The sequence below is a fragment of the Oculina patagonica genome, chromosome 13 (assembly GCF_052425735.1).
Source record: "Oculina patagonica isolate OP01 chromosome 13, crgOcupat, whole genome shotgun sequence".
In the NCBI taxonomy this organism is placed as follows: domain Eukaryota; kingdom Metazoa; phylum Cnidaria; class Anthozoa; order Scleractinia; family Oculinidae; genus Oculina; species Oculina patagonica.
This window is the reverse complement of record NC_135770.1, coordinates 17,411,262-17,483,350: the sequence shown is the minus strand read 5'-3', so window position 1 is coordinate 17,483,350 and position 72,089 is coordinate 17,411,262. Positions and strand designations below refer to the sequence as shown.

Sequence of the window (72,089 nt, the reverse complement as noted above, 5' to 3'; positions counted from 1 at the left end):
ATTGTGACAACAATTAAGGTTTACGGGAAGATCCGAAGCAATAGCTTTTCTGGAAATTACACCTCTTGTGCAAGTCGAACGAAGCAAGGGGGCGGCTGTCATCGAGACTACTATATTTATATGCTGAGACGAAATTGCACTCAGAATCGGTGAAGTTTATTGAAGTTTAAAAAGACAAGATCAAGATTGAAAGGTAACAAACTTACCTGAAATGCTAAGCCTTATTTTTCGTCGAACACTGAATGAAATTGTGTCAGTTTTCTGGTCTTCCCGTAAACTCAGATTTGCTGCTTTCCATCATTGTTCAGTCGCTCTTGCTGTATATTTACAAGTATTTTTAATTAAACTTTTCACTCGCGCCGTCTAAAATCTATATCATAAAGCAAAGAAAGAAGCATAAGCCATGTTTTATACTGTCATAAAACACTCCGGGCATTTGAGAACACTCAACAAATGTAGAAAACATGAGCCGCAGGCGAATGTTTTCTACATTTCTCTCGTGTTCTCAAATGCCAGTCGTGTTTTATGACAATATAAAACATGGCTTTGGCTTCTTTATTTATTAAATAAAAATGAAGCACTAAACATTTATAACATAACATTAGGCTTAATGGGTTCTTATAAAAATGGGGTCTAATTTGCAAATTTTAGCCTAACAGGTTCTCAAATGTAAGGTTATTACTCGCGAGTTTTTACTTTATCTCCTTATCTCAATTTAAACCGCGAGCTCAAAAAGGTTTTTACAACGCTAAAAAATAATAATCTTAGCTTTAGCGACAAGAAATGTTTCTATATATGTCGTGGATGGTTTATTTTTCCATTTTTTAATTTTCTAGCTAGGAGCCCTTAGCTATATACATTAATGACAAAGGCCTGAGGTGGTGGACAAACTGTACGCCTTCACACTAGTTTATATATTGAGTGTATTACGGCAGTAGTACAAAAATGTCAAACGCATGGAAAAAGAGCATCAGCAGTTAAGACCAGTTTATTGACAAAGTGTAGCCACGCATTTTAATCAAGGAATTGCATGGGGCTGTAAAAATACTTTGTCAAATAACTGCTATTATTGCATTACGTAAACAACCCAAAGACGAAATACTCATGAACGTAACAAACAAAACGACGCCATTATCTCTTGATCTGAAGTTTTAGCTGCCAGCTGAAAACACCAATACTTTTTATTTTAGCAATCAGAACCTTTGCAAAACTTTCCACTGAGTGGAAATTTGAGTCATTTCTTCGCTCGTGACTTTTTTCTTCACGAATTATTATAAATACGTCATATCCAATATAGAACTGTAAACAAAACAAGCCAGAGGGTCTGGCAAGGGATGTAAATATGCCTCCAAAAATCAAATAACACGATCCAATTAAACTAATGACGTTTAGTGCTAACAACATCATACAGCCAATTACATTATTGGTTTTTTTATATATATATAAAGGAAATAATATTCCTTAGTATATGTACAGTTGCACACGACAGATACATCAAATGTTTGAAACATGTTTTCAAGTTATGATCCATCATTGAAGAGGAACAAGTGCACAGCCTCAGAAGATAATTTTAACTTGAAACTTCCTGTCTTCATAATGTTCTAAGGTTGGCATTTAATAACACAGCATTGTTCCAGAATAAGGACAACCAAGTAAGTAAGATTGAATTGCGTTTTGGAATAACATTGATAATGTTCTCTATTCTTTCCATGTATTTATTATACGCAGTATTTTGCTTAGTGATAACGCGGGCTGTGTGTAAAATGTGGATATATTTTAGTTAAAGGGGCTGCAGTCAACAAACACGAAACTTGGTATGATATGACAGAAAACTCTCTATTTCTTTCACTCTGTAAAGAGAATATATTCTCTGTTATATATGATAATGGTTTCCGCAGCATAGCACATTTTTTTCAGTTAACTATTAGCAAACTCTACTGTAAATCTGAGTAATGACTAGTATAGAAGGTGAAAAGAGCAAAATGCTGTATTAAGTAATGTAAATAAAACTGATTGTATTCAACTGCAACAGAAGATTTTTGCCGAGCGTGGAAAGAATTCTCACTTTAGTGAAAACAAGGTAAACGGTCTAAACGATCCCGCCTACAAATATACAGAAGGACTTCATATTAGCGGTCTTGTTATTCATTTCACGTAGCTCAACCCTGTGTTCTAGTCAAATCCGTGATATACATAAAATGCATATTAAAATATACGTGAATATTTTTTTTGCTGCCGAGCAGGTTGAAAGCGCGAAAATGGCCGCTAGATTTGAGCATTAGGAAGAGGTAAAATATTTAAGTTATTAGAAGACAAGGAAAGTCAAAACACGGAAAAATCAACGAAGTGAAGTCGATCGATTTTGAAAGCGTATCTGCAAGAGGAAAAAATCCCTGAACCAGCCACAGCGGAGGACTTGGAGTGGTTTTACGAAAATTCTACGTCGAATCTAACGTCGAAGTAAGCAAGAACGATGGAAAACTGTTCTCGAAAACATCGCTTTGTGTCATCAGATTTAGCTTCAATAGATACTTCAAGCAAGTGCTAAATATCGACATTATAAAGGACAAGAAATTTAATGAAGGTAACCGAGTTTTTGAAGTTTAAATCAAATTTAAAAGCGAACGTTGTTGTGTATTTGTGTACTTTGCCTACTGTCAAAACCCTATTGAATTCATTTTGTGCATTTGGAGCTCTGGAAATATTTTGAATGAATAATTAAACAATTATTGAATTCGGCTTTCGTATGATATGATACTCAGCCTCATCCAATAACTGCTAAATATAGAATACGATATTAGTTCAAAGACGAAAGAAGAAATGAGTTTTTATATCTTCTGTTTGATATTCTGAGTGGAGATCTAAGGAGATGTTACTGACGATGACACTTAGGATATTTAATACCAATGTGAAGACAGTCTTGACGTATGAAGCTGAAACTTGGCAAATCGACGCAAAGAATATCGCCAGGAAAATTCAAGCCTATATAAATCGATGCCTACACCCTTGCAGTGTCCTTGGGTCAAACGACCAAACTCCATCGTTCAGTAACGAAGATCTCGGGTGGAAAACACATGAAGAGAGAATGCTGACTTAAATAAGAAGGAAGACTGGAAATGGATCGACAACACCCCGAAATTCGCGTGATAGTGTAACCAGGCCGCGGTTTTCATAAGAATATGTCCAAATAACTTTTCTGTAATTTAAGCGAAACACAGGTGAAATTTATAATGATTTTACGATTTGACCAGCTGGGGACAGCTGTCCGGGAGCAGCAGGATTCATCAAAACTTGAAAGACGTAAAAGACACTACCAAGGGTAGAACATTGCTATTTCTGAATGATTTGTTTACTGACCTCTCCTAAGTTATGCGACAATAAGAAGTCCCCTAAGGTTATTTTTGGGTGGCGTGGTGGGCTAATGATTAGTATGCTGGACGTCGGATCGAGCCCTCGCCGGGGTCAAGCGAAGAAAGATTTGTGAGAACTTTGCTTGAGGCGAACGGGAGAACAGTGTTCTGTTGTGTTAGCTTACATGAAGTATTGTTACAGTTACGGACGCAATGAATGTTGGTTATTAAAGATGGCGTCTTGAAGCAAACACGTGTAGTTCACTGAAGTGTAGTTTAGACCCAAATAACTCGACATGGTGGCAGCGGGAAGTTCCCAATTGGCTTTAAACTGAAGAAGAATCAGAAAAAACGACAATATGGGAGACCCAGCTCCAGGCGAAGCCGGAATTCCAGCTGAACAACAGCAATTAGTAGTTGACGAGCCGAATGAAGCCGGCGCTCCGCCACAACAGCCTGCACAACCACAAGCACCGGTACAACAACAAATGGTTCAACAAATCTCCGTGGCAAATTACCAAGTTCCACCACCGGAAAAATTCAACTTTAAGCCCGAAGAATGGCCACGCTGGATCAAGCGTTTTGAGAGATTTCGAAAAGCAACCGGACTCGACCAAAAGGACGGCGAGAGCCAAGTAAACACTTTGATTTATTCGATGGGCGAAGAAGCTGACGACATCATGGTCGCATTCGGATTATCAACCGAAGAAGCGAAGCAGTATCACGTCGTGAAAGGCAAGTTTGAAGCTCATTTCGTGGTAAAGAGAAATGTAATATTTGAGCGAGCGAAATTTAACCAGAGAAGCCAACAGGATGGTGAGTCAGTGGATAATTTCATAACAGATTTATATTGCCTTGCTGAATACTGCGAATTTGGAACATTGAGAGACGATCTCATCAGAGATAGAATCGTTGTAGGGATAAAAGACAAGAAGCTCTCTGAACAACTGCAACTGGATTCTAAGCTGACTTTGGAGAAAGCAATCACAAAAGCCAGGCAGTCAGAGACAGTTAAGAAGCAACAACCTTTCCTACAGGAAGCCAAGTCTGAGCCTCCTGTACCAGCCAGTGTGGACCACTTATCCAAAGGAAAAGGAAAAGATTCTAAAGAAGACATGAAGAAGAAAAAGAAACCACCCAAGCCACCCAAGTTTAAAAATTGGAAGACTGCTGAAGCACAGTGTTCAAGGTGCCTGGGTCAATCACACCCAAAGAGACAATGTCCAGCCAGAGAATCAAAATGTATGAAGTGTTCTAAAGTAGGACATTGGGCAAAGGCTTGTAAGTCCCTACCAGACAAGAGAGTGGCTGAAGTGAATTTCACTGGGAGACAAGATGAAGGAGAGTTATTCCTGGGTGAACTCACTGAACTATCTGCTGTCCAAGGAGGGGCAGGAGATTTATGGAAAGCACTCGTCTCGATGAATGGACAACTGATGGAGTTCAAAGTAGATTCTGGTGCAGATGTAACAGTTATTCCGCCAAGCTTATTTCATAGCCTGAAACCAACTCCTTCACTTAGCAAGACAACCAGGGTACTCATGGGTCCATGTAAACAGAAACTGAGCTGCCTAGGAACTTTCACAGCTAAGTTGCGAGTTCAAGACAAGGTTACTCAGGAACAAGTGTATGTGATAGAAGATTTGGAGCGACCTTTGCTAGGAAGAGAGGCAGCTGAACATCTAAAGCTAATTAGCAGACTTGACAGCCTAAGCAGTGTGGACTACAAGAGTAAAGTAGCAGACGAATACCCCAAGTTGTTCAAGGGACTGGGTGTTATGAAGAACAGTTACTGCATCACACTCCAAGAAGATGCAAAACCTTTTCAAGTAACAGTACCAAGGAAAGTGCTCTTCCCTCTGTATCAGAAAACTAAGGAAGAGTTAGACAGAATGTTGGAGACAGGTGTCATATCCAGAGTTGACCAGCCCACGGATTGGTGTGCTCCTATGGTTGTTACTCCTAAGAGCAATGGTAAAGTCCGGGTGTGCGTGGACCTGAGTAAGCTAAACGAGTACGTAAAGAGGGAGAACCACCCACTTCCAGCAGTAGACACAACCCTTGGAAGATTGGCAGGCTCTAGAGTCTTTTCAAAACTTGACGCAAACTCAGGATTTTGGCAGATAAAGCTAGCGTGGGAGTCAAGGCCACTGACAACATTCATTACTCCATGCGGCCGTTTCTGTTTCAATGTATTGCCTTTCGGTATCAGTTCTGGTTCAGAGAAATTCCAGAAGAATATGAGTCAGATCCTCCAGGGATTAGATGGTGTGGAGTGCAACATAGATGATGTATTATGTAAAGTTCTTTCCGAATATTGACAACAGATGCATAAGATACACGAAGATAAACACTAGTTTAATGCAGACTTAGTCACATGGACGCCATGTTGGTGGGAGAGCAGAACACTACCCACAGTTCCTAGCGATACATAAATTCTGGATATCCGGTTGTAATACTTCCGGAGCTAACATGAACATTACATCCCCTTCCTTCTAGTTGGAAACTCTCTATACAATAAATAAAACAACGATTAAAGTATACAGCCATAAGACAAATCAAATTAACTCGGTGACTGTTCACAGGTCTTAACTTCTCGACACTAATCAAAGTCAAACGGAAACAAATGTTAAGTCCAAAAGCAAAGGCTTTCAGTTCAACAGTTACACCGTTATGGTGTACAGTTCTAACTTAAACTCAAACTATAAGTCTAGAATCTTCCGGGGGGTTCGCTTCCTGGTAGATCTGCGCAATGGTATCTGGTTCTCGGGATGAGAGGCATGAGTCTGACTCTCTGGAACGGGAGCAGAATTACTTGAGCTCGGCAGGCCAGTTTGGTCATGAGGAATTGTCACAACCTTCTGTCGCACAGGTTCCGGAGCATTCACAGTTGGGGCCACGGGCGGCGGCTCTTGTATGCACCCTTTGTCAATTGGAGAGCTGGAACCACTACCCTGAGACTCGGCATTGTCATGGTTGGTGGCTGGTTGCTTCAGACTCTTAAAGAATGAAGAATTCCTTGTAACCGTATGGTTTTCACTTTCAGCTGTAATCATACTGCCCTTCTTGCTCACAACAGTCATGGGGGTAGGATCGTAAACGGATCTGCCCTTTGATACAGAAAATGGTCTCTTAACTAGCACAGTTTCACCAGGAGAAATAGTACAGGGTTTCACATAGGCTTTGTTGTCAGCATGAGCTTTGATCTTGGACTTTTGTGAGGAGTCACGTTCGCGGACGATCTCAGCTACAGGGTCTGCGTGGTTTGCTTGGGGTAGCTTGTTACGAACAGGACGCTTGAACAGCAATACAGCAGGAGCAACGCCAGTCGTTGCATGGGGCGTTGTGCGGTAATTGCGCAAAATTACTTGCAGCTCCTTTCTCCAATTTCTCCCTTCTGCTTTGGCAGCCTTGATGCATTTCTTTAAGGTTTTCACGAACCTCTCGACTTCACCGTTAGCTCTCGGCCAAAGCGGGGTGACCTTGCGATGTCTAAAACCAAGAACATGGGCAAACTTGGCAAATTCTTCTCCGTTGAAGGGTGGACCATTATCTGACTTGACTACACTGGGAGTTCCAAATGTAGCAAACAACTGATCTAGCTTGGGTATAACGGCACTGGCAGACGTCGATGACACTGGTTCTACAAACGGAAATCTTGAATAGTCATCAACCAACAGGAGCAGGGTCTCACCATCCACATGCGCAAAGTCAATACTCACTTCATCAAACGGGTTGTCAGGTAATACAGACATTTGAAGCGGTTCCCTCGTGTAAATGGGGGTAACAACTTGACACGGTAAACAAGCCTTAACCTTCGTTTCCACCATCTTATCCATGCAAGGAAACCACACCTTCTCTCGCAGGAGGGCTTTCGTCTTAACTATGCCCAAATGGCCTTCATGAGCAATGTCAATGATTCGTTCGTGCAATGCAGCGGGTACTACAAGGCGATCAGATTTCAGCAAGACAGTGTCTGTGCAAGTTAACTGCTCCTTCACTTGTTCATAGCGTGACAGTTCAGATAGTGACACACCAGGTGGAGCTTTGTGCCAGCAGCCAGATTTGACGGCAGACATGACAGCTTGAAGCGCCGGATCCTTTGCAGTAGCAGATTCTATCTCAGACAGTGTGACTGCTTTTGGTACAGCATTCCTTGTGACAAAAGAAATGTGTTCCTCAGACTCTACTTCATAGTTGTGAGACTCTGGATCTCCAACTGGGTGTCTCGAAGCATAGTCGGCTGGGTTTGAAGCACCAGGGCGGTACTCCACAGTGAAGCGGTATTGTTGTAGCTCCATAAGCCAGCGTTCAATCCTGGCTGACGGTTTGGAAGACGGGTTGTTGAACAGAGCCACGAGGGGCTTGTGGTCGGTGATGACCTTGAACTCCTTACCATAAACGAACAGATGGAAGCGTTTTATGGCCCAGTAGATCGATAAGGCTTCCCGGTCGATTTGCGGATACCTCGCTTGAGTGGGAGTTAGCGGGCAACTGGCGTAGTGCAGTGGTGTCACTTCTTTGGTCGACTCATCTTTTTGGGTCAAAACCGCACCTAGACCAACAGGACTACCATCAACAAAGATGGAAGTTGGTTTCTTGGGGTTGAAGTATCCCAGTGTCGTCTTGGTAGATAATGCTGCTTGGAGACTTTCAAAGGAAGACTGTTCCTCTTGTGTCCACTGCCACTTGATGCCGTCACATGTCAGCTGCCTGAGAGGCCTGGTTATCAGAGCAAAGTCCTTAATGAACCTTGAGCAGAACGTGGCAGAACTGAGGAGGCTTCGCACTTCTGATACATTAGTTGGTGGGGCGACGCTTTGGAGTGCTTCGACTTTTCTTGGGTCAGGTGATATGCCCTTTTCAGAGAATACATGGCCGAAAAAGAGCATGGTTGGAACACGGAACTGACACTTAGGTAAATTGATGGTTAGTCCATTCTCATGGAGTTGGTGGAATACTTGCCGTAGATGCTGGTCGTGAGTGTCCTTGTCAATACCACCAACGTAGATGTCATCGCTGATATTCTTTACACAGGGTATGCCTTGGATTGCATCACTCACTTTCTTCTGGAATATTTCTGCTGCGCATGAGATACCGAAGTTGAGACGCCTGTAGCGAAACAGTCCGACGTGGGTGGAGAAGGTGGTTAGCGGCCTGGAGTCAGGGTGGAGTGGGATCTGGTGGTATCCTTGGTTAAGATCAATTTTGCTGAATACTTTGCACCCATTAAGGTCAGCCACTACATCATCGATGGTGGGAATGATGTGCCGCTACCTGATAATGGCTTTATTGAGCGAGCGCATGTCAACACAGATTCTAATTTCATTTGGCTTTAGTGGCTTTGGTACAACCACAATCGGTGACACCCAAGGTGTTGGGCCTTCGGCACGCTCAATGATACCATCCTTCTCAAGGTTGCTCAGCTTTTCTTCTACTTGCTTTCTGACGTGGAACGGAATGCGACGATGCGGCTGCGCGACTGGTCTGACAGATTCATCTACGTGAATGCGTACTGGTTCACCTTTGTATTCACCCATTCCATTCATTAGACTAGGGAAGTCCTTGAGGAAGTCTGGGACACCGGGAGGTAAATCTTTAGGGGGGTGCTCAACCGTGCTTACAGCTTTGATTAGGTTTAACTTCTGTGATGTCATCCAGCTGAGTATGGAGCCTGATGAGCCTTCTGCAACAAAGAATGTTTCTTCCGATGAGCAGTGATCACTGACAACGTTGGCCTTGAGCTTACCACAGAGGTCTAGAGGTTTGGCAGACATGTATGGATACACTTTGACATTGGTATTAGTCAGCTGTGGTTTTGGTTTCAGAGTGTCAAAGTCCCTTTTGCTTAAGATGTTTACTGTTGCCCCAGAATCGGCCATTATACGGATGGGTGTGTCCATAATCCTGACTTGAAAGATAGGTTTGGCGGTTTGGGGTTCCTGTGTGCCAATTTCAAAGGTATATTCTTCGCTGTTGTCACTCTCAGCACCTGCTGGGGTTGAGATTTCGCCACCAGAGGGGTCTTCTATATCCACAAACCTTGCGCGATGCCTTTGTTGTCTGCCCCCGGAGGGTTTTCTCGGTCGGGTAGGTTTAGAGCGAATAGGTTTACTTCGGCAAACCTTAGCAAAATGATTAAGTTTTTCGCAGTTCAGGCATCGTTTTCCTTGAGCTGGGCAGTTTCCTTGATGTGGATAATTTCCACCGCATAAACCGCACTTAGTATTGCGAGAACCAGATCTTGGTGGGCGGTCAGAGCTCTCTTTATTCAGACCATCGGTTGTTTTGCTACAACTATCGCCAACCCAATGCGATTCCTGTTTTTGCATTTCACTGGTTTGTCCGTCCGCGGTTTCCATTGCCCGAGCAGACTTGAGCAGGTTTTCTAAGTCGAGGTTTTGCTCGATCGCTTTGCGCCTAAGACGAATTGATGAGGTACCTTGGATTATTTGCCGCTTTACTTCTAGGTCAGTAGCAGCGAACTCACATTTTCGTGCCAGGAGTTGAAGACGGGTGTAAAACTCGGTGATATTTTCTCCGGACTTCTGCGTTTCCTGACGAAAGACATAAACATGGTGATCAACACACTTCTGAGGTTCGAAGTAGTCGGTGAGCGCTTTGACGGCGATTTTGTACTCGTCACTTCCTTCGGGTGGATCTGGTACGGTAAGAGTTTCGAAAACATCGCAAGTTTCCTCTCCAACATAATGCAGTAGCATTGCTTTCTGTTGGGACGCCTTGGTAATGTTCATCGCTTTGAACATGTTATCCAAACGCTTGACATACTTCTCAAAACGGGTAGGTGCTGTGTCCCTCGGTTGAAGCTCAAATTCAGGAAAGGTCGGTAGGTTGATCGCTGCGGCCATGGTAGAAGAAGATGTCGCAGAGGACGGTGATGTTGCGGAAGACGGTGGAACTGATTCGGTAGATGAAGAACCAGCAGACATAAAACACAGTCGATCGGTAGGTTTTCTTCGTCAATTCGGTGCTTTAAAACCGAGGATTTTCCTCTCCGATTAGAGCGATCCCATCCTCGTCGCCATTTGTAAAGTTCTTTCCGAATATTGACAACAGATGCATAAGATACACGAAGATAAACACTAGTTTAATGCAGACTTAGTCACATGGACGCCATGTTGGTGGGAGAGCAGAACACTACCCACAGTTCCTAGCGATACATAAATTCTGGATATCCGGTTGTAATACTTCCGGAGCTAACATGAACATTACAGTATTAGTCCATGGTAAGGGTCAGCAAGAACATGATGAAAGGCTGGAAGCAGTACTCAAGCGTCTAGTCGAAGCTGGCGTGACACTCAACCTCGACAAGTGCCAGTTCAGTACAGACAGAGTTAAGTTCCTTGGACACGTCATAAGCTTTAGTGGAATTGAGACAGATCCTGAAAAGCTACAAGCAATTGCTGACCTACCGCCGCCTCAGAATGTGCAAGAAGTAAGAACATTTCTTGGCATGATAAACCAATTAAGCAAGTTTTCCGAACACCTTGCTGACAAGACAAAGAGCATCAGAGACCTTCTTCACAAAGGGAACGAATGGGTATGGGGAAGTGAGCAACAGAAAGCATTTGAGCAGATCAAAGCTGACCTCACACAAGTCCCAGTACTGGCGCTGTACGATCCAAACAAGGAAACCAAAGTGGCAGCTGATGCTTCCTCCTATGGCCTAGGCGGGGTAGTTCTTCAACTCCAACCAGACAACTCCTGGCGACCAGTTTCATTCATATCAAGAGCGATGACTCCCACCGAGACCAGATATGCACAGATAGAAAAAGAAGCCCTAGCACTCACCTGGGCATGCGAACGATCCTGGGAGTACATCGTGGGGAAGTCGATCTCCGTTGAAACTGACCACAAACCCCTGGTGCCACTTCCGAGTACGCACACTCTAGACCAACTTCCGCCGCGAATCCAGAGATTCAGAATGCGACTAATGAGATTCCACTTCAAGGAGATCAAGCATGTTCCTGGAAAGAAGATGTACATACCCGATGCGCTTTCAAGACTCCAAGTCCGAAGCCAAGCAGTTCAGTCTACAATTGATGATGACGAAATGTACGCACACATTGGAAGCGTGATCTCATCACTGCCTGCTTCAGACACAAGACTACAGCAGATCATGGAAGCACAGGAAGAGGATCCAGTCTGCAGACAGATCAAAGTATACTGCTATGAAGGATGGCCTGACAAGCATTCCTTAAATGATGCTATGAAACCCTACTGGTCAAGCAGGGGTGAACTGTCAGTGGTACAGAACATTCTTCTTAAAGCATCCAGGATCGTAATCCCTTCTTCCATGCGTCTTGAGATATTGGATAAGATCCATGAGGGGCATCAAGGGATCACTAAGTGCCGTGAGCGGGCCAAAAGCTCTGTTTGGTGGCCAGGACTGAGCAGAGAAATCCAGGATCTGGTGCAACAATGTAGAGTCTGCGCTCTACACAGGGACAACAAACCCGAACCACTTATCACGACACCCTTACCAGACCGTCCATGGCAAGTCGTAGCCACAGACCTCTTCCAGCTAAAAGGCATCGACTACCTTATTGTTATAGACTACTTCTAAAGATACGTCGAAGTAGCAGCCATGCAGAAGACGACAAAGTCAAGCGAGGTTATTAGAGCCCTCAAGTCGATATTTGCCAGACATGGGACCCCAGAACAAGTGCGATCCAACAACGGTCCTCAATTTGACAGCGCGGAGTTCTCCTTCTTTGCTAAGGAATGGGGATTCAAGCATACCACAAGTAGTCCTAGATTTACCCAATCTAATTGAGAAGTTGAGCGTGGGGTTAGAACAGTGAAGAATCTACTTACGAAAGAAAAGGACCCCGCTAAAGGATTACTTGCTTACAGATCAACACCACTAGCATGCAAGTTCTCTCCCGCACAGTTACTGATGGGAAGGCAGATTAGGAACAGTGTTCCGGCATTTCATACCCAGCTAAATCCGCAGTGGCCCGATTTAGAAAACCTGCGTACACGAGAGAGCATTAGCAAGTTGAAGCAGGAAACAGTGTTCAACAGCAGGCACAAGGCCAAGCCCTTGCCTCCAATTGGACCGGGTACAGAAGTCTTTGTGAAGGACCTTCAGCGACCAGGAAAAGTCATTGAAGCAGCATCAACACCTCGGTCATATCAAGTTGAAACACCAACCAGCCTGATAAGAAGGAACCGTGTTCACCTAACTCCACTGCCGAACCAGCAGGAGGAACATCGACCCTTACCAGTAGTGGACCAAGATCCGGCAGCGAACAAACCTGCAACTCCTGTTCGGAAGGACAATCCTGCTATCAGGAGAGACATTCAAGTACCCCCTGTAACACCTATTCTTGCTACTAGGCCTAAGAGAACTGTAAGACCATCACTCAAAGTTAGAGAGAACCTAGGTTTAGCATGAGATGACACTGTTGTAAGTTTTCATATAGTTTTTGTCATACTCAATGTGTTTGACTTGGATTTCACACTCTCTAACAAAAAGGGGGAGATGTTGTGTTAGCTTACATGAAGTATTGTTACAGTTACGGACGCAATGCATGTTGGTTATTAAAGATGGCGTCTTGAAGCAAACACGTTTAGTTCACTGAAGTGTAGTTTAGACCCAAATAACTCGACATGTTCTTTAAGCTTCTTCTCGTGTGTTTTGATAAACTTTTTTGCAGCTTTCGTTACATTGTGAGCGATGGTCTTGTGTAAGATGTAGATGTCAAGGCCGCTTAGGACTTTGGAAATATGGTTCTTTAATTGTAAGTCCATTGATATCAAACTTGTTTTTTCAACTTTTAAAATTAAGAACCTTTTTAATGTAAAAGATTCTGTCCCTGATAGTCTCCGAACGTGTGTTGTATACAAATTTTCATGTGCAAGTTGTAATGCTTGTTACATCGGTGAAACAAGCCGGCATTTTTCTACGCGTGTGCACGAGCACTTATCATTGGACAGATCTTCCAATGTATTTAAACATCTACAGACTGCTTTGAGGTTTTAGAATCTGCATTAAGCTAAAAGAAGCGATGTATATAAACTGGGAAAAGCCCGACCTGAATAAACAGGTCAAACATATTAACTTAACTCTTTCTTTGTAGGCGCCCTGACCAAAGGCTCTTTTGGCCAGGTGTACGCGCACTTTGTATTTGTTGTTCCGTTGAAAGTTTAAATCAAATGTATTCGCGTTTGTTATGTAACGTAAAATAACGCTCACATTTACGCTATATAAGTCCACTTTGTATCAACAACCGTTGCACTGAGGATGACGGATGTAACCGTCGAAATTTGTTTGTCAAATTAAAGAAAGTTGTCCTGTTCCTGAAATAAACAGAAATAATTATTACATAAAATAAATAAACTAAAATAGACAAAAAACTACTCAAAATAGAAATAAACTAAACGAGCTGAGTAGTAACAAAAATTAAATTGCTATGACTAGGTTGTACTTGATTAAAGAGAGAAGACAAAAGAAGAAATAAGATAAGACAAGACTTGAATCAGTACGCTATCGCTTGATAATGTTCTCATCATGATAACAAAAGAAAAGATTCAAATTTCGCATGCTATGCCGTGGTCGAGCCGACCGCTGGTATAGGGAATAGGAACAGGGAATAGGGAGTATGAGGAATAGGGAAAAGGAAATAGAGAATGGGGAATGGAGAATTAGGAACAGGAAATAGAGAATGGGGAATGGAGAATTAGGAATAGGAAATAGAGAATGGAGAATGGGGAATGAGGAATAGGGAATAGGGAATGGAGAATGGGAATGGAATAAGGAATAAGGAATGGGAAAATGGACAAAGTATGAAAGTGCAATATGTCTAGGTTGGCAGTTGTGACGTAATTATAAATTACGATTATTTTTGAAACAATCAACAGCCGTATTGTGTAAGGTAAGGTAACCCTACTGGTTATTAAGGTGTACTAGAATCTCTATTTCCTTAACAAAATATCTTACTACCCTTTAGTTTGCGTTACCTGTTATGCACTTATTGCAGCCTCAAACCAGTCCAGCAATTGGATTTTGAAAAGAATCTATCAATACTATTAACAATCTATTAATTTCATGTTTTTTTTGTTTTAAGATCTCTGTGTTTCCATTTTTGGTTGTACCCTGGACTTATCATGACTAACAGCAGCTCGTCTTCGGGCCTACAACAGGAACCTAACTCTGGGGTTAAAGCTTTAAGCAAACTTCTTCCCGTTGCTATAGTGATAACTCTGATGAACGGACTCGTGTTTGTCATGTTTTACAGAAGAAAACGCCTTCGTACGTCATCAAATTACCTGTTACTTAGTTTGGCGATTAACGACTTCATGACAGGAGCCATCAACATTCCATACTTCATAATATTTTCTTTTCACGTTGTACCACCAGCCATGATAAAACACTTTGGGTATTGGATGTACGTCCTACACACACTTATGGCCATATCCGCTGCTTATCACATTCTCATCATAACCGCAGAAAAGTATTTGGCAATCATCAAACCACTTAGACACTACCTGGTTACCAAGAAAACGGTGTTGAAAGTTTTGCTGGGGATCTGGATTACGTCTGCGTTTGCTGCTGTCGTCCCTGTGTTTTGGAATGAAAGCAATTCACGCTATATTTGGTACATTATCCATGCTACAGTATGCATTGTCATGGTATTCTTTGTCCCATACACATTTATGATTTATGCATTTACTGCCATGTTCAAAGCAATTTCCAAACGAGAACGGCCGTCAATTCACAGAGACACACCAAGCTTGCAACAGAAGAACAACAACGACCGAAAGTGTGTCTTAGTTTTTACATCCATGGCAGCGATATTTGCATTTTGTTGGTTGCCATATTTCACCATCATGCTAGCAATCTACGTCAACCTTTACCGTAAGTCAGGCATTTCAACATCAATTGAAAAAGCCGCTCAAGTATTTGCCATTATACGATACATGACGTCCATCGCCAACCCTCTGCTCTATACTTTTTTTAAACGCGACTTCAGACTCGCCTTACGGAATCGCCCTCTCAAGAGAACATCTACAAGCATGCCATTAGAGAGCATACTGGAACAGAGAAGTCAATCCGTATCCGCTCAGGTGAAACGTCAGTTATAAGCTATCGATGGCAAAGGACTGAAAACAGAGAAACCAAGTATGGATCGAGATAAAAAAAACACGATTTGTTAAACAAATGGTTGAAACAACTTCCATGTGACAACAAAAGGTTCTTAATGCAATAAAAGAGGAGCCTGCAATATGTAGAACTTCATCATGTTGCAAAATGACATCAGAAGCAAAGAAATAAAAGTAAAATGTTTTTTCCGACGACAAAACTTTAGTGTACTGAGTGAAGACCGGAAATCACATTACTTTAACAATACAAATAATTAGAAATATTCCTATGACTTTAGCGTAGTTGTAAATAAAACATTTATAGACAGCCCATGGGGAAGTCAATATAAAAATCGGTCACAAACGAAAAGAGCTTAAACTAATTTATCACAGACTTTCGTCTTGCCTATAATTATAAGAATGTTAAACCAAGCCATGTTATCACAAGACGTGGCAACTTTTATCGAATATTTAGCACAGTTTTGTTACACCTACTTTGAACAAAGCTCAGTAATGTATCGAATTATACATAGAAAATAACTGAACAATACTTTTTTCTGTTTTGGTTTTTGTTTGCTCTGACTTTTGTTAGTTTAGACCAGTTTACGTCCACTTAAATGAGAACCATTAACTGATTACGTTTGCATTGTGTGACATGCAATACGACACAGGGTAGGGTTTCACGGTCTTAAGATCAGTGAAGATCACATGCGTTTGTAAAGCAAACTGTAGGTTGAGCCAATCAGAAATGGTTTGCATTTTACTGTCAATCAATTTCCAGGCATTGAACACGAGTCTCGGGTTCACTCATTCCTTCGCTGCTAGCCAACAAACTTTATCTCGCCTTGTTCCTTTCCCACCCTATCCCTAGCCCATGGCTTGAACATGCCACACACCTGAACTACTTAGAATGTTTGTAAACGGATTGTAATATACCCTTTTTTACAGGTGGGCCCTTAGTCTCCATGTTAAGAGATCAGCTATTTTGACCACGCATAGTCCATGTACATATATCTATTATTTGAGTATCTGAGTACACTGGGATCTCCTTATATAATAATTTAAGTTACAGTAAGCATTGAGATATGCTATGTTACAGTTAGCAGCCAACGCCATTCGAATATATGCAGTTTATCTGCATCAAAGAATTTTAATGAACTGATAAGCCTCACAAAATAATGAGAAAGGAGTTAGTTCTGGATTCAGATTTGTTTTTTGTTAAATTTTCAGGAAGAATTGAAAATGCACAAATAAACTTTGGGTTGGACTGATGTACTCCCATACAGGTCCACCCTTAAGTTGCAGGAATACCTTCTTTTCTAGCTTACTAGAAGTGCCGCAAGGAAACACTAATGACCAAGAAAATCATGTTTTTAAAAAGGCATAAATTTTGAGAAGTGCGAGGCTGACAATGGAAAAAGATAATAAGTAGTTACTTACTTACTTAGGCTGCTTTGTGTAACGTGACGCACCGCTAGATTTAACCGGGTAGTCTTTAATAAGGTTGGGTTCTACTGTACACTATGCACATAATGCCAGAAAATTATTGTGTTTTGTATTGTTGCTTTTCACCACAATCGAACTCAATGCTTTGCTCCTTTCAAAAGTTCGGCCTAAAACGTTGGCACCGCATTCTTTATACTCAAAGGTCCTGGCTATTTTAATGCAAATCATTCTTCTTGTTTTCAACCAGAAATAAATCCTTTGGATGAATGTACAAATAAATTAACAATAATAAATATATGTAACAATAAATAAAAAGTTAACTAAATCAAATAAACAGACCAATAAAACTGACTTAGCAAAAGACAGCCATAGGATCTAACGTTATCATTGTACTGTATGTTCTGACTTTTTTTCGGTCAATGTAAAAAACAAACATTCCGTTTACCTGAGTTTTTCCGAAAGTGTAGTAGTTTGTATAGTAAAACTGTTAGTATTACTAAACTAAAAAGAACAGTCTTGTTTTCAGCAAGACAGTCTCTGTGCAGTGGGGTCAGAAGGGCAAAAATAGTTATAAAAATGTCAAAGAACAATAAAAACACCTATTCAAAACAACACTAAGGAGCAAAAAGAAAAGATCAACGTCAGTAAATAATCATTACACTGAGGAGAAAACAGAAGAGAACAAGGTGAGTAACTAATGATAAAACTTTGGAGAAAAAAGAAAAAATCAAGGTTAGTAACAAATGATAACACTAAGAAGAAAAAAGGGAAAGATCAAGGTTAGTAACTAATGATAACACATAAGAGAACAAGAAGCTTGGGAAGCTTAAAATCGGGCGGTTAATAATTAAGAAAGGGGGGTACAGTACAGTAAAAATCACTGGAAAAAACAGTCACTTTAGTAACACTCAGTGGGAGGTTTGCGTAAGTCACAGTCTGCATGACTGTGACCCTGGTAGAACATAATATCTGGAATGTTTTCAAGATTGCATTATTACTAAATGACATAATGTTCTCAATTTATAAATATATTTCGCACAATACATGTAAAAATAAACGATTGAGCTAGACGACTAGAAAATATAAATTTTTAACACTAAGCAAAGTGCAGCCTTTTCGCAATACTCTTTATCAGGTAACTACTATTGTCAAGAAAATGGTCACAACTAGTTGACCAATGATTAGGTATTTGTTTCATACCATTACTGTAATAGCAACTGATGAAGAATAGTAGTACTGACCCAAAGTATAAGGGCTGGAAAATACTGAAAACCATTTCAGCTGCGTTTCAAGAAATCCAAAAAAGCTTTACTTATTTTTGCAGTATTTTGTTAATTTTGGGCGATTTTGGGGGATGTCGGGGAGGCGATAGATTTTCTCAAAGGATTAGTAAAATTTAGACAAATAAGAGAATATTAGAATTTGAAGTTAAAAATTGGCCGACGGACACCAAACAGTCCCCTAACACTGAACCTGGAGTGCGTTTCAATTTTTTTCTTCAATCCCTTCTTTAAATCTCTTAAAATTTCATTCAAATTCAGGTAGAACCCCACCTTAAGTTTTGTTCTTGTGAGAAAACAACAGAAGTCAAAAGTTGCGTGATATAACCAAGCATAGATTTTAATTCTCCCTCCCTTTCCCTCTCCTTAGCCTTTCACCCCCACCTGTCCCTCCCTTTCTACTCCCATCCTTCCCCTCCCTCCCCTCTCCTGTAGTCTTTTACTCCACCCTATCCCATTGAGCTTTCTACTCCAATTACCTCCATCCTCACCAGCGTTTTGGGTGAATTTAGATGCTTGAAAATGCTATTTTCGGCCTTTTTCATTCAATTCAATGTTTGCATACATTTCCTTGGTTTTTCGTTTGTGCGCGTACTAATCTGTGCCAAGCAATTAGAGAATAACAGAAATTTGCTTTAATTTTGATCTCCTATACCAAGACCTTAGAGTATAAACCGCTAATAAAACAAAACACACTTGATAATAATTATCTGCGGTTATATACCTTGCAGTATTAACGTACTTACGAACTTGATAACAAGCCCCATGTCGTAGTAAGGATTTTTACTGATCAACATAGAAAATAAGTTCACAATGGTTTGTTCCCAAAACGTTTTTTACTTTACAGAGGGTCTGTATATTGACCTGTAACTTGTATATCATATTGAAAAATTCAGAACGAACCGACTTCTGCCCGCTACCATATGTTGAAAAATTAGCTTGTTCGAAACCGCAGCAAAATCGTTAGAGACAGAAAAGATACAGCCGTTTACTGGCAGTCTTTGAAAATCCTGAATTTCGTCAAAATGAGCCAAAATAAAGTTTTCAAATGTCCTTTATCAATATGGTTCTTATCTTCTTATTCAATTCTATGACCTGCTTTTATGCAGTACTGTCCAACAAAGATTTCAAATTTCGCAAAGTTTCGGGACGAAAGGATTCAAAATATTTCGTGCAGAATTTAATTTGATTAAGTGAATGTTTTCACGTCTATAAATACTTCAAGCAGTGAATGAAAATGAGAACAACTTTCAAATAGTTAATACATAAAAAATAACAATCAAATCAGAATACAATGATTATTAATGCAAGGTTTCGCTATTATGTCTCGGCAGAGATACTTCTTTTTTGCAAGTTCAAATGTATGCAAATTCCGTGTGAAATGTAATTTGATTCCACTGTCTTGTTTACAAACTCTTTCTTAAGAAAGTTGTATTTTCGTGAATAAAACCCATTGGCCTGTTTTATTTTCCTGATCATGTTTGTCTGTGATTTTTACAAAACATGTGGTCTTTCTTTCGGAACTTTAAGTTGTGCAAAAATTCCTGTTTTGAACACAGATGCCACTTCCGGAATTTCTCATCAAAAGATGTAGATTTCACCGCATTGCGTTTCGCTGTTTTATTTTAAAGGTGAACATATTAAAAACTCTTGCAATGCGTTTACAATTCGACTCAGACATTAGACACGGATGTCGTGCAGTATTTTTGCGGCATCTTTCCATTATTTTATTTATTTTTTGTCAAAGCTTAGGGTAAAGAGAGACGAAAGTAGACGGCCAAAGTTTGGCAAGTAGCCGGTTGTTTCGGCCGGCTACCAGCCCTATTCAAGTTCCACTCATATTCTGCCATGTCGGGTCATCCCTCAACGGGAAATAAATTTCCCCGATTCTAAAACTAAACTCAAAACGCTTGAATGACGAGCCAAAAAATAATTCATTTCTCGAATAAAAGATCGGAATATCCGGAAAATAACAGTACTAGTTCCTCATCAATTAAATCTTTCTTCGCAAGAGTTACATAATAGTCAAGAATAAAATCTTAAAAACACAATTTCAAACTATTTAAAACCAGATTAACGTGCGTCACACGACAGGCAAAATGTTTCAGATGAATTTTTTTTATCGAAAATGAGACCAAGCAACCTTTTGAAATCGAAGACTTTCAAAGCCATGACATGCATTCAGGCCGTGATAAAATTTAATTAAAATAAAATTCAATTGGTATTTAATTATAATTATTCGAAGTTTTCATTTTGAAGTCATCTTTTCATTCGATAGCTTTACCGATCTCGTAAAAAAATTCCATTCAAGTTCACACCAATACTGTACATTGCCAATGTTTTGCTGACGTCTTGAGAAGTGCCTTACTAACGTCACCAGGCAAATCTAAAATATATTCAAAACATGTTGTGCAAACATTCTACTCTTTGTGACAGGCGACTTTGACGCCCAACTGTGCGGAAATGAAAATCGACACACTTCTTGCTAAATATATAAAAAAAAATGGTTTTAAAGTGGAGTCCGCCTCAAAAAAAATGTACCGCCAGATCACACTGCTATTGCCTATTTGTAGAAACCAGCAAAGCGTCTAGTTTCAAAGTTTACCACAAAAACATTGCGTGACATGAATAACGTTACCCCTTTTATTTACAAGAATAGCTTCAACTTGTCAAATCAACTACAGTTTCACAATGGTGATTATTGGTACTTTACCCCTTAAGCTTTTTTCTCTGTCCTCCCGCCGAAGCAAAGAAGAGAACCAGATTGCAGATTAGCCCAAAAGTCGACCCAGTGTGCCTACAACGATTTACTGTCAAAACTGAAATGAAACCGATTGGCCCAGGCTATCTCCGTCGTTTTTGGCCGGCAAGAGACTATCGTCCAAATGTCCGCAATATAAACAAACAGGAGTTCAGTTATGTACGGTTAATTGAGTCGACTGTTCGGTAATTGAACGTTCGATTTTGTTTGATTGACTAAATTTTATTGTGAGTTCGAATATGTTCGATTACCGAACCCAATCGAACGATTGGTGTTCGATTGGGTTAGATTACCGAACGTTCGATCGGATACGCTGGGAATTGTACATCCTAGGGTAAAGAAAAGTTACTGCTAACTGATAATCCTCTTTTGATTGATTAATAATCGTTTTTGCTCTTATTTGGTGCTATTGTTCATGGTGAACAATAATGCATATAATATATAAAGATAATAACATAAAAAAAAAAAATCAGTCTAAAATAGTATAGAAGGCAATTAACCGGGGAGCTCCGCTTTTAGGCTTGCCTAAATCTATATTATTACTCGATTTCCTGATGAATTCTGTCTTTATTACATTTTTTGAACACACCGTTCAGCCCTTACCGTTCGTTGCTTTATCGCCTTTTCTTATTTTGTGTTTTCGTATATTTATGTAACTTATCAATACACTTTTCTTTCCGCACTTTTGGACTGTCTACGAACATTACATATCGACGATAATGGCCGGACGCAATTTCGGGTCAATTTCGAATGAATGTTACAAGGTAATCTCCTGGACACTTTTGCATGTAAAAAGAGATACAAAATAAATATCAAGCTTTAAAATTAAGACTTATAGCGAAGCAAAACAATATCCGGTTCACAGCTGTACAATCACACGAAAACAAATAACAGACCACACAACCACTGACACAACTAGAAAAATAAAGAAACTCTTCAGAAAACTATCGCTGAAACTATTGCTATTTAACAATTCAGTAGACTACGAGCCCGAGTTTCCTATGAGCAAATAGTCAACGATCATAGAAAACGAGGGCGAGTAGTCTAATTGTTTTAGTAGAAACTCTAAAGGATTGCAGTCCAAAACCTACAATATTGTGCACTTTGAAGACAAAAATCAAGAAAATTTACCGCTTAAAGAGCTACGCGCGTGCGACTGTTTTCTATTGGCGAATAGAAAACAGTGGGAGAACCAGTCAGATTCGCGGATTTCCAATAGAACACAGCTGAGTTTCTACTAATTGATATAAGTTAACAGGAGTAAACGTACTTGTTATCACAATTTTTACCTAAGACATAAGACCAGTTCAACCTTCAGTCAATAGACGGATACAGCATTTTTCTATTGAAATTTTCAAAACTCAATTTGATGTTTCCTCTCTTTAGTCAGTTGATTTTTCGTTCAAAGCTTTAAGTGCCACTTGGGGTAAAGTTATTAAAGTAAAAACGTATTTAATTAGCTATTCATCTGTGCAAAGAAAATACGAATTAATCCCGACCAACTGTGTTTACCGACTCCAAATGCTTCTGTGCTTTTTTTCTCCCGTGCAGATTATTTTTTTAATAATCAATTTTGTTTTACCTTATTACATGAAATTTTCGCGTCACGTTAATTTCGCGAATTTCGCGATTCAAAAATAATCGCAAATTAAAGTGACGCGAACAGTAAGTGTGCGAACATAACATGACGCGAAAATAAAGGGACTCGCATTATGTCAATAATCAAGAAAGAACTAGTTGAGTACCACTGAAGGAAGTAATTTTCAATGTAAATGGATGTTGTGGTCAATTGACTCAAGAACAATAATTCACGTACAAGCGTGAACAGAGGACTGCGCTGTTGTTGCTGTTAACATTTATTCCCGACGTTGCGTTTTTGTTAATTTTGAGTTTTTTTTTGATAAATTAAAAAGTCGTTATATTAAATTCAAGGACATGTTGAATGATATTGCAGCCAAGGAAATGTAAATTGTTTCTTACTCAAAAACGCGAAATTAAAGTAAATCAAACTACAAAATTTTCGCAAAATCGCGAAATTTAAATGTCGCGACTGATATGCACACCTTAGAATCGCAAAGATAAAGTGTCGCGAAAACTTTCATGTAATAAGGTAAATTAAATGTGAGGACTTCAGGCGAGAAGTAAAACATATATAAACTTATATACAGTAACTGTAATAAATAACTTTTTTGTCGTGTTCAAGTATTGGGATAAAGTGTTGATTCATTAATTTGAGTTGCCGCGTGGATAAAATTTCTGTTGCCGTTTTGAAAGGACATTCATAACGTCAACTAAATGGTAAAATATTAAGGTTTATACGATTTAGCGGAGTTCAATTCACGAATAGAAGTAAACATATCAATCACAAAATTTCAATTTCTAATTGCTTAAAATAACAGTTATTAAATCCCCGACCAACTGTGTTCACCGTCTCCAAATGCTTCTGTTTTTTTTTTTTTCTCCCATGCAGATTATTTTTTAATAATCAATTTAGTTTTAGTGCTAAAGTACAGGAATATAGTATTCTTTCAGTGTAGGAAAAAGTGATTAAATGTAGGAAAATTAATTAGAGCTTGTACATTGCGTTTATTTGCTGGAAATTCATTTTAGTTGCCGCGTGGATAAAGTTTCTATTGCCGTTTTGAAAAGACATTCATAACGTCGACATAATGAAAAAATAAAAAAGTTTATACGATTAAGCGGAGTTCAAGTCATGAATAGAAGTAATCATATCAATAACAAAACTTCCTTTTCTGAATTGCTTATAATTCGAATTGAACTATTCCCGACCGACTGTGTTCACCGACTCAAAAATGCTGCTATGTTTTTTTCTCCCATGCAGATTATATTTTAATAATAATCAATTTAGTTTTAGTATTAAAGTACAAGGATATAGTATCTTTCAGTGTAGGAAAAAGTGATTAAATGTAGGAAAATTAATTAGAGCTTGTATATTGCGTTTATTTATTGGAAATTCATTTTAGTTGCCGCGTGGATAAAGTTTCTGTTGCCGTTTTGAAAAGACATTCATAACGTCAACAAAATGAAAAAAATATAAAAGTTTATACAATTAAGCGGAGTTCAATTCATGGATAGTAGTAATCCTATCAATAACAAAATTTCCTTTTCTAGTTACTTTTTAGCGCCTAGCTATTTCTTATGCGATTGGGATACAGTTATAATAAGGGGGGCCGACTATTAACATCGGTTAGTCAGTTCAGCTTCTTGTAACAGGACGCTCACCACAGCACGTCAATTAGGTAGGTCCTTTTATTGCTGTTTCTAAAACGTACTGATCACAACTATATAAGTGACCTTTTCATTGACCATACTCAAGAAATTCTTGCAGTGAGTCGTAAAGAGCGATGAGCATTTGCACACTCAAGGGCCCAGGTTAATATTTTTTTCATTTTCACAGCATTTTCAAAGACAGTCAACTTCAGCTCTCGATATCAGCATCGTTGTCAATCATGGTCAACAACTCCAGTTCAAGCTTTACAAACATCACCAACAAGCTGGTAAATATTAGCAAGGAAGTTGAAACACGAAATGATCTTTACGAGGTGAATTCCATCATCAACGTCATCATTAACTGCATCACTTGTCCCTTGACAGTTCTGCTCAACGTGTTGGTGATAATGGCCGTGAAAAGACGACCAAGACTCCAGAGCAACACCAACATCTTGCTGGCCTGTTTAGCGGCAACTGATGTCTTAACTGGTCTTGTGACTCAGCCATCATTTCTCCTCTACAAAACATTCGAGCTTCTTGGCATAACCGAATCTGAAACGGAATTTTTTTTCGTTCTTTGGATCGCTTCTACACGCGGTCTGACTCTGTGTTCCATCCTTCATCTGACGTTAGTTACTTGCGAGAGGCTTATAGCGATCAAATTCACTATGCGCTATCCTTACCTTGTCACAGGACGAAACATTAAGGTGGCAGTGATCACAATTTGGATCGTTTCTTTCGTAAGCGGGCTATCCAGGTTAACAAAAAGCGATGCAATAAATAAATTTTCCATATTTTTAGTATCTTGTTCTATTTTTTCGTGCGTTCTTTTCATTGTATGTTCTTACTTGATTTTATATCGTGAAACTCTTCGCCACCAGAAGAAGATCAAAACTCAACAGCTGCCCCAAGAGGAAGTGGAACGATTCGCCAAAGAAAGCAAAGCGCTTAAGACAACTGTGTTTGTAGTTGGTGCTGTTGTGTTGTGCTTTGTACCAGTAGTTTTCTTTCTCCTGTTACTCAGTTTTGGATTACGTTTCCCTTCCTTCCTTACTTGGATAAGCACGATTGTCATGTTTAACTCGCTTCTTAATCCATTTATTTACTGCTGGCGACAGAGTGAAATGAGAAAGTTTGTATTTAGATTTAAAACCCAAGCCGTGCATCTTGCTAACTGAAAAACCTTCGAAAAGGTATTAAAAGACAGTAGATGCGCAAAACTACTTTGTGTTAAATAAGAAATAATAAGTAATATATGTAAATAGAAATAAAAATCAGTTTAAACGCAAGTACCATTTGTAAATGATCTCTATTTGATGTGACAAATAAAATTTCAAGAAATTGCATCGTAGTGATACAGCTTTGCCTTCCCACGTCTTGCATTTTCAGAAAACTGATGACCCCCTTTGGTTATACTGCACTCCTTACATTCCCACACCCACCTGGGCTCGATTTCCAGCCGTTTTGTAAGCCCGCGTTCCTTGCCCCACACCACGTTCGTTGGGAGGAGGATGACGCACCGGACTCCCAGAACGGCTGGAAATCGAGCCTAACACCCACCCACCCCTTTGAAAAACGTTTACATCAGAATGGAACTTCAAGTGGAACTTCATTTTATAAGGAGAGGGGCTGGGGAGTTATGTGTAAGGTAGGGACTGAACGGAAGTTCACAAGTTCGTCCCAATTTTCCCGCTCGGTTTACTTCGTGTCGCCCCGACTAACCGCCCTTGGGTCTCCGTAGTTGGGCTGGCGAATCTGCGTTCAGTTTTCAGAGTGCAGTGGCCCGTAATACCAGGCCACCCGCATTCTCGCCCCCATAGTCCTTTTCGTTTCTCTTAGCCGGCGAAGCCTTGGCACGAAAAACGAAGTCTCTGGGGACATATTATTTTTGAACTAATTCGAATTTTCTTAATTCGTTGTTTGAAACAAAAAAATTCTTGAACTGAAAGTCACAAACGAATGACTCTCTCATTCATTCTTTTGATACATCATAACTGCACACATGAAGACCGGAAGTCCTAGAATATAGGACTGGAAATCCTGTGTCTCCAGAGCCCTTCGTTTCTCTTGCCAAGGTCCCGCCGGTTAAGAGAAACGAAAAGAGTTATGGGGACGAGAATGGGCGTACTGCACTTAAGTCAATGAGGGACACCTGGGCACTACACAGAACATGAAATGTGTCTATTGCTTTATCGCATGCTCATTGAGCGCAAGAATAGATTTCTGTTTCTCAAGAAGCGTTTTATACAAAGTGCAGTTTCCACATTAGAAAATGGGGCTTTGCCCCCTTAATCGGGATTTCTCGATCGATTCGCGCAGCCTGCATTTCAGACGTCTTCCCACAGGGTGTGTTCTGTCGCACTTTGTAATAATCATCGCACTTTGTAATACCTGTCGCACTTTGTAATAAAACTGTCGCACTTTGTAATAACACTTGTCACACTTTGTAATAAAATAGCTGTCACACTTTGTAATAACAAGTTGTCGCACTTTGTAATAAATTAAGCTGTCGCACTTTGTAATAACAAGTTGTCGCACTTTGTAATAAGCTTTCAAATTTCCTTTGAATAGGATATTTGGTAGAAATTATAACTAATCCCCCAACTGCCCCAAGGCACAAATACGTTCTTTCTTTCATACTAAACTGACCGGACGAAAATGAAACTCGTTCTCCCCCACGCTTCTCGCAATTGTTATTTTGGAGATAACACAGCTTGCTTAGCAACGATGAAATGCAATAAGTGAACAGAGGGCAAATAACTCCTGGTAAAAATAAAAAGATACGCGAGAGGGTTGAGTCCAAGGATTAGTAAGGGAGATGGAGACTTCAAGTGACTTGCCACATGTTCTATATGAGGTAATTTTTGGGGGAGTAGTCACAGGATATTTTTCGTCCTCTCTAAAACTCCCACGGAAACAAACCTTTTTATTTTCATCCGCAGGAGATGCCAGCTGAGTATATTTAAAATTCGAATCTTTATTTAAGATTTAATACCTGAATTAAGCTATCATTTACAAATTAAACATGCAATAGGGTCTCATTTGCACGATAAATTAGACTAGTACCTAGCCAATGGAGCGGCTTAACAAAACCGATTTTTAAGTCATTATTCGTGATGACAAAGTGTTTCTGTCGCGATACATCGTAGTCAAAACAAATAACAATTGCGAGAAGCGTGGGCATGGGGGAGAACGCGTTTCTTTTTCATCTCCTCAGTTTAGTATACAAAGTAAAATATCAAAGAAGGACGTATTTGTGCCCTGGGGGATTAGTCAAGTCATATAATTTCTACCAAATATCCTATTCAAAGGAAATTTGAAAGCTTATTACAAAGTGTGACAACTTGTTATTACAAAGTGTGACAGCTTAATTTATTACAAAGTGCGACAACTTGTTATTACAAAGTGTGTCAGCTATTTTATTACGAAGTGTGACAAGTGTTATTACAAAGAGCGACAGGTATTACAAAGTGCGACAGTTTTATTACAAAGTGCGACAGGTATTACAAAGTGCGATGATTATTAAAAAGTGCGACAGCCCAGACAAACTCTTCGTGTGTACATTTACATTTTTATGATGAATGTATGAATTTGCCAAACAGTTCGTAGAATTGTGTATGATAGCGCAAAATATGAACAAATGCACGCTGAATATCAAAGCGTAAGTTGTGTAGTGTCGTTCTTTTGCCTCGAAATGGGGAATTTGAGCAGATTGAAGGATTTTGCGTTCGCTGTTTTCTATACATCTAATTATGAAGAAAGGGTGTAAAGTCCAACAGCTCCAGATTGGAACAGTTCCAACGCCGAGGCTATTTTCGACCTAGGAATTCCGTCGCATAGTTTTCAAAACAGGCAGTAGAAACGAGAAAGGCTTGACGAATCGTTTCATATATAATTCAATCGAAAACTCATCCAAACGGCCCAGAGCTACAATTGTAGCTCTCAAACAAAAACGAGTAGCTACCGAAGGATGGTCATCAGTTTTAACCTGGGTTTCTAATCTTTCTAAAGGTGGGAATGCCCAGCCGCTTACGTCATTCCCTTATTTATACATCACTCTCCTCCCCTCCCCTCCTAAATGGAACGGTGTTGGGAGCTGGGGAGTGCAGTGTAACCGAGGTGGGGGGGGGGGGGGGGGGGGGGGGAGGCCCGGTTTGGTGGATGGGTCATCAGTTTTCTGAACATGCTAGGGGCGAGAAGGCACAGCTGTGTCACTACGATATAATTTCTTAAAATTTTATTTGTCACAACCAGTAGAGATGAACCGACTTCATGTATATATTTCTTATTTCTTATTATAACACAAAGTAATTTTTTTCGAATCTGACTGTCTTTTAAGAGTTTTTCGAAGGTTTATCAGTTATCAGGATACACGGCTTGGGTTTGAAATCTAAATACAAACTTTCGCTTTTTTCTCTGTCGCCAGCAGTAAATAAATGGATTAAGAAGTGAGTTTAACATGACAATCGTGCCGATCCACGTTAGGAAGATAAGGAGGTCTGCATCGTCCAACAGTCCTAAACTAAGTAACGGGTGAATGAAAACCACTGGTACAAAGCACAACACAACAGCACCAACTACAAACACAGTTGTCTTAAGCGCTTTGCTTTCTTTGGCGAATCTTTTCGCTTCCTCTTGGGGCAGCTGCTGAGTTTTGATCTTCTTCTGGTGGCGAAGAGTTTCACGATATAAAATCAAGTAAGAACATAAAATAAAAAGAATGCACGAACTAAAGGTAAAAACTACGAAGAAGTTGAAAAATGGAAATATTACGTCGCTGTTTATTGCCCTGGTTACCCCAGAAAAGAGAGCAACGATCCAAGCCGTGATCACTGCCACCTTAATGTTTCGTCCTGTGACAAGGTAAGGATAGCGCATAGTGAATTTGATCGCTATAAGCCTCTCGCAAGTAACTAACGCCAGATGAAGACACGAACAAAGAGTCAGGACATGTATAGAAAAGTTGTGAAAAAATAAAATTTCTGTTTCAGATTTAGTCATACCAAGAAACTCGAATTTTTTGTAGAGGAAAAACGATGGCTGAGTCACAAGACCAGTTGAGACATCAGTTGCCGCTAAACAGGCCAGCAAGATGTTGGTGTTGCTCTGCAGTCTTAGTCTTCTTTTCACGGCCATTATCACCAGCACGTTGAGCAGAACTGTGAAGGGACAAGCGTTGCTGTTAATGATGACGTTGATGATGGAATTAACCTCGTAAATAACATTTCGTGTTTCAACTTCCTTGCTAATATTTACCAACTTGTTGGTAATGTTTGTAAAGCTTGAACTGGAGATGTTGGCCATGATTGACTACGATATCGTAAGCAATAGTTGGCTGTCTCTGAAATTGTATTAATTGCTGTAAAAATGAAATGAATATTAAATTTCGCGATTTGGCCAAACAAATATGTTTAAAGGAACTTAATTTCGCGAAAATTGTCAAAATACTGGTCTGCATTAACGAACAGTTAGTCTCAAATTTGGCACAACTGATTTGCATTTTCCACAGCAATAGTTTCCAATGACACTAAACAAAACCATATCAATACGAAACAGTTTGACATGTTCCTTTGTAACAAAAGTAGAGCTAGTTTGAAGATAATTATGTAGTAAACTGACGGCAATGTTGATTAATCATAACGAATTATATTGAAGGGTATTAAAATTCGCGTTGTTATTTTTCGCGAGAACCTTTTTTCGCGGGTCTTTAATTTCGCGATTTTTTGAAAATCGCGAAAATCGCGAAAATTAAGTCCCGCGAAAATAAGTAACAATAAGGTAGTTGCGATCAGTAAGTTTAAGAAACAGCGATGAAAGGGCCTACCTAACTGACGTGCTGTGGCGTAGCGTCCAGTTACAAGGAGTTGAACTGACTGGACAGTTAAACAGCCGGTCGCTTTTATAACTGTATCCCAATCACATGAGAAACAGCAAGGTGCTGAAAAGCAATTAGAACATAATTTTTTTTATTGATATGATTACGTAGTACTAATCGTATAAACCTAAACATTTTACCATTTTGTTATGAATGTCTTTTCCAAACGGCAACACTATATCCCTGTACTCTAACACTAAAACTAAATTGATTATTAAAAAATAATCTGCATGGGAGAAAAAACACAGAAGCATTTGAAGTCGGTGAGCACAGTTGGTCGGGGATTAACTCGTATTTTAAGCAATTAGAACAGTCTTGAAAATTTTAATATTCACCTGTTCAAAGAAAACACAAACTAATGCGCCACCGACTGGTTAACCGACTCCAAATGCCTCTTTGGTTTTTCTCCCATATATGCAGATTATTTTTTTTATTAATCAATTTAGTTTTAGTTTGAATGCGAAGATTTAATTTCCTCTATATATATTTCCAATCATCAACTTTACTTTTAATATCCTCGACGTTTAATTAATATTTTCGCTTTGAATAGAAGTAAACATATCAATTACAAAATTTCCATTTCTAATTGCTTAAAATAAGAGTTATTAAATCCCTGACCAACTGTTTTCACCGTCTCCAAATGCTTCTTTGTTTTTTTCTCCCATGCAGATTATTTTTTAATAATCAATTTAGTTTTAGTGTTAATGTACAGGAATATAGTATTTTTCAATGTAGGAAAAGTGATTAAATGTGGGAAAATCAATTAGAGCTTTTATATTGCGTTTACTTACTGCAAATTCACTTTAGTTGCCGCGTGGATAAAGTTTCTGTTGCCGTTTTGAAAAGACATTTATAACGTCGACAAAATGAAAATATAAAAAAGTTTATACGTTTAAGCGGAGTTCAAGTCATGAATAGAAGTAATCATATCAATAACAAAACTTCCTTTTCTGAATTGCTTTAAATACGAATTGAATTATTCCCGACCGACTGTGTTCACCGACTCAAAAATGCTTCTATGTTTTTTTCTCCCATGCAGATTATTTTTTATTATAATATAGATAGGAGTCTACGCGCGCTCTGATTGGCTAAAAACCTATGTTTTATCAGAGTATAAAACATAGAAAAATCATGTTTTATTGTTTTTCGTCAGCTTTCCTCGAGTGCTTCGCGCGTCGTTGACTGTTCGTTGGCTATAACCACTCGTATCCAACAAGGGCGAATGGAATAATTGTTTTATTAAATTCCTTTTTAAGTATAAATCCACTGGACATTTCATTTTGATGTAAACGAAGTGAGGCGGGAAAAATTGTGGCGCGGTGTCCACTGCTTGAGTTGAATGAAACTCGCAAGGAAAGCGAGCGAGAGAGTTTTCTTTCGAGGGTTTCTTCGACAATCTCCTCTTAAATCGTCTATTCATGCTGGAACTTGATTGTGACAACAATTTAAAAGGTTTACAAGAATATCCGAAGCAATAGCTTTTCTGGAAATTATACGCCTTGTTCAAGTCGAACGAAGCAAGGGACGGATGTCATCGAGACTACTATATTATGCTGAGACGAAATTGCACTCGGTGCAGTCGGTGAAGTTTATCGAAGTTCAAAAAGACAAGATCAAGATTAAAAGGTAACAAACTTACCTGAAATGCTTAGCCTTATTTTACGTCGAATACTGAATGAAATTGTGTCAGTTTTCTAGTCTTCCCGTAAACTATTTTCTGCTTTTCATCTTTGTTTACTCGCTCTTGTTGTACATATTTTTAATTAAACTTTTCACTCGCGGTGTCTAAAATCTATATCATAAAGCAAAGAAAGAAGCCTAAGCCATGTTTTATACTGTCATAAAACACTCCGGGCATTTGAGAACACTCGAGAAATGTAGAAAACATTCGCCTGCGGCTCATGTTTTCTACATTTCCCTCGTGTTCTCAAATGCCCGTCGTGTTTTATGACAGTATAAAACATGGCTTAGGCTTCTTTATTTGTTAAATAATAATCAATTTAGTTTTAGTATTAAAGTACAGGGATATAGTATCTTTCAGTGTAGGAAAAAGTGATTAAATGTAGGAAAATTAATTAGAGCTTGTATATTACTGGAAATTCATTTTAGTTGCCGCGTGGATAAAGTTTCTGTTGCCGTTTTGAAAAGACATTCATAACGTCAACAAAATGAAAAAAATATAAAAGTTTATACGATTAAGTGGAGTTCAATTCATGAATAAAAGTAATCATATCAATCACAAAATTTTCATGTTCTAATTGCTTTTCAGCGCCTAGCTATTTCTTATGCCATTGAGATACAGTTATAAGAGTGACCGGCTATTATATATTAAACTGTCCAGTCAGTTCAACTCCTTGTAACTGGACGCTACGCCATAGCCCGTCAGTTAGGTAGGTCCTTTTATCGCTGTTTCTAAAACTTACTAATCGCAACTATATCACTGACTTTTTCATTGGCCAAACTCAAGAAATTTTTGAGTCGTAAAATACGAAAAACATTTGCACACTCGAGGGCCCAGGTTAATATTCTTCTTATTTCTACATAAATTTCAGAGACAATCAACTTCAGCTTTCGACATCGTAGTCAATCATGACCAACATCTCCAGTTCAAGCTTTACAAACATTACCAACAAGTTGGTAAATATTAGCAAGGAAGGCGAAACACGAAATGATCTTTACGAGGTTAATTCCATCATCAACGTTTCATTAACTGCATCACTTGTCCCTTGACAGTTCTGCTCAACGTGCTGGTGATAATGGCCGTGAAAAGACGACCAAGACTGCAGAGCAACACCAACATCTTGCTGGCCTGTTTAGCGGCAACTGATGTCTTAACTGGTCTTGTGACTCAGCCATCATTTCTCCTCTACAAAACATTCGAGCTTCTTGGCATAACCGAATCTAAAACGGATTTTTTTTTCGTTCTTTGGATCGCTTCTACACGCGGTCTAACTCTTTGTTCCATCATTCATCTGACGTTAGTTACTTGCGAGAGGCTTATAGCGATCAAATTCACTATGCGCTATCCTTACCTTGTCACAGGACGAAACATTAAGGTGGCAGTGATCACAATTTGGATCGTTTCTTTCGTAGGTGGGCTATCCTGGTTAACAAAAAGCGATGCAATGAATCAATTTTCCATGTTTTTAGTATCTTGTTCTATTTTTCCTGCGTTCTTTTCATTGTATGTTCTTACTTGATTTTATATCGTGAAACTCTTCGCCACCAGAAGAAGATCAAAACTCAACAGCTGCCCCAAGAGGAAGTGGAACGATTCGCCAAAGAAAGCAAAGCGCTTAAGACAACTGTGTTTGTAGTTGGTGCTGTTGTGTTGTGTTTTGTACCAGTAGTTTTCTTTCTCCTGTTACTCGGTTTTGGATTACGTTTCCCTTCCTTCCTTACTTGGATAAGCACGATTGTCATGTTTAACTCGCTTCTTAATCCATTTATTTACTGCTGGCGACAGAGTGAAATGAGAAAGTTCGTATTTAGATTTCAAACCCAAGCCGTTCATCCTGCTCACTGGAAAAAAAAACATCGAAAATCTATTAAAAGACAGTAGATGCGAAAAAAACTACTTCGTGTAATAATAAGAAAAAATAAGTAATAAATGTAAATAGAAATTAAAGTCGGTTCAAATGCAAGTGTCATTTGATGTAAATGATCTCTATTGGTTGACAAATGAAATTTACAGAAATTGTATCGTTTTGATATTACTGTGCCTTCCCACCTCTAGCATTTAAAAAAAAACCCTGGTAACTCGAACTGCCCCCGCTAACCCGAAATAAGACTCATTTCCCTTTGACTTGAAGCCACTTTTCAGTCATTTTTACTCGGTTAATTCGAACTGGTATAACTGTCATAACTCGAATTCCCTTGATCAAAATTTACCCCGATAACTCGAATTCTGGATCTTGCAACGCACCACGGATACCCAAATATTCCATTAGCTCTTCTTGCCGTGTAATCGGATTTACAATGAACGCTTAAATTAACACTACAGCAATTTAATTTTAATTATTGCAGGGAACAGATCATGTGTTTGACAGTCATTTTCCGGTGTTATCATTTTAATGCTTAATCGTGTTACAGTATCTGAGTGATAAGTTTTCGTTTGCACGTATTCACTCTTTTTAGCGGAGCTCCTTAAGCGTAGCACCATACCCATGAAAGAAGGAATACTATCGAAATGAGTTTTCATGGTCAACATGGATAGCGGAATGGTTCGCGGGCGCGTACGTACGGCGTACGGAGTTGCGCAACATGGCGGCCATAGTTTGATGGTAGAAAGAGTGAAGCAAAAAGGCCGTATAAAGGCGGCCTTTAAAATTTAAAGAGGTTTGAAAAGAAAAACAAGAAGCAATGAAACAAAATGTGGCTGAAAATTACGTGTAGAAAGTAATCGACCGCCAAAAAAGTGGACATTGAGAGCCATAATCGATCGATGACTTTCGTGTCTATCTGTAAAGCCAGCATCGTACATGAAGGAGCATTCGAAAGCTAAATCGGGTTGATAGAATAAACAAACCATTTTATTGCTACGGGGTAAAAAAAAAAAAAAAAAGGAAAAAAGAAAAAAAAAACTTGACCCTCTGGAATTTAAACTCACGACCTCCGGATCCTCAGACTAGCACCTAACCAATTGAGCTAAACCGACAGACTCTATAATGCTCGTTGAATATATTCTATATCAATGTAATAGATATTGTGGAGTCTACTAAACTGCTGCGAAACTATAACAGGATCGCGAAACTATTTTCTATTGCTAGAAAGCAGATAATTTACTGTACTCTAAAGTTATTTTTCGTGCCATGAGTAATGATTTTGCCCCGCTTTAAGATTATTATTTTTGTCGTACTGCTGACATTCAGTATAACCGTGAGCTATTTAAATTTGTGTCGCACCTATAAACCGCCACCAACATTAGTACTTTGGCCGCTTATTCACTAGAATGAAAACATTGTAAGCTCCAGTGAAAATTAAATAAATGGGGAGCTCCGCTTTTAGGCTTGCCTAAATCTATATATTATTCTCATTCACGAGTGGGCTAACAAAGCGCCTTTGATTAAGTATGTTACAACCAGAGACATTTCAGCGTTCATCTCATAACTGAAGATAATCACTTTTTTGCGTAAGCAAATTTTATAGAACTTCATCCTGTAAAAAGTATATTGGTGTTAATTTATTCTAATTTCCTAAACCTTTTTTTAACACGAAAGCCGGTGGGAAAGGCAAAGATGATATTTCACGGTCATTAACCGTAACAGAAACTCACTAAGTTTCCCCCCAGAGAAATCAGTGCAAAGTGTATTGGATGTATAAATATTGTTGTGGGAAAGTCGTGTTAGGTAAGGGTTTTTTTTAGGAAACGAGGGAATATGCGATTTATTCACCGAGGGCGCAGCCCGAGGTGAATAAATCACATATTCCCGAGGTGTCTAAAAATAACCGGCTTATTTTTCACATGGGCGAGGTTCTTAAATTTTGTAATAAACAGGTTATTTTTTCGTTTTTGATATGCCGATCAAAACAATCAATATGCGTGCCAAACTAGCTTTACAAAGGATTAAAGATTCCGAAAGTACGCATTGGGATTTTGTAATTGCCAAATAGTACCGACAACTTTGTAACCACCTTTTTTCACCAATTAACTGCAAAGTTGGTAGAAGTGAGTGAGTCTGCGAAGGAAAGTTCTAATTTTTCGACAAATCCAGGCAATAACTTGGAGCCTGCTATCCTCTAAGAATCGGGAAGAGGACTACGAAAAGGCTCAGTTTAATTAGCATTGAGGAGGCGACAAAAGGGTTGTTTAGCTTTAACCAGGTGGAAACAAATGTGAAGAAAACGTCGAAGAGGCTAGAGAGATCATCGTTGACGATGACAAATTAAAAGAGCTGCTGGCCAGGAATAGTGAAGGATCCCGAAGAAGACAAAAAAGGTAACCTTTAGGCGTTTGAATATTTGCAGTGTGTTAGCAACCGAACAGAATAAACTGCTTCGGAATTCTGAAAAAGCAAACGTCGAGGCACGAGTTCCGGAACGCATTTCTCATGTTTTCAATTGAGAAATTGCTCAGTAGTATTTAAAACAAGAACTGCAAGCAGTTTATAATCGTGCGGGTAATGTTTGACCACCTGACCTCTTTCAGTGCTTTGGCTTAAAGGCACGGCGCTGCACAGTAAAATCTTTAGAAAAGCAGTCACTTGAGAAACACACAAGTCGTGTTTGCGTTAGTCACGGAGTGAACGTGACATGAATTTCCTTTACCACATCATCTTTTGCTTTTTAAAACCACATGCCTAGCCGGAAAAATGCCTGCTTACGCATGCAAATATTTATTTTATTCCGAATGTTCAATAAAATAAACCCAAACCAGTTCATTTAAAAGAAAGCCAAATCACGTCAAAATAAAGAGTAGACTAAGGCCATTCCATATTGTGTTTCTCGGTTGAGCGTCTTTCGACAAGCTTTTGGTAATTCCCCTGGCGCGATGACGTGTATCCCGTGCTTTGACACATTCTTGCTGAGCTTGCAACTTACGTTTCGATTCTCAAAATACCGTAAACTCAAAACAAAAATTGGGATATCCAGAAAATAAGTCGTCGTTTTGCAATATTTAACACGTTCCGGGTAAATTGTACGACTTGTACTCGCTCCGAGCTAAACGCTTGAGAAACACAACAATAAATATTTCACACAAACAGAGCGCAGAGTATTCAAACAGAAAATAGGTGAATGATTATTTATAGCTACAAGCGAGAGATCGCGTGACAGGGGTCTGACGTAGTGGTAGTTTTAAATAGCTTGGACATGTCCAAGCGGTCTTTGTTTTCGCTATGTGACTATATTCAACCCTCTCTTCTTGTAAAATATGGAATGGAACAAAATTATACATTTCAGAGAGCAGAGTGTTCATGTTAAACGCGAGTGATCGGCTGATCGCTCAAGTTAAATATTAAATCTTGCGTGACCGTGACAGAAGAGCCGGCTGGGCCGCGTGGGTCTGGATCGATTTACCGACAAAACAAAAAAATCTGACACAGATTATGAATCGGGCCCAGGCCCCGCCCGATTAATAAAATGTAACAAAATTCAAGGTAAAATGAATGTAACGTTATTGAAGTAAAGTTGTGGTTTTGTTTGTAATGCGAGGCTTGTTGATTTGCTACGAGGGGAATATTGTCGTAATATTCCCCTGGTGGAATATTAGAATATCGGCCCCGCTCTCCCCTGTTACAATCAAAGCCGCTCCCAGCTTTTCAGACAGTTGTTAATTAGCGGGGTTTATTCAATATAACCAGCCTGGAAGAACAAAGGAAAACGAGCCAAAAAAAAATAACCTTGTATATATTATGTTAAAAGCTGTAATTGAATTAATCATTGGATGTTTACCTTTAAAGTCACTTAGGCAAAAGTAAAAACCAAATATTAGTTGAAAACACTTTTAAAACGACTTGTCGACATAGATTTATAAACAAATGGAATTGAAATAATCTGGTTTCAGTTTCAGATTATTTAGTCACACAATTAAAATTTTAAAATTATCTTCTTATTAAAAACATTTGCAAAAAATCATGAGTTTTTCACTGTGCACCAACCAGGTTGTTCTGATCATGAAAGCCGGAAAGGTGGTTCTGGGACATTCAGCTTTACGACATTTACTTGTGATTTTAGTGTCTGAAAGTTTACACATGGAAAAATTTGCTTTTTGGAGAAGTTACTATAAAATGTGTTTATGCTGGGATGAATTTGGATGGGATTAGTTTGGATGAAAACGTATATGGCTATCGTTGAAATATAGTGTAAGCCCGATTTCTCAAACTCTCGATTTCTAGAACCTCTCAAGACCTCGAAAGAAAACTCGTTTTATTTGCAATTGCTTCACTAAGCGCCTCTTCATATGGGCCCGGCTAGCTGGACAAATTTTGTCTTCTGTACATATGGGAAATTTCAGCCCGTTCACCGAGATGAAAATTTGTGGCAAGATCATCTAGGCGCAGTATTTAACGAATAAACATTTATCTTACAGAAAAGTGTCGCTCGTTTTTCTCGTTTCTGTGCGGTCTGAAAACTCACGAACGACTGATAGAAGTCATCCCTGTCTGAAAAATCGACAAAACATGCCATAACAATCTAATACTGGCTGTCCTTTTTTATAAATGCACGTGTATTCCGGGGTATATTTGAGGGCCTCTTCACATTAGCTCGGTAAATGGGTTAACTCGGTTACCGGCACGATTTTTTTTCGTCTTTTCATATGGATATGGATGAAATTCAAGGGAACAAAAACAAAATGGTAACACATAAAATTGCATCGCGCGCGACTATCGTAGCTTCATGGATACTTTACTGGATCTGGAGTGTAATGAGCTTTAATCTTCGCGGTGGTATTTCAGCACAAGGGCCCAAAATCGGCATTTTAAGCAGGCTCATGTAGTAATTTTTTGTTCGATACTCTTGGATCTGGAGTGAGAATTTGGATGAATCCACGTGATGGCAGTTTAAAAAAACCACAAACTGTACATTTCAAGTCTCAAACTGTCTAGTTTAAAGGATTTGTAGTGAAAATAATTTGTAATATACGTAGTGGTATTTCAACACAAGGGCCCAAAATCGTCATGTTCAGTCGGCTCATGTAGCACTTTCTAATTCATTTCTTTTGTACCTGGAGTGAAAATTTGGATGAATCCACGTGATGGTGGTTTTCCAAAAAGACCCAAACTGTACATTTGAAGTTTTAACCTGGCCGGTTTTACTGGATCTGGAGTGTAATGAGCTTTAATCTTCGCGGTGGTATTTCAACACAATGGCAAAAAATCGTCATTTTTTTCAGGCTCATGAAGTAATTTTTTATTCCATTCTTTTGGACCTGGAGTGAGAATTAGGATGAATCCACGTGATGGCGGTTTTCCAAAATAAAAAAACACCAACTGTACATTTCAAGTCTCAAACTGTCTGATATTTAAGGATCTGGAGTGAAAATAAGCTCTAATCTACGGGGTGGTATTTGAACACAAGGGCCCAAAATCATCATTTTCAGTGGCTCATGTAGCACTTTTCTATTCGCCTCTTTCGGACCTGGAGTGAAAGTTAGGATTTATCCACGTGATGGCGGTTTTCCAAAAAGACCCAAAATACAGTCGAAGCTCTCGTAAGCGGACACCCTCGGGACGCGAAAAAAGTGTCCGCAACTGGAGCTGGCCGCTTACGAGAATGGTTCTCGTAAGCGGCCACTGGAGGTGTAGGGGATAGATGGCCGCTTACGGGGGCTTGCCCAGCTAACATAATGCTAATATGCGTGTAAGTAGTGTTTCGAAATGTAACTGGACATGGATGACGACAAAACAAACACTGAAATATGGTACTGTAATTACTGTAAAATCATTGCGACGAACGGCGATGTGAAGTTGATTGATAAAAATAAGATTTAAAGGTTGTTAATAGGATTTTCTTTGGGGTGTCCCCTTACGCGAACTTATAAACAAAGAAAAAGTCTATGTCGTAATCTCTGAAAGTGTCCGCGGCCGCTTACGGGAATGTCCGCTTACGAGAATGTAAAAATACAGAGTTTGTATGGGAGTTGAAACGGGGTTTGAAACAAGGCGGCCGTAAGTAGAGCTGTCCGCTTACGAGAGTGTCCGTTAAGAGAGCCTCGACTGTATACATTTTAAGTTTAAAACTGGTCGGTTTTGCTAGATCTGGAGTGAAAATGAACTTTAATCTACTTGGTGGTATTTCAACACAGGGGCCCAAATCGTCATTTTAAGTGGCTCATGTAACCTGTGTAACACTTTGTTATTCTTTTTTTTGGAAATGGAGTGAAAAAAGGATAAATCCACGTGATGGCGGTTTTAAAAAATGACCCAAACTGTACATTTCAAGTCTCAAACTGGCTGTTTTTTCAGTTTTCGGAACTGGATTGAAAATGAGCTTTAATCTACGTGGTAGTTTTTGAACACAAGTGCCCAAAATTGTCATGTAGTAATTTCCTATTCAATTCTTTTGGACCTGGAGTGAAAACTAGAATAAATCCACGTGATGGCGGCTTTTCAAAAAGACCCCAACGTGATGGCGGTTTTTGAACAATATCCAAACTGTACATTCCAAGGTTTCTACTGATCGATTTTGCTGGATCTGGAGTGAAAACAATCGTTAATCTACGTGATGGTATTTCAGAACAAGGGTCCAAAATCGTCATTTTCAGTCGCTTTTGCGGCACTTTCTTATTCGATTGTTTTGGGCCTAAATTAAAAAATACAATGCATCCACGTGATGGCGGTTTTCCAAAAAGACCCAAACTGTACACTTCATGTCTCAAACTGGCTGGTTCTGCTGGATCTGGAGTAAAATTCAGATTTAATCTATGTGGTGGTACTTCAATACAAGGGCCCAAATCGTTATTTTCATTGGCCACGGTGGGCACAAAGTGACCCAAAAACGCTCACCTTCATTCATCTTTTTCGTTTTTGATACTGGTTACCTGAAATTTTGCATAAATATAGAACTCGTCATTCTGAAAAATCGCATGTTTCTTGTTTTTCTAATTTCGAATTTTTTGGCCGGAAAATGACGTCACAAAGTGAGTCAAAATAACCTGTAATCTACGTTGTGAATTTTAACACAAGGGCTCAAAATCGTCATTTACAGTGGCTCATGTAGCAGTTTCTTATTCGATTCTTTTGGAAAGCTATTGCTTAATAACACATTTGCCAGACTCTTCACAAGTGTTTACATATATGGCACGCACTTGCATGCAGAAGCCATGACTTTTCACAAAGGGTGCTTAATAATTTTCCGGAAATTTGTCAAAAAATTACCAGAAATAAACGAAGCTGACAAGTTGTGTGTGCAATGACTGTTTTCCAACGGCAGCTTACATGTTCTAGCGTAGGACGCAATGTCAGTGATTGCATAAATTAGCATGGACTTTGTTGGAATTCAAATTAATGTGATACGGTAGATATGGAATCGCAAAGATGCAAATAATACTAACAGTCTTTTTCTTTTATGATTTGTTCAATTGAACAACAGTTTTATTTTGGATTATTTCACATCTTCCGTTGTTGTTTTAACAAAGGCTGCGTTATTTTGTAGCGTGACATCCGATAAGAGACATAATATTATGATACCCGCGGGCAATCGTAAAGGCAAACGGTGTCTTGCTCACAGGTCCTGTGTATTAAACGATTTTAGATATTTCTGTCTACAAAAACTAACAGAACTCTTTGAATTATTATAATTAGTCTCTCTGATACTTTGTGTTATTCCTTTCTAACTGCACGGGAGTACTTTGATTTGTGTTCTACGCGACGATTTTTTGTTGGTCACAGTATGGTATCACACATGTGTGGATAAAAATGGTATCTACACATGTGTGATATCATTTTTGACCAATCAGCTCGTAGAGTTTGCCATGTTTTAATGCTCAATGAGCCAAACTTTATCGATATTAAGTCAAAACATCTTCGGATCTTCCTCGGCGATCTTCGGTTATCTTCGGAAATCTTTGGAATTTTTCGGAAAATGTTTGGAATCATTCGTACGATTTTCGGACAACATTTTGAAAATCTTCGAACGTCTTCAGAAAATGGTCGGACATCTTCGGAATATCGTCTAAAACGTCGTAATTAGTAGGTTTATATTAAATAGGTATCCCTTATTAAAAGTCTTCTTCTCCCCAAATTGATATACATATATTCTATCCTACCACCCCCTTCAGAATTTGTTGGGTTGATACAAACAATAATTTATAAATTCTTGTGGAAAGGGCCTGATAAAATAACAAGAAGAGCAGCGATCAACATTTTCGACAATGGCGGGTTAAACCTTACTGAACTGGAGACTTCAATTAGGTCTCTAAGATTAACGTGGATTTCAAAAATTCTCACTTCTGAATCACTTCCATGGAAAAACTACCTTAGATATCTGCTCAAACCCTTCGGTGGATTTTTCTTTTTTCATTGCAACTGTAACATTAATGATTATGATATTAAGTCGACTTTGTATTCAGAAATGTTGCAGTGGTGGTCTGAATTCCGCTCAAAATTTGCAACGAAAACTACATCCTTTGAAACGATAATTTGGAATAACTGCAATATAAGGATAAACGGCAAACCGATCTATTATCAGAATTATGTGAATGCTAGTGCGATTCTTGTCAGTGATTTGATGTTTGCTTTGAATAATGTTGATTCCTTTAACAAAGCGAAAGGCAAGGGATTAAAAGATACAAATTACTTGACCTGGACTTCAATTCGATGTTCGGTACCAAAGTATTTAAAGAATCTAAATGTCGATGGAAGAAACGTGTTAAGATCACTGGAATTTAAATGTGGTGACAAAATCTTTGATCTTAGCTCGAGCAAGAGTAGAAACTTTTACGCCCTTCTTATTCAAGACAAAGCCATACATCATAATCATTTCATCGGGCATTGTGGCGTATTTTGCGGGCTAAAATGGAGAATTCAACGGGCTAAAATATATTTTAGCCCGCTGCCGTGGACCAATCAGAAACAAGAAAATAACGAAGCCAGCCAATCAGAACTGAAAACCATTCAACTGTTCGCGCTGTTTTCTTGCTGGCTGGCAAAAGCTGGCGTCACTTCAAGCTCCTTGAGTCGAGACGCTTCCATCTGCAATTGCAAACTGCGAACATCAAACTCTATTGTTATATTCTAGAGGTTTCTGCAAACTAATGTCAAACTTAAGAGCTTGTGACTCAGAGATCCAGGCAGGGGCCAGAAGAAGGGGGTCGGCCGATCTCCACCATATTTACAGCGTATGGAGGTCTTACCCAACTAATAACCATGGTAACAATTTTTGATTGATTGGCTTTATTGTTTACGAAAACAGACCACCCCCCCAAAAAATTGCCCAAATGGCGTGACAAAAGTTGTGATTTTAGGTCAACTTCAGCAGCGTGTATCTCTGGATATATTTAAGCAACAGATTTAATTTCACATCAACGTAACACTTGTCCTTTGGTAGTTTAAATGCGTACTAAATTAAATGTTTTCTGTACATCGTTCACGATCTGCATGCAAACTTAGAAGCTATACTTCGCAACATTTTCAAAAATCACAAAACTAGGCATTTTTAAATTACAGTTTCTCCAAGGTCCGGGAAGTTACAGATATAAACCTAACTGCAAGTTACTCACCAAAGATAGGAAAACATTTTGGGCCAGTGTTGAAATTGGACCAGCGAATTTAAATTTTTTAACGGTTCACTGTTTTACCGCTTTTGCTGATTTCATTTTCAAAGCCAGTCCTATACAGTGTACGGCTCCCTCAAGCTGCTGTCGATCTGATTATCCGGATTTCGCCGTCTAAACGCCTCGCCAGGTGCAGAAATCAAAAGGCTTTGGTTTCTTGTCATATTATCCTTGATTTTGCTGCAAAGTATTCGTTCTAAGCGAGAGCGAAGGGACATGTTATGGCAGAGATTGCGTGACAAAAATTGAACACGTTGCTTTAAGTTCGGCCTTCAAACCAAAGAAACATTGTCGACATCTTCTCCTTGAATACGTGCTCCTTTTTCAAAAACAGATATCTGACATTCCAAAGATGAGTCCCAAATCCAGTACACAACGGATAAAATAACATGGTCGAATCTCCCCGTCAGACGGCCGCACGTTTGTAAAATGTTTGGACATTTCAACTGAGTTCCGCCTCTTGATCTTTGAAGCTTGGTTTTAGTTCGTTAATACGTCGGACAATTTCGATCCATGGAACAGATTTGTATAAAAGAAGTGGATGAACTTTGCTCAGCCATTGGCAAAGGTTTCACGGAAGCTTGGGTTCACCACGAATTCTTGCGGCTGAACTGGCCTGATACGGCAGCATTGACGCCGAGGCTAGCGAGATTGTCGGGTGGGAGGAAGGGTGGGGAGTAGGGGGTGGGGGGACGGGGGTGGACAACGAGATGTGATTTGCAGGATGGTAAGGGCGTGAGGTAACACTAATTAAGATAAATGCTGATTTATATAATACTTTTTGCCATTTTCAAATTTATAGTTAACAATTTATGATTTATTGTTCATCTCAATTATTTTCCCCTTCCGTTTTGATTCGCTCGCCATTCATCACTGTCAATTTGCAAATAAACCCTTCATTATGAAGCTTTATGAAGAACCCTATGAGACCTATGAATTTTTTTGTACAAAGTCTCGGCACGAGTTAGTGTCTTAGACATCGATACCCAGCTTTCGAGCAAAGGCTTTAAATGTACTACTATACTACCCTGATTATTTATGAATTATATCAGTTACACTAAGGACATGTTATCCTCAGAAAGAAAACAATTAAAATATTAGTTTTTTGTAACAGTTACCGTCTATGCGAACTGATATGTTTCCTAATATTAAACCGACCTAATTCCTTGAAAGACGCTAAACCTCCACGAGGGAAAGGGAATAGGTTTCTTCGCCATAAAGTAATGCTTTGAGCTTTCGTGATATCAGTGCTAATTCAATTATTTCCAGCAAGAAAAGCATGTATATTTCATCGTGGGAACAAGACGTTTTGTCTGGCTTCAAGGAAGGTAAAACAAACAAAGTGCAGTATTAACAATTTGAATAAAATATTTTTCCTAGAAATGACACATTAAAAACGTTCACCTTAAAGTTTGTAGAATAATTGTGGCTTTCTGCTGTTCATTAACATAAAAGGGCGCTTTAAATTCTGACAATCCCCATGATGACATAAACTTAATATTAGAAAACCAGTGCTTTGATGTTCGCGCCACGCAAGCAGTTGCTCAGTAAAACAACGGTAAAACTAGTAATTTTAAGTCGTTTTTTAACATAATAAGAGGCAAGGGCATTCTTAAAAATATTAGCTTCGAGGCGTTATCCACGCAGACTGTCATTCTGAACGATGATGTTTTTAAATTTTATTGAATTTTTAAATTGTTGTTATAATAGTGAATTTTTTCTATCTTCTTAATATTTTTAGGATGTCTTTTTATATGACTTTTTAAATTTTTAATTTGTACACGGCCCCACAAGCTTTTAGCTTTAAACTTTTTACCGTGGTTAAATAAAGTTATTATTATTATTATTATTATTATTATTATTATTATTATTATTATTCAGTATTTACAAAAGAAATGCAATTATAAAAGTTAACGTTCGTCCCTGTTTCAGCACTTGAAAGTTCGACGTAAAAAAATTCGATTACATCCCATTGCAGGTCTACTAACCAAGCACGCAAACAGTTTTTGTTTGAAAGTCAATTTTGCTTTAGGGAAGATAGAGAAGTAATGAAATGGCTTGCTCAATTTCCATTTTGGTTGACTCGTCTCACTCCAGATGCGGAGGTGTCAAAGAAGAAGACAAAAATGCTTTTTCGGTCACCTTGCTAAGTTGTTTAAAAGACGTGAGTGGATATTTGCGTTCTCTTGGGGCAAGCGGAGCACGAGGGCAGCACGCGCGTGTCTGTGTTTCAGAAGTGGACCTCATCTTAAATTTTTTTTTTTTTTTTTTTTTAAAAAAAAAATTTTTTTTAAAAACAAAAAAGCGGAACGCAGTACGGACTGGAAATCATCTTTAAATAGAGCTGGCCTGTTTGTGTTGAGCGACCAAGAGATAGAACAAATGACAATATGTTCATGGCATAGGAAACTTTTGACAGTAAACTGGCTAGGGGGTAAAGCCATCACGTGTCGCTGCAAGAAACGTCTATTGTTAGGTATAGACAAGCGATATTTTTCTGACTGGAGAATAGCGATGGATCTTTCGCTCTTTTACGTTATTTCATTATAAAGTGTGCCCTGCATGACAATGTTGTCTACAAAACCGTTTATCCCTCCAAACCCTGCGCTATCTTTGGTAGGTCTCACGTGAGATGCGATTTGCAAAGGACAGTCGTGGAATGGCCAGGTTTAAACCAGCGGAATGGCGCACTGCAAAGCAGATTAGCAGCTTATTTTCCAGACTCGCAGCAAAGCAGAGGAAGAAACCATCTGACCAGGCAAAAGAATCAGATGAAGAAGGCCAGACAGACAATGACGAAGACGCAGAAGACTGGGAAAGAGAGGAAGCCTTGGCACTGGGGGGAAGACATATGTGACTTGCAAAGAAGGGGCAAACTTCATTCCAAGTTCAAACTCAAAGATTTGGAAGACATTTGTCAACATTTTGACCTAAGTGTTGAAGGCCCTAAAAACAGGAAAGCGACATTTGTTTCCTCGATTTCTAGGCTTGTTCAAAGTTGCTCATGTTCCCAGCTGTAAAAGAGATCTAATATTAAGCTGTATGTCAAGGGAAACAAAGCTCTGTAAAGCATTTAATTAGTCAGGGATAATTCATATCCGCATTTGTTTTTTGTTTTTGAAAAACACTTAACTGTTACAAATTTAGTGTCAGCAAGTTAACCAGTTTGCGGACTGTTATGAACTGTGACGGGTTCAGACCAAATAAGGTTTTTTTTTACAGTGTTAAACATAAACACTATGTTTCAAGAATATACAGATTCATTTAGCTATATCAGCGTCGAAGCGCTGAATGAGTATTATTCTCACAGGCAAATGTTCTTGATATAATTTTCAGCGAACGTTCGCAACCGTTTACCATCGCGACGAGAAGGTCCTTTTTTCGTAATATGAGATGATAATGTTATTGAATTCTCTCGTTAGGTAGAAAGTTTTTACATGTAGGTGCAATTTACACTTCCTGCTTTATTTTATGTTGTCGTTTAAAATAATCTACACCCTACTCGCATCAGAAAACTGTCTACCTCAACTTCGGTGAGGTATAATAGTTCCTTTTATGTTGCAGTGGCGGTGGTGAAATGTTGTTGATCCTTCAGATAATTTAGTCGACGAGTTTACTTACAATAATACATGTAACGTCATAAAGGGGAGAGTTTCTTTTCACTGGTATTTCCAAGACAGTAATTAGCCGTCGACATATCAGGATACATGTGATCTGCATAGCACCATGTCTACCAAACTACTTAATTATGTGGAACATATATTCGTTATTGTTGCTACTATGGTTTTTATTTGTCATGCAATGTTTTAAGAAACCCTAACTAATTAACCCTAGATTTATTTACTGTCTTTGCAAAATGAATTTTGTGTAAAAATTAATTATCCCGCTGAAACCTGCAGCTCTAGCTAGCCAAGAAGAAAGAGATACTCATTAATAATATTGCACACTGAAAGGTGGTGAATCACACTGATTGAAACTGCGTCATTGGTTGCAACTTACATTAACGAAATTGTTTGTAACGAGAAAAAAGAACTAAAGTTCGATTGTATTAAATAATTGTTTGTTTCCGAATGAAAGCAATCCAACTCATTCAATTCCGTGATCGCCCGTTCCACGGATTTCAGGGGTATTCCGGTAGTCCATTCCCGTCAATTTCTTAAATCCATGCCAGGTTACTAAGCGCTATGATTTATCAGGTTTTTATCTGAATGCAAAATCTTGCCAATACGTAGCTGAAAGCAAATAATATTCGCCTCCGCAACTTGCATCCTTGGCCTTGTCTGACAAATAAACCGATCGCAACTAAGCTTTAAGATGGCATATATCAGGGGGAATATCGGAACGTTTTTCAAACCTACAGACATCAGCGATGTTTCAACGAGTCTGTTGTCTACTTGTGCCGGTGACGGATCACTTGCGGCGAGCTTTATTAAGACCAGTTCAATCCACATTGGGATAGTTAAAAGCCTTTCTGGACCAGGATCAAGTATTGAAGGAAAAAGCTATCAGTCTGTTAATCAACGTGGACAAGTTTGCTTTGGTTCGATGACCTCCCTCAAAGCTGCGTATTCCACTCCCCCTGTCACGCAATCGCTGGCATGTTTCTTTGGCTCTCGCTTGAAACGAGGACGATTTACAGCGAAACTATAAATAATAAATTGGCAAGAAACCACAGCGTTAAGGTTTCTACACCTGTCGGAGACGCTTAAACGGCGAAATCCGGTTAATGAGATCGACAGCTTCAAGGGAGCCGTAGTGGCCTTGGAAAATGACATCAGCCAAAGCGGTAAAACAGTGAACCGTTAAAAAAATTTAAATTCGCTGGTCCAATTTCAACACTGGTCTAAAATGTTTTCCTATCTTTGGTGAGTAACTTGCAGTTAGGTTTATATCTGTATCTTCCCGGACCCTGGAGAAACTGTAATTTTAAAATGCCTAGTTTTGCGATTTTTGAAAATGTTGCGAAGTATGGCTTCTAAGTTTGCATGCAGATCGTGAACAATGTACAGAAAACATTTAATTTAGTACGCATTTAAACTACCAAAGGACAAGTGTTACGCTGATGTGAAATTAAATCTGTTGCTTAAATATATCCAGAGATACACGCTGCTTAAGTTGACCTAAAATCACAACTTTTGTCACGCCATTTGGGCAATTTTTGGGGGGGTGGTCTGTTCTCGTAAACAATAAAGCTAATCAATCAAAAATTGTTACCATGGTTACGAGTTGGGTAAGACCTCTATGCAACATAAATATGGTGGAGATCGGCCGACCCCCTTCTTCCGACATTTTTTAATATTGCCTGGGTTTCTGAGACAGACATTCTTAAGCATTAGTGAGGAAGAGACTCGCAAAGCATTTATATTAACAACATCAGCTGCTTCAGAAACATTTGCACAGTGTTTTCAGTTCAAGATCTTAAATGACATTTTGTTTTTAAATACCAGATTAGCAAAAATCGGGAAGATCCCTAATGACCTTTGTACGTTCTTTCGATCCTCTCCATAAACATTAGAACATTTCTTTTACCAATGTCCTTATTCAACAGAATTTTGGCTTAGATTTTAAAACTTTTGGTTAACAATTACAAAAGAGCAAATAAAACTTAATTATAAAAACATTATATTAGGAATATTAGATGAGAAATCTAGACTGCTCAATTACTTTGATATTTTAGGTAAACTTTATCTGTGGAAATGTCGTAAGAATAATCAAACCCCTCTTTTTTACCATTTAAAGATATTATAGTCCAGAGAAAATACGAGACTGAGAAGCTTATAACCTCTCAAAACAACCTTTTTTTTTTTGTATTTTGATATCTTTATTTAGTATTGGAAGTTTCTTACATCTTACAAAGAAAAAAAAGACACAATTACTTACATACACATACAAAAAAAAAAAACTACGCGCATATTACAAGCACAAGAGACCCTTTCTAGATTACAACAAATTATTCTAAATTACCTAAAAACTTAAACTTCTTAAACTTTTGCGCAGTTTTAAAGGATTATCATACTTCAACATACTTGCCCCATTTGTTTTCATGGACAGGCCATTTGTTATTTTATTTGGCAATATTAGTTTCAAGTTGGTACATTTTCTTAACTTGAGCCTTAAATATAATAATAGAAGGTTTTACCTTATTACTTCTACACCAATATATATGTTTTTTTGCAATTAATAAAATATGGTTGGTAAACAAGTTCTTTTCATCGGTTATACCTAACATTATATCTTTAAGACTAAGGGATTTTATTTGAATATTCTGCTGGCCCATCCATTTTATAACTTCTGCCCAAAACTTCACGGTATAGTGGCAAGTTGAAAAAATATGTTCGAGAGATTAGTCCAGCTTTGCTTAAGAGGACATTTGTTGCAAGACATCTGTTGAGAAGTTTATATTGAAATTCCCGCGATTTTGTGTCCAAAGCAACACGATGTGGCAAAAGATAGATTTTCTTCCAATTCAGTTCATCATCATTTTTGAACAGAGCGTTGTATTTAAGTTGAGCTGTAGGTGGAGTAATGATTCTATTTCGGAGTTCCTTGTAAATAGCCTTGGATACAACTTTAGAAATTAAGACATTTTGCCCGTTTAACTGTAGCTGGGTTTGATTTTGTGTGTTGAAGGGCTCCATGTCTCTATAGTTGTACGTTCGTAGAAATCTCCGCCATTCAGCTGGAAGGGCATCAATTACACAACAAAGTTTAAATGCATCCAACGGAGAGATTCTAAGTTCCCTCAACTTATGTCTTGTAATGAGCTCGTTATTATCAGAGACCAGGTCTCCTAATCTAAGTATGCCCTTATCTGCAAGTCCATGATTGTACACTGATTTCCCATTAATACAGATAGCTTTATTGTTCCACAGAATGATTTTTGAAAAATCATCACCTGCGAGATTGTTTACAATATCTTGCCTTGCCGCCGAACATTCTGCAAAATATTTCAAGCATTCTGCATAGAAAGTTGGTAGTTTGACGGGCAATTTTTTTACATCAAAGTCACAACAAAGAATAAACTTGCCACCAACAGGTTTTAGATAGTGCAGTAAAATCGTTTTCCAGTTGCTGGGTTGTTTACTTGCGAGTCTTTTACAACAAAGAATTCTCTGAGTTTTTATAATTGAGTCGAGGTGTGGAGCTTTGAGTCCACCATCTTCAACCTCGCTTACAAGAGCAAGACGTTTGACTTTGTCTCTGCCTTTCTAAATAAAGTCAAAAATAATTTTATTTGCTTCATTAACGAATTCTTTATTTAAACAAATCATACTCGCGCGGTATAAGATTACTGGGATAATGAACGTTTTAACTATTTGAATTCTACCAATAAGGGTCAAATCTCTCCACCTCCATATTTTTAACTTTTTCTTAATAGAGTCGACCAATTCATCAAAATTTAACTGTTGTTTAGTACGATTGTCGTATGTGAAATATATTCCGTGGATTTTGAGAGCTTTTTTAATCTTTATACCGTTAAAAAGGTTAAAGTCGGGGAATAATTTTATGGAGTTTCCAAGTAACATAATTTCTGATTTGTCACGATTAATGTTAAGTCCAGAGCACTCTCCAAACAATTCTAGAAGTTTGAGAAATCTTAATATAGGACTATCGTTCAGGAGAAAAGCCGTTAAATCATCTGCAAAAACCTGCAGTTTTATTTCTTCTCCATCTACCATGATTCCCTGAATGTTTTTGTTGCTTCGTATACTTATATTTAAAATCTCCAGGACAAAACAACCTGGTCTTAAAAAAAATTCAAGCTAAATGGAAGCTTTTCTTAAGTAGCAATCAAGCTTTATATATCAAGGACTAGGTGCTGTCTGTAAGTTAATGTCTCGTAAATATAGATTTAAAAAATAACTGTGTAAATTTTATAGTAGTTAAAATATAAGCGGGAGATCTGTATGGGCGTTTACAATAAATGCCCATACAGATCGGACGCGAATATTTTATTCTACTTGTGAAATGAAAACAATAAATTGAATGCAAAGTATTGTTATGCGAATCAGTACAGATCTGTATCAAAAGTTAATAAATACTAATTAGTTGAGCAGGAGTTTGTATCAAAAGGTAATTCTATTGTTTGATTTGTATTGGGGTTTACAGCTGTGTACATGTGATCTGAATATGGTGCTGGGACTGCTTTGCACTCGCATGAATATTTAATGAATTTTACAATGTGTAATTAGAGTATGTTGTTAGTCTTTTAGTACCAGCGTAAGTAGAATATCATATTGTAAAACCTTAGAATTTAACTTTGTAAATAGGACATAATATCGTAAATTTGTATTGTAATTAGTGTAGGCAGAGCTCGTTAGTTGTGTAAGTGTTGTAATTATTGTATTGTTGTAATTATTGTGTGTTTGTAATAAAAAAACTCAAAAAACAAGGTTTATATTAAATAGATTTAGCTAAGCCTAAAAACGGAGCTCCCAATTTACTGACCAATAGCAGAAAAAATATAGCACTTGAACCCGCGATCCAATGTAAACCATAATTTAGTCAGCGGTAAACTTAAAAGAAACATTCGACCTCGATGAGTTCTCTATGTGAGCCCGCGATATGGTCATGTGATGATACTGGTTAGCGGATACCTTGTTTTGACAGCTGTCAATTGACCATGACATGGATGTCCAATATCAAAGATGTAAGCTGGCGTTAACCATAACCTTAAACCGATTCCAGGAGTATGGCCGCCATGTCGGGGAAACTTCGTCGCACGCGCCCGCGAGCCATGCCGCTAGCCATGATGACCAAGAAAACCAAAAGCATGAGTTTGTTAATTTTCTATGGGTATGGGGCTCTGCTCTGCAGCCCTTCGGGCCGCTGGGAGCTCCGCTATAATAAACAGAATAATACATGGTTGCTTGGATATATGAAATTTATCTTCGAGTATTCAAATCGATAGCTCACAAGTGAGCGCAGCGAACGTGAAATCTTAAATACACCCCTTCAGGCTGTTGTTTTGTTTCAAAGACAGTAATGTGTCGGCGATGGAGTCCCTTTTAAAAACCTCAAACTAATTACAATTAATTACTTCGTAACTCAAAATGTTCAAATATTTTAATTATCCAAAAACAGAGCTCCCAGCAGGTTACCTTCTTGTATTAATAACATGAAATGGTTGAACAACCTTGTTATTGAGATTTGATTTGCCTCAAGCAGACAGCTGTGAAAGAAGCTTATTCTGTTTTCTTGAAAACTGAAATAACATCTTGAAGGAATACTATTTTTGCAAAATCTTAGTTTGCAACAGCTCACTTTGAAGTCCCTTTCTGTCAAAAACGTTACACACTTAAATGAAATCGTAACTTGCAAGTTTTAAATAGTTTAATTATCTAAAAATAAAGTTCACAGCAGACTACGATCACGCATTTATTAACATGAAACGGATGAACAACTACAGGATATTAAAAACGTTTCTGAAATTTGATTGGCCGCAAACAGACAGTTGTGACGTTAATTCATTCCATTTTCTCAGAAACTAAAATATCGTGAGGTGCTTGTATTTTGCAAGCTTCAATGTCTAGCGATGGAGTCCCTTTTGAAAAACCTCAAGCCAAATCTTACCTGCTCGATTTGTCTTGATATCTACAACGAGCCCAAAACTATATCATGTCTACACACATTTTGCTCTGAGTGTCTGTCGAATCATGCAAAAGCAAGCCAAAGACAAGGAAAGTTTCTTTGTCCCGAATGCCAAGCTCTAATCGATTTACCCGAAGGAAATCGCTTCAAAAGTTTGCCGAACAGTTTTTTCCACAACAGTTTGTTGAGCCTCCTTGCTGTTCGACAGAGTGGCGATGGAAGTAACATTACTTGTTCCCAATGTCGAAAGACCAACTCCCAGATGTACCATTGTTTTGACTGTGGACGATTTATGTGCCCAGACTGTAACAACGCACACGACATGTTAAAGGATTCATTCGAAGGCCACAAAGTCAAGCCAGTAAAGGAGTTTGAAGCAGAAGATTACGAAGCCTGGCGGAAGCGTAAGCCATTTTGCTCGCAGCAGTTCCACGAAAAGGAAATCACGAGATTCTTTTGCTTTTCGTGTCAAGGTTGTGTTTGCCAAATCTGCATTGTCACGGATCACCGGAATCACGAGATTGTTTTACTCGACAAAGCGGCTCATAACGAGAAGCCCAACATCATGTCTGGCGCTGAAATGATCGAGGAAAAGATAAGCAAGCTTGATGAAGTGATTAGACAATTTAAAGAAACGATTTCCCAGCTGGAAAACAATGTTTCAACCGCTAAACGTGGAGTCTCGCAAGCAGCTGAACAAATTATCGCAGAGATTCGCGAGCGCGAGCAAGAGGTGATTGTATCACTCGAGACAACACGCGTGACGAGACTCGAGAGAATTAACTCGGCTATACAAGAAGCGCAGTCGCTGGTCAAACAAATGAAACAAGCAGTTGAATTTGCTAACAATTTGGCACATGGAAGCTCAAGCTCGGATCTCATGAGCAACAAGGAAACTTTGAAGGAGAGATTTGAAGTGCTTCATGCAATTGCAGTCCCTAAACATAGCGAGACCACGTTTGTTAAATTTTTCTCTCGATCAGCTTCTGTAGATTGGTTGAAATTAGGATACATTGAGACAATTGCAAAGGTAGACGCAAATCGATCGACACTTGAAGGACTGGATCAAACTCTTCAGGCTGGTGTAAAAGCAGAGTTTACGTTATGCCCCAAAACATCTGATGGGGGGCTGAGTAACCAGGCTGATCTCAACGATCAAGTTGAAGTTCTGATAGAGCCTGCTAAAGATGTGTCAAATGTGATGGTTAGCGAGAAAGATGACGGTAATCTTCAGTTGCAATTTACACCGAAAGCGCCGGGTGCCTACAGCATTGAAGTGAAGATCAATGGCGATAGACTTCCGACCTGTCCTTTTACTATGCAGGTCAAAGAACGTGAACTTGTAGTCGATGAGCTGAACTTAAAAATCTTTGAAGGAGACGCGCCCCAGGAGTTATAGCGGAGCTCCTTAGCGGCCCGTAAGGGCCGCAGAGCGGAGCACCATACCCATAAAAAAAAACACATGAAAAAAAAAACACATGAAATAAAATAGGTAACCTATGCATCCGAGTTTTCATGGTCATCATGGCTAGCGGCATGCCTCGCGGGCGCGTACGGCGTACGGTGTTGCGCACATCCGGGATCTTGAAAGGTCTTGACAACTCGCGCAGTACTGGCGCGAAATAATTTTGCAGTGTGAGGTCTCTTGGCAAAGAAATTTTCAAAATTACTACGTATTTTTAAATCCTATTCAGCTAGTCTGAAAGTTAGAACTTGAGACAAACATATTTATTTTGGCTCCTTGTTATGCCGATGACTACAAACGAGAGCAGGGTAAACTTAACTTCGAGGAAACAGGGTTTAAGCGATTTGCGACGGGAAAGAGATCGCGAGAGATCCAGAAAACCCGGACAGAAAGCAGGCGAAAAAGTATAGCAAAGCGCCTGTCGAACCTGGTAGCAAAGTAGCGAAGAAAAGCGACTAAAATAGCAAGAGAGGTGCCGAGAAAACAGGCAAAGAAATAGCGGAGAACAAGGGAACGGAGATAAAACGAGCAGACGAGTGTACCTACTGCGGCCAACTGGTGAAGGTGAGTACAAAACTGCAGTGTTTCCGTCATTTATACGCAAAGCTGTAAGCTTATATTTACGGCACATTTTACTTGCTTTCGCCACTAAGCATTTGCTTGTGACATGAACAATGTTGAAAAATACTATTCGTTAAAATTCAGTTTTACCAGGTTTTACTGATCAAATAGGAGGATTTGATTATGTAAACAAATAATTGTTGGGCCTTCGAGTAACGAATTCACAAAGAATATTACTTCAACACATCTCGAAGAAAATAAAGCTTACGATTTTTAAATGCTTGTGATATGATTATTTTGTTTTACAGTGCTGGAAGAGCAGCTGAGATGAGAATGAAAGTGATGTCAGTTTGCACGAAGCACCTGGAATTTCGTTTCGTTTCGAGTGAAATAGATCGATTCAGTGTATGCAGTTTATTGATATTCATGATGGAGGTAAAATTACTGTTCATTTAGTCAGAGTAAATAAACTTCAGCTTCATTACTTAGCTCTTTCGTTCCCAAATATATTAAATAATCCACTTGTCATGTAGTTCTGTTCACTATTGAGCGTTCATGTGGATTACATAACAATGTCACCAATTTTGAGATTTTGAGGTCTGTTTTGCTGGTTTCATTCAGAATGTCAACAGTAAATGTTATATTTGTCATAAAAAAAATCACAATCTTGTTGTGGAATTTGGAAAATGCACACAACAAAGGTTAATGACTACTGGAAAACTGGAATCTTTGTGAGTAAATTCATGCCATTTTAGACACTGTATGCAGCTGTGCATGCAAACTTATTATTAATTAAATGTGTATCTTTAAAAATCTTAGTATTACTGTTAAGAGAAAAGCTTTTAAGATGTGGCAATGTTTTTCCTATGCATGTACATGTATATATAGGGGTAGAGGGGAGGGGGAGTATTTAAAGGCCAAACCTTTTAATTAAGAGGGAGTGTAAGGGTTTGCAGTGGTGCTTTGAGTTTATTAAAATATTTACAGTAGAACCCTGCTAACTCGAACTCTGAAGGGAAACGAAAATGTGTTCGAGTTAGCGGGGTTTTTCGAGTTAGCGGGGTTGATTGAATATTTTATTTGCCAAGTTAATAATTGATAGTTTACTGATTTTTAAGCACTTCAGTATACAGTACTGTGCAAATTGAACTTATCTTGCCAGAAACTCTAAAGCGACCACACATTCTTTTGTTAAGAGTGGAAAATGACTGTCAAATACATGATCTGTTCATTGCTATAATCAATGGGCAACCGTTGCGAGTTGCAAGTTCCGGAATTCGAGTTATCAGGGTAAAAAGTTTGACCCAAATTTTGTTCAAGGGAAACAAAATTTAGTTCGAGTTAGCGTGGTTTTCGAGTTATCCGAGTTCGAGTTAACCGAGTAAAAATGACTGAAAAGTGGGGTCAAATCCAAGGGAAATGGAAGTGAGTTCGAGTTAGCAAGGTTGTTCGAGTTATCCGAGTTCGAGTTACCGGGGTTTTTTTCTGTAGTTGACTTCGCAGTTATCAGTAAAAAAAAATAGTCTGTGCTGATACATCTCTGTTAAATATATAAGGTATCCTTTCGCATCCAGTAGTTTTGCTTCACTTTATACAAGCTTGCGTTAAGTGTTTTGTTTTATAAATTATTGATATTCATGCCAATTAATCAATTTTAATTTAATCTGTGGCATTTGACTTTTTTCAGGGTTAACATGAGTTTCAGAGACACAAAAACAGAATGTGGACAAGGACATCAAAAGAAAACAGGAAGGATTAAGATTATCCAGCTTGATGTTTGGGTGTCTTCATGATGCCATTTTCAAGAGACTAGTAAATTACATGTAAATTGAAATCAAGAAAAGCTGCAAATGAGCAAAGTTTATATTTTAAATGTTAACGTATTTACAGTGTACTTCAGAAAACAACTTCTTGATTGACCTGTCTCTTTCACATCTTTTTAGATGTAACAAGGGCATTATGAAGTGATCTTTTTAAGAATATGCAGCCAAAACAGTAACAGCAGAAATGAATGGGAGTTTAAAATTTCTATTTTCAATGTTTTGGCTGGTAAGAAACCACATGTGACCAAGCTAAAATCTCTTTGGCCGGTTAACATGACCTGTAAGTGTCCAAATATTTTGAGCCCTCGACTACACAGGACTTACATGTAGTTGTCTAATTACTGTATATCATAAGATCTTTGGTTGATCTTGGGGGAGGTAGTGGAGTTAAAAAGCAATGTAATAATTTGAATTTGGATTGGTAATGCTGAAACTGGTGGTACTGTAATTCTAAAGTATAGACGTTAAAATCGTGATTGCAAGCAATATGCAATACCAATTTCATTCTTATGTGTTGTATGCTGTGTACAATTTATAAGAACAGCTATAATGTTAAAATTAGTGAAATATTCTAAAGCCAGATAAAATTTGCAGTATCCATTAGGTACCATGAAGCAACCAAATTGTGACTCATTTGCTTACTTTGTGAACTCCATGACGAATGGGCAACATGACTCCACAAAAATGTGTACAATAAAGCATACAAATTTTTAAAAGAGCAGTTAAAGTATTGATGCTATATTTTTTTCTTGCATAGTTTTATACACAAGCAAACATGATTCTATTTTTTCTGCGTAATCAAAGAACAAAACTGAGTTTGAGACTCACAAACAATATTCTATCTTCCCAGAATTTTTTTTTTTTATTTCTGTAAGTGAAGTGAAACCCCTTAAGAGGAAGGGGACTCAAAAAGACATGTAAAAGTAAAAAAGGTGCTATCATCCTTTTTTTTGGGGCGGGGGGGTGGGATGGGGTTACAGAATGTCCCTTCTTTGCTTCCAGTTAGTTTCACTCCGGTTTGCTTGTAGTTAGGTTCAACCCTGTTTGCTTGCAGTTAGCTTAATTCATCCGGTGTGCTTGGGATTAGCTTTTACTCTAGTTTGCTTGTGGTTAGCTTTCACTCCGGTTTGCTTGGCATTAGCCTATGGCAATATGCTGTAAACCCTTTGCTACATGTATGACCTCTGCCATTTCCATTCAAAATTAAAATATAGGCAAATAGTGAAAATAAAAACGAATGAATGAAAAAAAGAAAATTAACCATATTCTTAATTTAGATGTATATTATTTCCTTTATACTCTAAATGTTAAGTGATTTGCTAATTTACCACGTGATATGCCTATCTACCCCAACATGCAGCCCTACTACCCCCTCCTTATCTACACGAAGGTTACATAATTACCCGTTTTGCAGCATAATTTCCCATCCAGACTTCTGGATCATAATGCTGTCGGTGGAATTAAAACGTTTTGATTGATTTTGTTTGTTCTCGGCTTATTTGGTGTTGCTGTATACGGTACTCCCATATAAGGGCTATACGGGTATGTGCTGCTCAACAGGGTGTGCCTTTGCCTCTCTGACTCTGAAACAGGGTATACAAATCACCCTTTTGACTGTGGAACACTATCAAGTTTAGCTATGAAACTCCGCTCCTCTCATTGGTTTTTCTCCAAGCCACAGACAAAGTCAAGTGAGCGCTTTGTGATGTACGCTAGTGTTTTTATATCTATCTTCATATATTTTTCATTGTGGATATTGTCTGGAACAGGGTACCTATTTTGCACTGTTTGTCTGGAACAGGGTCGCAAATTGAGCCGTTTTTCTCTGGAACAGGTCCAGAGTCTCAGCGACTCAGTGGCACACCCCTTTAGTAAATTTTAGGTAGTACCTCTTTCCCCCCCCCCCCGGGACACGGTAAAAAAAAAAAGTAAGTAACAATATTAATATTTATAAAAAAAACAAAAAAAAACGAATATTATATTCTTAGCCTTAAAATTGTACAATGGCTTGAATTCAGGTTTCAATAAAGTGCAAAATAATTAACTGGGGAGCTCCGCTTTTAGGCTTGCCTAAATCTATATATTATAGAATTGTAGACGCAAATCAATCAACACTTAAAGGACTGGATCAAACTCTTCAGGCTGGTGTAGAAGCAGAATTTACGTTATGCCCCAAAACATCTGATGGGGAGCTGAGTAACCAGGCTGATATCAAAAATCAAGTTAAAGTTCGAATAGAACCCGCTAAAGATGTGACAAATGTAATGGTTAGCGAGAAAGAAGATGGTAATCTTCAGCTGAAATTTACTCCAAAAGTACCGCGCACCTACAGCATTAAAGTGAAGATTAATGGCGATAGAATTCCAATCTCTCCTTTTACTATGCAGGTGAAAGAACGTAAACTTGTTGTTGTCGGTAAGTTGGACTTAAAACTGTTGCAAGGAGTTCCGCTCCAAGGGTTAAGTGGAGTTGCTGTTAACACTGAAGGCAAGATGGTTGTGACAGATAAAAGGGGGCACTGTGTTTATGTTTTTGATAATGAAAGCAACTGCTTAAGGAAAATTGGCAGCCATAAATATTATGAACAATTTAACAAACCATCTGGCGTTTCATTTCTAAACGACAACGAGATTCTAATTGCAGATAAGCTGAATCATAGAATACAACACATAAATATCCAGACAGGAACTGTTGTGAAAAGCTTTGGAAAATATGGTGCAGGAAAAGGAGAGTTTAAGAGTCCACTTGATGTTTGTTTGGATGATAAAGGACGTATTGTCGTAACCGAGTACCAAAATCATAGGATACATGTGTTATCAAAGAAAGGAAAAACAATTTACATGTTTGGAGACAGCGGGCCAGAGAAACTCAACTATCCAACTAACTGCATTCCTTACAAAAACATGTTTCTCGTATCTGACAGAGATTGCATTAAGGTTTACGCCGATCAGTCAGGAACGTTTATGTACAAGTTTGGAATACAAGGAAATCAAGACGGACACCTTAATTCGCCGTATGGTATGCTTATAGACAGGTCCAACAATCTTCTGGTATGTGATAGCAACAATCACCGAGTTCAGCAATTTTCTTTAGACGGTCGCTTCACAGGCAAAACTCTCACTTATTTACCCGATCCTGTTGGAATAGCAACAGCACCAGATGGACGTATTCTCGTGACTAGCTTTACAGCTAACAAAGTATACATATTGAATTAGATGTTTCAATTGTCGTGCTTATTTGTAATCTGTAACCCTGTCGTGAATTGCGTGATCTCTGCGATGACACTATTGTGCATTTTTTTGTCTTGAAGTTTCATACATACATCACCATAATTTAATCCTCGGATTACAAGAGAGGCTGTTGTATGTTGTATGACGTCATGTTTCAATATGGCGATATATAGCAAAATTGCAAATATGTGAGCTAATGTAGTGATATTCATAATTCTTTTAAATTTGGAAAAGACAAAATCATGTAGTACACATGATTAAAAGATCAATCATTTGAATTTTTGTTACCTTTGGTGCTATCTTCGAAAGCGATATCAGATGCTTTAGGTACTTTTAAGCAGTCTGATAACTCTAAGATAGGTAGGGTATATTTAGTTTTTAACTAGTCTCTTTTCTTTTACCAAAGAAGTTTCAATTCGAACCTCAGTTGTCTGCTAAATCCAAAAAAATTGACACTGCGTGCAATTTAATGTTTTAGTGTATATTTTAAAAGATGATGTTTACGTATAGTATCAATTTGCGATGATAAATGTAAAAAAAACACATATTGTATAACTCATTTGGGTAATTGTAGTTTTCTTTTTTTGTAGCTTCTTAGAAAACGTAACAACACAAATAATTAGAAATATTCCTATGACTTTAGGGTAGTTGTAAATAAAACATTTATAGACAGTTGAAAACTGGAGCAGAACCATCCACGTATTCGGTCAATTTATCGAAAGTCCGCAATTTATGCGCTTGGAAAGGTTAACCCCGTCGTTCCCCGGACCCATTAATCCCCCTCAACTAAAAGAGCATGTTTTTTAAAAATAGTGAAGTTCAACCAAATGTAACCTGCGTCGCAGCCGGACGTGCCACAAAACTCCATTTAGTTCGTCTGCAACGCAGACTAAACCAAATGTTTCTTTTGTGAATATCACGGGGAATTCCTCAAACTTGTGCGACCATGTGCTAATAAATTGCAGTTTATTCAAACCATTTGCTCAATAGTAACTAGGCTTAATGAAATCCAGTCAAAATAAAAATCAGACACAAACGAAAAGAGCTTAAACTAATTTGTCATAGACCTATATATGAATGTTAAACCAAGCAATGTTATTACAAGACGTGTTAACTTTTATCGAAGTTTTAGCACAGTTTTGTTGCACTTACTTGGAACAAAGTTCAGTAATGTATCGAAATATACATAGACAATTTCTGAACAATACTTATTTTCTGTTTTAGTTTTTGTTTGCTCTGACTTTTGTTAGTATAGACCAGTTTATTTTCGCTTAAGTGGGACCTATTAACTGATTACGTTTGGGGTTGTGTGACATGCAGTACGACACAGGGTAGGATTTCACGGTCTTAAGATCAGTGACGATCACATGCGTTTGTAAAGCAAACTGTAGGTTGAGCCAATCAGAATTTGTTTGCATTTTTACTGTCAATCAATTCTAAGGCATTAAACGCGAGTCTCTGGCTCACTCATTCCCTCACTGCTAGCCAACAAATGTTATCTTGCCTTGTTCTACGACACTGATGTTCCCACCCTATCCCTCCCTCGTGGCTTTAGCATGTCACACACCTGAAGTTCTTAGAATGTTTGTAAACGGATTGTAATATACCCTATTTCACAGGTGGGCCTTTAGCATCCATTTTGAGAGAACATCTATTTTGACCACGCACAGTCCATGTACATATAGAGGATGTTACACGGTGGCGAGAAAATCTGAATTTTATGTTCGAGTGGCAAAAACAATATCTCACGAGTGGGCGTAGCGAAGGAGTTAGATATAGAGATTACTCCATGGAAAATGCGCGCGTACGATTTTTATTCACGAGTTGAGTAGTATCAGAAAACGAACGAGTGAGCGTAGCGAACGAGTGAGTTTTCTAATACAACTCTACGAGTGAATAAAAATCGTACAAAGCATTTTCCATGGTGTAATTTGTTTATTTTATAGATACCGAGGTTTTAGAAAAGCAAATTAAATCGCTCGACTTTTTATCAGTTAAGCGCGTGTTTAGGAAACCCATTCATCTGCTATAAACTAAAATAACTAAAACATGTTTGTCTTTCAAAATCACATCTTTAATGAAGTAGCACAAGAAATGAGACGTCAGTTTATACTCTCACAACTTTTACAGAAACAACTTTTGATAGAAAACCTGACTGAGACTTGTACAAAACTTGCAAGTCCCAGTTTAATGTTTTAAAACAACAAAACAGCGCTAAACGCTGAATAACCCAACGCGATCGCGAACTCGAGCGAACTTTTACCAAATTAAATCAATAAAACAGTCTGCCAAAACCAAGGACAGACCTGCAGTGTCTTAGTCATTATCTGAATCAAAACTCGCTACAATCCCTCGGAGTGAAGACGGCCCGTATTCTTGTCCTTCCTTTGTGCAAATTTACTTCTGCGCAGGCTTGAAGAAACGCGCGTTTCCTGACCCCTGGGTACGAGAATGGAATAAGCCAATAAGAGCGCGCGATAACAATAACGATAATGATAACAATAAGGAAGAAAACGCATAAAATAAAAAAAGAAATCAGGTTTTATTTTTTCGTGCCTAAATGCATACAATTCACACAAGTAAAATTTTTTTAAACAAATACAAATTTTATTGTCAACTCCCCATGGGGGCTTTTCAGAGACAATGAAAAATAAAAAAATAAAAATACAATATAAATATAAATAAATAGTCTATAATTAAGCAAAAGAGGACGTTTTCCGTGTCTACATAGCCTCTTCTAAACACGAGGGGGGTTGGGAGAATTCGAGACAGTTATTCAAACCCGAGACGCAGTTTGCATAACTTTTGAGAATTCTCCCAACCACCCGAGTGTTTAGATGAGGCTATGTAAACACGGAAAAAGTCCTCTATTGCTTTTATAAAATATTTTATTACAAAAATAATTTGAAAAATGAAGGGGATTTGGTTTATTTACTTCTTGATTGAAATAAATTTTCTAAAAACGCGCATTTGACAACACATGAACCAATCAAAATTCGTGTTAGACGAGTTCAAGTAAAATTTGTGGCAAGAAGCGCCGTGTCGATGAAAGCGATTACACGTAAATCTTGCAGAAAAATACAGGAAAGTTTGGCAAAAGCTAAAAGAAATGCTAAAAAATACGGCTCTGTAAAGAAAGAACTTCAAGGTGAGGAGTTTATTTAAGCTGGAAATGAATGTCACTGTGCTTGATCGCTCTTGAAAGTGAAGTGAACTTGCCTGAATGATTTGGCAGCCCGATAACACCGGTTGAAAGGTCTCATCGTGTCTCGTGAAGTTTTGCTGGATAATTAGGAATCATAGCACAGCAGAGGATTCAGCGAGGTCGGTAGCAATGGTATGCATTTATTGTACGGTAAATTGTTTAGATAGCGATCTAAACGGGTCCAGTTTCTTCTACTGTTGTTTCGTCCGTCTTTGTAATGTGCTCTAAGCGTAGAAAATACCTCAAATTGACAACAAATTCTGCTTTGGTTTTCTGACAAATATTTCCATTCTTTCGTCTTCCCCAAGCCTATTTTGAATGAAAAAAGTTCACGACTACTATTGCCAATGTAACAGTAATTTTTACGCTGAGAAAGTCTCAGAAAAAATATATTTTAAGCGTCATTCTAATCGCATTTTAGGCAGATTTGCCGGTAAAAACACGGCAACCGATCGGCCGTACAAAGTTTAAGTTTATAGCTTATAGTTTCGTTTGCGTTGACCTATAATTTTTCTTAAATAATAAATGACTTGTAGGGAATTTAATTGTAGTAATTAAACGCAAAAATCTCGTTACGCCGATTCTCGTTCCGCCGTTCCCCGTTCCACCGTTAAAAAGATTACTAACAACCGGCTAAACGGAGGGTATAGTACGGTTAAATATTGAAGTTTTCCTAATTTCGCGTTTTAGTACTTGCCGCAAAAAAAATTCCGCTAAAAAATCCTGACTTGAAAATCCTATTAAACTCGAAAATAAAACTCAAAATTCCAACTCGAAATCCTAGCTCGAAATCCAACTCGAAATTCTAACTCGGTAAATAGGCAACCTCGTTCGCAGGCTATGAATTGTACGACACGATTTCCAATTTCTAATTTATTTCTTAATTTCTTAATAAGGCCACAAGAGATGACAGAAGAACGGAGCTCTTACCTACCCCTGTTAAGAGACTCACACTACAATAGAATCCCGATTTTTTTTAACCCTAGGTTTCTCGAAACTCCAGATTTCTCGATTTAACTTAAAAAAAAAACGCTTTTCGGTCAACCTAACATGATTAGGGTGGTGTGAACAAGGAATAACCAAAGAACTACAGTAGAATCCCAATTTCTTGAAATGAAAATCGCTTCGAGAAATCGGGGGTAAAAATTACAGAGAAGTACTATCCAAGGAGGAATCTGGAGTTCCTCTTGGATATGTAGCTTACGTAGCAGGCGCCTTTTATTTTTTTGGGTGCGCATATTTGGGAAATGCGAATGGCGCGAGACGGCCACGCGGGGGAAAACGAGACAATTCAAATCGAGTTCAACTGAAAAGCTGTAATACTTGTTTAAGATTCAAAGTAAACGAGTCAGAAGCTTTTGAGAGAGCAAATTAAACAATAGAAAAAAAGTGCAAAAAAAACATGTTAATATTAAAGAAAGCTGAGAAATGTTCAATTTGTTTTACCCAGTTCGAGTATAGTACTTTTAAATTTGTTTATATACTTCCGCGGAACATATGAGTTTAGAAGTGATGTTAACTCGAAATTATAAATCGATATCTACATAATTTGTTAATATTGTACATAAGGTTTGTTTTTACATCTATGGCAAAAAGGTAAGTTATAAATAAAAAAAATATATATATCACTTCAGTTTCTCGCTTTTAAAAAACAGATGTATTTATTATTGTTATTTAAATCGTACACCCATATCTAGAAACCATATGTTGGTGTAACATTGCAAAAATGTTTTACGTTTAAAACAGTTTTTTGATTACAGTTTTTTGATTACAGTTTTCCTTACTTTAGGGATTACGTGTCTCTGCTTTTTATGCAATCGGCCTAAATGCTACTTTTCCATCTTTAATAGCCACTAAATAGTAAAACCGACACCGCGTCTTCCGTATATAAAGACTTATTCAATGTCAGTCAGCCATGTAACCACCAAACCACCAATTAGTGGTCTGAGTGTCTCCCATGGTGCAACGGAAATTCCGGTTAACACTTCCGTAGTAACCAAAGTTGTCTTCACTGGAAACAGATCCTGCGTGAGGTTTGAAGGTACAGCCAGTGGACTCTGTGCTACTGTGGAGGATCCAAGCGTTTGGTCTCTGCCAGAACTGTGCTGTGGTACCACTCCCTGCTGCATGTCCACGAATATTCACATAATCCACAGGAAAACACTTCCCGTAACCAAGAAAGGTCATGATGTCAAAGTCGCTGAACTTGCTTCTGAGGTAATCTTTGTAATCAATCTTCTCTTTGATGATGTTAAAGCTGCAGGTTGCTCGCCAGTATGTGGATCGGCTGCGGAGGCTTTTCATTCGAGCCAGAGTTTGGCGGTAGATGTACCAGTTTGGGGTGTTGTGGTTGATTGGTGTGTCTTGTATAAAAGCCTTGGTCTGAAATTGCGGCAAGCCTTTATATTCCCGATTCCAGGACATGACTAGGGTCCAGGCTGCTCCCGGCTCGGATGACAGATCACAGTAAGCCACGTTTTGCTTATCTTCATCATTAAAAAGAAGAAGAAGCCGTTCACGAACTTGCCATGTTGCAGGTAGTCCAAACAGGATCGGGCGATGAAAGCGTTTGCTTGCAAATGGATAACATCAGCAGACTGGAAAAGAAACAGAAATGGAAACATGTAAATAAAGTAAATTGGACTTGCTTTAGGTTTCGATAACATTTAGCTATTTCAGCGAGTGAGATCGTAGATTCACTTAACGTGACTGAATTATAAATCGCAGAAACGCCTTACCGATTTTATTTCAATCACGGCGATCAAAATCAACAGAGAAAACAAGGTCAGTTTCATCTTCGGTTCTTCACGAAAAGTCGTCAGCAAACGTAGACTGGGAGAAAAATTTTAATACAGGCGTGTCAGTATAAATGAAAGAAAATTAATAATTGCGGTCTTATAATTAATCATGTGAGTACAACTAATGCGGGCTTTATCGGCACAAAACAAGAAGTGATCTTAGGCGGCAATCTCGAACATGTGTATGGTGGCCCATTATTGCCATAGTATTTTACGCTGTATTTTAACATTTTTTCCTTATTTATATATATTTTTTATTGTTTTATACTTATTTTTTATTTTTTTCCAATATTTTTTATTCCTTTTTATTTTATTTATTTTATTTTTATTTTTGTTTTTATTTTAATATTTTATTTTACTTTACTTATCTTTTTTCATTTAATTTTTATTAGTTTTATTTTATTTTATATTTTATTTATTTTTATTTTTATTTTTTTTATATTTTTTTTATATGTTTTATTTTTATTTAATTTATTTTTATTTTTATTTTTTTAATTTTTATTCATTTTATTTTATTTTATTGTTTCAAAAAAATAAAAAAAAAAAAAAAAAAAAAAAAATGCCGTGGCCCAGGAGTGCCATAGCCCATGATGCATTGGGAAGGAGTAGTTAAACAACATGGCGGTGCGGTAAGGAACGATACATGGAAAGAAGATGAAGAACTGACGCAGGATTAAGGGGAATACCTGAAACGGGCTGAAAAGAGATGACATTTTTAGCATAGAAAAAGCAGGTGACAGGCCAACTGAACACAGAATACTTTGTTCGTGACATTTGTACTTTTGCCGTTCTGTATTGGATTTGCCGGTCGGCCAATTTATTTTTGCTTCTCACTTGTTTAGAAAGGGCACTACACGCTGTCAGCTGTATTATAAGGAGGAGTTTTTAGTTGAATAGAGTCGTAAGACTGCCGCCCAGCAAACGTGCTGCGGACATAAGACTACACGGTTTCCCGTAAGTCGTATCTGGCTCATTCATATTTACAAGATATGTTTTTAGCTCTCAAAATATTCACTCTGTGAGGACAAGGATGTTGATTACTTGCATTCTATATTTGTAACGCCAGGTTTGTCTGTTTATAGTGTTGCACAGTGTGTTGCTTCCTTTCACTTGATGGCATTTCTTTTGTATAGTTTTAGCCAGAGACTGCAAAGCTTTACTTCGAAAAAGCTATGACCTTGTTTTAGAGAGACATTAAACATGTGTTGTATAGAAATATATATTTATGTTTCTTGCATCAATTTGATGGAGCGTTTAATATTAAAGTCTTTGAGCTCGATGTTTATGTTTTTACTGACCTCCCTTGTTCGTTATGTGACATTATTGCACCAAACGATTAAAGTTAGATCTACTGTATATCTATATAGCTACACACGCAAGTTTGTTGACTTTTTTGCATGCTGTGTATGCCACCATACCTTGCAAATATGAATGCAAATATACATCTTCTTAATCGAAACTAATACAGAGGTCTCAAAATCTACTAACGGGAAACTGTGCAGTCCCACGTCCGCAGCACATATCCTGGGCGGCAGTCTTACGACTCTATTCAACTAAAAACTCCTCCTTGTAATACAGCTGACAGCATATAGTGCCCTTTCTAAACAAGTGAGAAGCAAAAATAAATTGGCCGACCAAATCCAATACAGAACGGCAAAAGTACAAATGTCACGAACAAAGTATTCTGTGTTGGCCTGTCACCTGCTTTTTCTATGCTAAAAATGTCATCTCTTTTCAGCCCGTTTCAGGTATTCCCCTTAATCCTGCGTCAGTTCTTCATCTTCCTTCCATGTATCGTTCCTTACCGCACCGCCATGTTGTTTAACTACTCCTTCCCAATGCATCATGGGCTATGGCACTCCTGGGCCACGGCATTTTTTTTTTTTTTTTTTTTTTTTTTTTTGCTATGGCACTGGTGGGCCACAGCCGCTTTTTATTTTATTTTTTATTTTTTTGAAAAAATAAAATAAAATGAATAAAAATAAAAAAATAAAAATAAAAAATAAAAATAAAAATAAATAAAATATAAAAAAAAAATAAAAATAAATAAAATATAAAATAAAATAAAATGAATAAAAATTAAATGAAAAAAGATAAGTAAAGTAAAATAAAATATTAAAATAAAAAAAAAAATAAAAATAAAATAAATAAAATAAAAAGGAATAAAAAATATTGGAAAAAAATAAAAAATAAGTATAAAACAATAAAAAATATATATAAAAAAGGAAAAAATGTTAAAATACAGCGTAAAATACTATGGCACTAATGGGCCACCATACATGTGATGATATTTAAAGGTTCATGAGGATAACCGAACAGTCAAATAACTGAAAAGTAATATAAATAACGGAATTCACTGGTGTGAAAATAGCTGTTTTTTCAAAACTTCAACTCTCACCTACCTTGGTATAAGGCACACTTCTGCGTTGAGAATTTCGCCACGAACTTTAATACCACGCGGCGATATTTTATCGTGTGGCATACCTATAGGCTACCTTTTGTAAACATCCGTAATGTTTCAACACGAATACAGTTTCTCGCTTCTGAACGTGTTTTAATGACCGTTTATTTATTTGACTGTAAGGGTCATCTCTTCTCTTACATAATTTATGAACGAGTACTTTTTTTACTTGAAACTGAAATATACCCCAAAAAAACTCCCGAGGCGTACCCTAATATTGTGGTCGACATAGCCGTATCCGTATTTCGTATCATTTTTTCGCAGTTCTTAAGAAAATTAAACTAATGGTGGCCCTTAGCGCTTAAAGAATGCTGCCTTTTCTTCCTTGTTTATTTTGCAAAAGTCAATGGATGATACATGGGTTGTAAGAGATCGTGTCTTTAATAAATTCTCTGACTAACTTAAAACTGTAGATTGTATGGGAAATACTTCTTTGATTCTTATGGGGAAACTCACACGGATGACTTAAGTGTTCCGCGGAGCCCACTGTATCTGATATTTTCACTGTTGATGCAAATTTAAGCCTGACCGCATGTTTGCTGAGTTTATGCGTAATCGTTATCTGTCTTTATTTGTTAACTGTCGTGGTCTGTAATATATACTGTCGGTTTTTTCGCCTTTATTGAAGATTGCTTTCAAATGTAATTATTTTACTGACAGTGGTCACGGGACATGTACAACATCAAGACAATGTTATCCACATAAAGCTCAGATCATAAAAGTAAACATTATAGCTGGATGTATAGTGAAATTCTTATCGCAAGTACCATGAGAAATTCCCTATTTATTGACTAATTTATCAAAAATTTTATAGCATAAAGGTAATGAGAGCAGAAGAACGAAAATAGTTATAAGAAAAAAAAAAACAAAACAAAATAACCACATGTAGCATGTTATGTTAATGAACTAAAAAATTTCAGAACTAACATAAAAAGATCTTATGTGGTCAAATATATAACTCAAAGGTTAATTCCAGAAACACTGCTTTTGAAATTTATTTCGAATTTATTTTGCTAACGTCGAGGGCTATGAGGCCCGTATTTCTTAATATTTTGCTGGTTGTAAACAATCAGTTAAAAAGCTTAATAGAAACCAATTTAACTCATAGTGTTTTGCATAGAGCTATGTTAAACGTAAAGACGTCTTCGTTAAAAGTCTTCCCCTTGTTTTTTTAGCAACCCGAATTGATCAGTCCAGCGAAGCTGTAATCAGAACGTCACCTCGGCTTCCATAGACTCTACAGAAAGCACTCGCTTACAATCGGCGTTAAAATCTGCAATTGGAAATTTCAAGTATTAAAGCTTATGTCGCGACCTACAGACCTGTTTGCGTGCGTTTCTTCCTTGCAAATAATGTTTCAGGTTTTCATTTTCATGCCAGCTAGAGACAACAGAAACTGTTTAATGTTTTGCTTTCTTCCTCAGGGATTTTTTATTTCTGCGTTTTTCCTCAAATCACTTTCCTCCCACTGCGGTCGGCAGGAAAATCTCATTTTGGTGGTCAACCCTTAGTAAGTTGCTTACATTGTAATCGTTTAAGAGCCGTTTCGGACCTCAGACCACGTAAGTGGTCCAAACAGGATCGGGCCAAAGTGCTATTATTTGGGTGCTGAAACAGACACAATTAACGAAAATGAATCGGGGATGCTTGTTTGATTACAATTTAATACAAGCTGACATAAAGGCTGTCAGTAGATATGGAAGCAAAGTGATAGTCGTAAATGACAACAATGCCTTATATTTTTCCACCGATTTTATTTGACCCACGTAGACCAAAATCAGCGCAGAGAAAACAAGCTCAGTTTCATCTTGGGCTCTTCAAGAATAGTCAGCAAAAGAACCTAGGAGAGAGAACAAAAAGGTGTCGGTCTATATCTCAGTTAGCGATTAAGATAAAAAAAGAAAAAAAAATGTCGTAGAATGTAGGTTCAAGTGAATGATGATCAGCAAGAGCTTATAAGTGTCGTCACGCTACGAATCAATAGACTATAATGGAATAAGTCAAAGTCACGTTATCATGCGAAGTCTGCAAGCGCAAAATAAAGAGCGTTTTATACGATTTATTAGTTGTATTCTTTTTACATCTTTGAACTTTGTGAAGGCATGAGTTGTGAAAGACTGAATAGTAGTGATGACGTTGCAAAACGTCCTGAACTAAATAAAGAAGCACAGTGAAGAGTTCTTCAATTGCACAGTTTGCGTACACAACCGTCCAGCGAAATATTAAGGCTGGTTCTCATATGATCGCCCCGATCGTCTCTGTCGCTTCTGTCGTTTGCAAAGTCTGAGGTGATTGGAGCAAGCAAACGTTTAGAAGCGACAGAAGCGACAGAGACGATTGGGACGATCATATGAGAACCAAGCTTTAGCGAACAACTTAATAAAACTGATTTAAAATTTGGTGTTAAAATAATCTTTTCAAGGTCAAGTTTACTACTTACCTTAACAGATAAGTTCACTTGTCCGGTGTAGATTAAGCCACGCATTTACTAAATGATAATCAACAGGCCGAGTATCTGGTCGTGTGGACCGACCAAAGGCTAATTTTTGAGTCTAATGCTTGCGTGCGCTTTGCGCATGCGCATTAGACTCTTTGTTATATGAAAAAAGCTGTTAGCAATCCCAAGGGAATGGTTCGGGATCGATAATCGTTCGCTGTAATGTAGAAAACAATGATCAGCTGCAAGAACGGACTCCGTACGGACACGCACGATTAGTTTCAATTAAAAACAGCCAATCAGCGACACGTGTTCCCACGCATAATTAAAAGTTCTTTCTCAAGTCACGATTATTCAACACTTGAACAGGACGAAATAATTTTCCAGTTAAGACATTTGTAAGCTTTTTGTGAAAATAAATCTTCGTTTTCAGTTCAGTTAAGCACTTGTGTTTTCGTCTTGCTTAAAAAGCAAGACGTCTTTGAGAAAAAATATTTCGACGGCGACTCGCGTTTATTTACACAATGCGACCAAATATTTATTTTGTTTTAAAAAATAGAAAACTTTACCTCGGTTTTTGTATTTAAGTCATTCGAATTTTGACCAATTTTTTCTTTACAGTGCAAACAAAAACCTTCAAAAATAAAAGATGTACATGGATAAATGTAAATCAAGTTACGCGACTAAATCAAAATGCGTTTGTTTGGCCGCTTTGCAGTATTACACTGTCCCGGCCTTTGCCATACACTGAAATCGAATTTCATGCTTTTACGACTCTCAGAGATCTTAAGTTCTTCTTACAGCTAGAAAAATCATAAAATGGTTACATTGATATGGAAGTGATGATTCGCGAAATTTGTACATCATGATAAACAGTCTTCGCTCCTGTGTATGGTAGCTCGATAATAATTGCCTAGTTTCCAGCGTTCAAAAGGTCATCATTATATTGACGTGAGCATTTACACCCGTTTTTAGGAAAATCTGTCACTAAGTGCTTACAGTACAATGGAGTAACAGTCACTATTTCAAGTGCTTTTATTGCAAAATCTGTTTCAAGAGTCATCATCAAAATGGTGAAAAATCTGAAAGAAAACGATGTGAAGTTCTTCAACCCTTGTTGTAATGAACATGCTTTTTGTAAATCGTCACGCAATCTTGTCCAAATGTTTAATCGTTTCTGCTTTTACGGACAATACGGAAGAAGTAACATCAACTCCTGTTCATACTTTAAATTTTGTGAAGCATATAACATTT

At 38.1% G+C, this 72,089-nt stretch overlaps 4 protein-coding genes, 1 long non-coding RNA gene and 2 pseudogenes across 6 annotated transcripts; 5 read left to right on the top strand and 2 right to left on the bottom strand.

The window, feature by feature from the left end:
- The first annotated feature begins 14,480 nt into the window (after positions 1-14,480).
- LOC144636989 (histamine H2 receptor-like) lies at positions 14,481-15,461 on the top strand. Its single transcript, XM_078496172.1, has one exon. It carries the CDS (start codon positions 14,484-14,486, stop codon positions 15,459-15,461), a length of 978 nt encoding a protein of 325 aa, XP_078352298.1. The 5' UTR covers positions 14,481-14,483.
- Positions 15,462-24,415: 8,954 nt separating this feature from the next.
- LOC144636988 (adenosine receptor A2a-like) lies at positions 24,416-25,385 on the top strand. Its single transcript, XM_078496171.1, has one exon. The coding sequence runs from the start codon at positions 24,416-24,418 to the stop codon at positions 25,352-25,354; it is 939 nt and encodes a 312-aa protein (XP_078352297.1). The 3' UTR covers positions 25,355-25,385.
- A 3,147-nt stretch (positions 25,386-28,532) lies between these two features.
- Positions 28,533-29,952, bottom strand: LOC144634753 (adenosine receptor A2a-like). Its single transcript, XM_078493771.1, has one exon. The coding sequence runs from the start codon at positions 29,478-29,480 to the stop codon at positions 28,533-28,535; it is 948 nt and encodes a 315-aa protein (XP_078349897.1). The 5' UTR covers positions 29,481-29,952.
- Positions 29,953-32,173: 2,221 nt separating this feature from the next.
- LOC144636987 (adenosine receptor A2a-like) lies at positions 32,174-33,613 on the top strand (annotated as a pseudogene).
- Positions 33,614-52,799: 19,186 nt separating this feature from the next.
- On the top strand, positions 52,800-59,937 carry LOC144636984 (E3 ubiquitin-protein ligase TRIM45-like). Its single transcript, XM_078496170.1, has 2 exons — positions 52,800-54,247; positions 58,794-59,937. The coding sequence occupies exons 1-2, from the start codon at positions 52,800-52,802 to the stop codon at positions 59,917-59,919; spliced, it is 2,574 nt and encodes an 857-aa protein (XP_078352296.1). The 3' UTR covers positions 59,920-59,937.
- On the top strand, positions 54,255-57,425 carry LOC144634736 (uncharacterized). Its single transcript, XR_013567247.1, has 3 exons — positions 54,255-54,884; positions 55,190-55,316; positions 56,569-57,425. It is a non-coding gene; the product is annotated as an uncharacterized LOC144634736 (long non-coding RNA).
- Positions 59,938-64,984: 5,047 nt separating the features above from the next.
- On the bottom strand, positions 64,985-65,958 carry LOC144634692 (uncharacterized; annotated as a pseudogene). The gene is made up of 2 exons (XR_013567228.1): positions 65,878-65,958; positions 64,985-65,736 (listed from the first exon to the last, which is right to left on the bottom strand). The product of XR_013567228.1 is annotated as an uncharacterized LOC144634692 (transcript).
- Between the last annotated feature and the right edge of the window lie 6,131 nt (positions 65,959-72,089).

Bases quoted from the DNA above. Each gene is read 5' to 3' on its own strand.
- LOC144636984 (XM_078496170.1), top strand. From the start codon at position 52,800: ATGGAGTCCCTTTTGAAAAACCTCAAGCCAAATCTTACCTGCTCGATT. The intron at 54,248-58,793 runs GTTATAGCGGAG...TATATATTATAG, and splicing joins GAAGGAGACGCGCCCCAGGA to AATTGTAGACGCAAATCAAT.
- LOC144634753 (XM_078493771.1), bottom strand. From the start codon at position 29,480: ATGGCCAACATCTCCAGTTCAAGCTTTACAAACATTACCAACAAGTTG.
- LOC144636989 (XM_078496172.1), top strand. From the start codon at position 14,484: ATGACTAACAGCAGCTCGTCTTCGGGCCTACAACAGGAACCTAACTCT.
- LOC144636988 (XM_078496171.1), top strand. From the start codon at position 24,416: ATGGTCAACAACTCCAGTTCAAGCTTTACAAACATCACCAACAAGCTG.